Raw genomic sequence first — 72,089 nt, forward strand, 5'->3', positions numbered from 1 at the left:
TGATGACTTTCATCGACTTTTGTTCCACCACTCGTTTGACTTCAAAACATAACACACGACTATCATACTAATAACATAACTCGTAACATAACCTCCTTATCATGTAAAACACTCTGGTCTCATCCCAAAAGTACATGCTATAACATTCTCAATTTGTCGGCTTTCGACGAAACATTATTTTCTTCAATTCCTTTAGTTTCTAAACCTTACAACCCTCTTTGTACTTATTGTTCATGATATTCAATATTATTAACTTCCGAAGTAACATGATTAACTTGCTTTATATATTTTTAAAAATGATCTCATTTTTGGATCCTACATTAGTTTGCTCACGATGTAGTTTTACATAAAAAAAATAAAAAAATATAGGGTGTAACATATGCTTTAGGGAAAAGGTGCCTGACTTCTTCCACGTATCACTGAATCATCGAGTTTTGTGGGTAAATTCTTGAAACTTGGTCAATAAAATACATGCAGGACCCAAACTGTTGCTTCTAATATAAGAGAAAAATAATGGGTACATTCAATCCACGCATACAGATCCAAAATAGGTGTGTTCCCAATATTGGATGTTTGATATCAAATAATTTACTTCTGAAAGTTAAAAGTTGTAAATTAAAGTGAAAATATATACTACCAGTTAATCACAATTAAGTAGTAAATGGAAAAGGATCATGACCGAAAAAGAATATTAAGGAAATCATCGAGTAAATAAAAATTATACCTTCTCTAAGATTTTAATTTCTTACATGTGATGATAATACAATTCAACATATTATTAGGTCATAAATCTAAATCTACTCTTTATCAAAAGTAATTTACACGTCTTTATCTTTGGGGTTGTTACACAAATAGCAAATCATATTTACTGTTTATTTTTTGTAGTAGGTATATATATTGTGCGTTTGGACATAAGAACTGTAAAATTCCAAAAAAGTGAAAAAAATTTCAAGTGAAAATGATATTTGAAAATTAGAGTTGTGTTTGGACATGAATATAATTTTGGGTTGTTTTTGAAGTTTTGTGAGTAATCTGAGTGAAAATTTTGAAAAACAGCTTTTTGAAATTTTTTAAAAATTCCAAATGCATCTTCAAGTGAAAATTGAAAATTTTATTAACAAATGTTGATTTCGAAAAAAAGTGATTTTTTTTTTTTTTTAAAAAAGGAAAAAATTTCTTATGTCCAAACGGGCTCATAAATTATTCGTCAGCTATTTTGAGTTTAACAAATTAGATGGACAATTATTTGAGTTAATTGTTCAAGATACTATGCACTCCCTGACAACTTCAATTTTTGAAAGAGATTATTACACATTAAAATTCATACAAATAACACGTATCTTATAGGTTTGGAGTAAATTTTCTTTTTCTTGTATGCTATATTATTATGTGCATAACTTACTAAAATTTTTATCGTCCTATTTTACTAACATCCGAAATTAAAGTCTAGCTTATTTCGTGAGTTTCCCGTCTTTCACTAGTGAAGTGAAATGCTTAAACACCATCGATAACATAGTAAGTAGTAGTATTCCTTTTCCCTTTCCATCCTTCCTCACCTCTGGGGTAATAAGTTTTTATTTTTTTTAAAAAAACCATACCCCACATCGCCCTCATCCAAAAGATAAAAAATGGGCACAGAATTCAAAAAAGCCAGAAGTGAAAACATATTTGTTGTAATTGTCCTATTTGTAAATAATTTTCCAAATTGGACACGTTTAAAATTGGTACTCTAATTAGGAATGCAAAAACGTGTGGCAAATTTAAATTTACCGTGTCTTTTCCGCCGCATCTGGTATATGTAGGCCTTCGTATTAACATCCTTTCTAAATTCAGCCTAAATAACTGGCAGTGCTCCATTGGCAACAACCGTTACTGTATTAAAATCACTCTTTATATTGACTTTCTTTTTTCCACTGAAATTCTTGAGTGTTAACCCTTTTCGACAGTTTCTTGGTTTATCCCTCTGGTGATTCAAACATGGATACTGAATCGGGTAAATCCTTGTCTTATTTCTGTGAAATTGTTCCACGTTAAATTATTCATTAGCTTCTCGAACTAGTTCGGTATTTGGAACTCACTTGATCTAATTGATTAATTAGAGTTCTTTCTTGGTCTTGTTTTTGTTATTTTCTTTGTAATTATTAGAATTCTGTAAGAAAAACACATGTAAAAATTTCTGATGGATTTGGGTTTTGTGTAGTGATTGAGTTCTTGGGTGACGTGCCATTGTTGCAGAGGCTGCCTAGTTCTTCCCTCAGAAAAATTGCCCAACTCGTCAAGGTTAAACATTATGGTAATTTCGTTCTTATTTTTCCCGAGTCTCCCATAACTTTGAACTTAGTACTTTTTATTCTGTCCTATATAGGTATGACCTTCAGAAGTTATCAGGAACTGAATTTTATGTTTGTTGTATTAACATAACAGTGAAGGATTTAATATTTGACTAATCAGTGTATAGTTAATGACACAGCGTGATAGTATCAGAGTTTCAGCTATAGTACTTCTCTACTAGGTTGCTCAATGTTTGATAAAGTCTAATAATCTCTCTTGTTATACAGGAATCTTCTACCTAAAATGAAATAATTATAGTTTATAGTGGATTTATTTTCCTTATAACTATAACAAGACAATGAAGATTCTTTATCTGCCAATTTATAGCTATTTTATTTCTCTTTTTGGAGAGTTAACACATTTTAGCTCTTATTTCTACTTCTTGGAAGTGGAATGGTTGCTGTTCCTTTAGGGGGTAACAGAAAGACTTGGGGCATTTGCTTCTGGTCATGTGGCCTATACCAGTTGGAGAATCCATTTTTTCGGGTTGTCTTCTGGCCATATTGCTAGGCTGGAGCAAGACATAGATATTGCAATTCAATAAGTCTGATAAAAGATATAAGATCATGATTGACACATCTCTTTTTTTTTTTTTTCCAATTCATTTTGTGTTTTCATTGCAGATCGTGGAGATTATGTAATCCGCGAAGGGGAAGCTGGGGATGGAGTTTACTTCATATGGGATGGAGAGGTATATCTGAGTGTTATTTTTGCTGTAGTTGTTCTGGATGTATATGAATATAAGTCATGAGATTGAACTTTTCTATTATTATGGTAATACTATTTCCAGGCTGAAGTCCGGGGTTTCAGCCAGGCTGATGATGAAAATCGTCCTGAATTCCAGCTGAAAAAACTTGATTATTTTGGTCATGGTGAGATGCACTTTCTCATCTTCATATATATATATTTTGCGTTTCTTGATTTTCTCACCAACTTCCAAATTCGAGGAATTTTTAAATTGACTATCTTGCCCTGTTATGGCCGCTACTCAAGTGTAATAACTATTTGCCGTATAAATATTTTATATGTCCGCTTTAGAGTTCAGATTCAGTTACTATCCCTCTGCAGGTCTCCTTTTTGGCCTCTCTTAGTAGTACAGTGATGTTCTAGCACTTTTAGACTTTCAATCTTAATGTTTGGTTAAATCAAAAGTGGTGGGTGATAACACGGTTCCGATGTTATGGCAGGTTTAGCGACATCTAGACAGCAAGCCGAGGTGATCGCATTGTCTAAGGTACTGTCTCTTTCCAACTATGCAACAGTTTTTTTTCCGTATTTACTTCATGATGTCCAAAGCATTCTGCATCTAATGTTGTAGTTATGTTAAACTTTCTCTAATGGCAGCTGACATGCTTTGTGCTGCCTCATGAGCATAATAATCTGCTCCAGCCCAAATCAATCTGGAACGCAGACAAAGAAAGAGATAAGTGCCCACTTGTGGAGCGCATATTGCACTTGGATTCTATAGAAGTATGTTATTCATAACCTAATCATTGACCTCCCGTTCCTTTTACTTAATATGTTGGCCATGAAGTTTTTGTATTCTTTCCTTATTTCTATTTGTTAAACTTACTTATCTATGCCAATTTATGTACCTAAGTTAGCCTCCTATGAGATGCTATGGCCTTTAACAAAATTTTGGAGTTTAATCTCCATCATGTTTCTGGCTTTGGAACCTGTACGCATGATTCTCAATGCTTAAGCTTTCTCTCCCCTTTCCTCCCCATCTAGAGATATGGGCCTGCACCTGTTAGCTGATGGTGTTAACTAGCGAGTAGTTCGGATGTAAAGGCAAATGGGTTTCCCTGCATGTTAGAAAAAAGAGACTTCATTGACTTGTATCCAGAAGATACTGCTAATAAGTGGCTTTGAGTTCTTAACTACTTGGAACTAATAGAGGATCCTTTTTTTTTTGGTTTAAAAGACTACATTCTATTAATTAACGAGGTAATACAGGGAGCATCTGCTTAGAAGCAGTTGTACAAAAAGTTTGAACGACACTACTGTTGCTGTTTGCATGTGGATGGTCAGCGCCATGTTGAGCTACTGCTCTATTACAAAAAGATGGTTTTTGTTGTTACTACAGAAGCTACCAAAAAAGGGTTACAAAAAGGAACTGTTGAGCATGGTGTTGTAGGAGTGGTTGTAGGAATGTGCCTACGTCTGCGGCATCCCCATTTATCTTCAAGCATGTCTTCCAGTAGAAAGTTTGGTGGAGTTGGCAAAAAGGTGATGTTGCTGCCCATCATTTCCATTCCAAAATGTGCTAGTCTATCTGCTACTGTGTACAGCTCCCTGTAAGTGTGAACTATGGACGTATCACTCATTGACTGGATCAGGGATCTGCAATCATTAAGCAAATGTGAGTGTATTGTGGATGTACTGGTAAGCATGGTAACTACCTCTGTGGCGTCCGTGTGGATTTGAAGTGGTGTGAGGTTGTGAGCTGCTGCTAGTTGTAATTCTCGAAACAGTGCCATGAGTTCTATATTAATGACGTTAGTTGCGGGATAGTTTCTAGCATAGCCCATCACCCAATCCCCATTTGTATCTCTGAACACCCCCAAACCCAGCATTATTATTAGACGCTTTGAGTGCCCCATCATTGTTTAATTTGAAATAGCCCATTGGAGGGGGTTCCCATTTAATATACATTGGTAATGATTGTTTTTTATGTGGAACTATTGGTTAGATAATAAAACTCGGTTGCAAGTTGAGTTATAGAAGTAATGTTGGGTGTACATTTGGAATGTTCGAAGATGTTTTTATTTCTAATATTCCACAAATGCCATAAAGTGAATGGAAAAATTATATGATGAGGTATTGAAGCTCTAGTGGTGAAACTATGTGGTCAGATAATTTTTTTGAGCCGCTCATAGTTGGGAAGTGTTGCATACTTAATATTTTGTATGAAACTTCCCAATTTCATGGCCTGCCAACAGTGTCTTGCGTTAGGGCAGTTGAATAGAATATGGCTAATTGTTCTTTGTGTACTTGGCATAGAGTACATAGGTTGGAAGAGAGGATTCCGAGTCTATGTAGGTAGGAGTTGGTTGGAAGACGGTTATGGCTTATTAACCAAAGGAATGATTTAATTTTTGGTGGTAAGTTTAGCCTCCATATCCATCCATGAAGATTTGGAAATTGAGTGGAGTGTGTGAGCACTTTATAGCAAGAACTAACTGTGAATTGGCCTATTGGGCTAAGGCCCCAAATGATGCAATCTGGGCGAATTGAATTGAACGGTAAATAAACACTATTGATCTTTTCTATTAAGGCTGGTGGTAGCTCAAAGGAGGTGGCTAGGGATGTGTCATGGCCATTATTGAGTACCTCTTGGATGGTTAATTGGTCCTCGTTGTGTTGTAGAGGGCCCTCAATAAGTGTACGAATATCATATTTGAGGCTAATCAATTTTCTGTCCAAAACTTTATGTGGGTGCCTTGTGTGACATGCCACACTAGTCCTTTTTGGCACGCTTGCCATCCAGTGGTGAGGTGCTTCCAAAGTGTTGATGATTTTGCCAATGGCCTCTTATTATTGTGTATATATTTGGACAAAAGTATCGAAGCCCAAAGTGTTTGGGGGTTATGAAATAATCTTCAGGCTGTACTCGCAAGTAGTGCTTTATTTTTTCCCCTAAGTTTTTGGATTCCTAGTCCCCATGATCTTTTGGGTTAGTAACATAGTCCCATTATAGTAAGTGAAGTCGTTTTTTTTGAGCTGTTGTGCCCCAAAGAAAATTCTTTTGAAATGATTCTAATCGATTGATTATATAATTTGGGAGAGCTATGAATTGTATTATATGGTTTGGGATGGAATTAAGGGTTGCTTTGATAAGAGTCGTACGCCCTGCCAATGATAGATGGTTTGTTTTCCAACCTGCTAGTCTGTTTTTGAAATTGTCGATAATAAATTGAAAATCCTTCTTGGTTGGTTTGGCATTGAAGATTGGGAATCCTAGATATTTTCCAAAAGACTTGCCTTCCACCATGTTAAAAGATGTAAGGACCAAATAATTTTCTGCAGGTTTTACATATTTGGAGAAGAAAACTTTTGACTTTTCAAAATTAAGTTTTTGGCTTGAAATATGAGTAAAGTGTTCAAGTTGGTCGATAATAGCATGGCAACTGGTGTTAGTAATTTTTGAGGCTAATATAATGTCGTCTGCAAAAAATAAGTGTGATATAAGGGGGGACTTTGGTTTGAGAGACTGGCTTCCATTGATTGTAATCGACAGCCATGTTAATGTTGCGTGAAAGCATCTCCATGCACATTATGAAGAGATATGGTGAGAGGGGGTCTCCTTGCCTAATACTTCTGGTGGGAGTGAAGAAATGTGTTGGGGTGCCATTGATAGTTATCGAAGTTGTTGGTGTGGTTACACACGACATGATGAGTGTAATTAAATGGTCAGGGAAGTTAAAGTAGGTTAGGGTCTGACGGATAAAAGTCCATTCAAATCTATCAAAAGCTTTTTCAAGGTCAATTTTTAAAAGCATGTTAGAGCCTTTTGATTTCGAGTTACGGAAGTGATGAAGCAATTCTTGCACGATGATTGCATTGTCTGCAGCTCTACGATTTTTTTGGAAACTAGACTGAGTTGGGTGAATAATGTTATCGAGTAAAGGCTTAATACGATTAACTATAGTTTTTGTAATGACCTTATAAATGGTATTACATAAACTAATTGGTCTAAAGTGGGCAGTGGTGGATGGGCTTTTAATCTTAGGAATTAAGCAAATATAAGTTTTATTTAATTGTTGAGTAATGTGTCCATTTTGAAAGATGTCTTTACAGAAAGGAAGTACAGAGTGCTTAATTTGAGACCAATATTTTTGGAAGAATAGTTAGTGGGTGTAGTCCGTCTGGGCCTGGCGATTTTAAAGGTTGGAATGAAAAAATAGCGTCAATGATTTCTTTGTCAGCTACTGGAGTTAGTAAATAGTTAGCTTGTTCATGTGGAATTGTATTAAAAGAAGCTATTGGGTGCTTATATTTAGCCTTAGTATGAGACGTAGTGTATAATGCTTGGTAATAGTCCACTACTAAATTTTTTAATTCGACATGATCTGTAATCTAATTACCCATATTGTCTTATAGAGCAGTTATGTGATTGCGTCTCCTACGTTTTAAGGTTGATAAATGGAAGAATCTAGTATTTGCGTCGCCATCATTAAGCCAGTTCACTCTAGATTTCAAATTCCAAAAATCTTCTTCAAGTTTCAAGATATTGTTGAATTGCATTTGAAGGTCCTGCTCGAGCATTTGTAAAAAGTTACTGGTAGGGTATTTATTTGATTTTTGTATGCCCGCTAAACGTGCTTGAATATGCTTTTTTTGGTGAAAAATATTCCCAAAAGTATCTTTGTTCCAGAATTGTACAAGGTCAATAAACTCCTCAATAATTTCTATCAAGGGAGGTTTTTTATTCCACACATGGTTGATTAGTTGAGGAAAATCATGATGGGATAACCACATCGTTTCGAACCTAATGGTACTAGTTCTTGGCAGAGCATTTTTTGGAGTGTTAATAATAACGGACTATGGTCAGAGTGAATTCTAGGTAAGTGTTGCACTTGTGCCTCCGGAAAAATATTAAGCCATTCATAATTGGCTACTATTCTATCTAATCTTTCAAGAATTAAGGCACCCTTTCTACGTTTATTAGTCCACGTATATTTACTACCTCTAAAACCTAGGTCTAGTAGGTTACAATAATTAAAGCAATTTAATATTTAGTCTGCCCTAGGGTTGTTTATAGGACAACCACCAAATTTTTCATTAGAGTATAGTATCTCATTAAAATCGCCCCCCACTAACCAATGACCCTTATAAGTATCTGCTATAAACATTAGATTTTGCCATAGTAATTTTCTATTATTTAAGATATTACTAGCATATATGCCTGATAACATAAAAGAGTGTCCTTGAGGACATACCTGCACCATGCAGTGGATCTCCTGATTAGTGAGGGCAGTTTCAGTGACATGCACAATATTGTTATTCCACAAAACCACTATACCTCCTGCTTGGCCCTTCGCTGGAGCTTGTGAAAATCGAAATCGTCTCGTAGCATGGCATGATCAGCAAGGTGTGTTTCTAAGAGAACTACCAGTGGTGGCTTATAATAATTGAGCATCGATCTAAAGTTTTGCCTAAATTCCGAAGACTGTGCCCCTCGGCAGTTCCAGATGACAAATTCATAGACTTAGTGCGTGTGGGTGGTGCTAGTGGAGTCTGATGAGGCTCCTCCAGAGTTGGTGTCTCCTCCATGTGTGATGGGGTCAATTCCCTGAGCGTTGGGGTTATCACTACAACAAATTTCCCTGTCTCCGGGTTTACTGTTGGACGTAGCTTGATCAAGCATTTGGTCACTTCTTGAGGGCAGTTGAGCAATATGTTTTTGGCGTGGTGCTCCTTTAGAACGGAGATATGGCAAGCCCCTAGCCACACTGGTTCCGTTCTTGTTTCCCTCATCTCGTCCATAACTGCTACGATTTTCTGGGGTGTGAGAATTTCTTGGTCGTTTGGAGTTGGTGGTTGTGGGCTCATGGAGCTTGGTGTGGGGGTAAGTGGTTCGAATGGGCTCATTGGTGACAGTGGTATCAATGGTTGCTGCATGTAAGCGTAGTCATGTATCCATGGGATGGGAAATTGTGTTGTCGGGTAGAATGGTAACTCCTCGTAAATGTTCATCTGATAGTGGCTGCTTTGAAGTGGAGGGGTGTTCCATGTGTAGTGGTATGGCTGGGGTTGATGGTGTATCCCCCATATGGGTGAAGGATTTGTTTGTGTGTTTGCCCACTGGTACTGTTCATATAGGTTCATGGCAGCCGTCATTCCTTTCGTTACTCTCTGTGCTAGGTCCTGGGGATTTTGGAGACGAATGATCACTTCTTGGTTGTTCACTATCATTGAGAAGGTCAATGCGTGATTTTGTAACCCCATCTCGAGCCAAGATTGGGGTGGAGTGAAGGGATTTGGAGTTTGAGAGGTGTAGATTACCGGATAATTCTGGGGTGGTGGAGTTTGGTTGGCCATTGTTGGTGGAGAGAGGAACTGAAGATTGAGTGGTCTGTATGGGAGTTGGGAGGGACGTTGATGATGAGTTCTGAGTGGGAATGTTGGTGCATTGTATGGAGAGTGTTTGAAATAGAAGAAGAGAATTGTTGCGTGTGAGAAGAGGAGAATAATGATTTTGTGGCAGTATTAGTAGTGGATGGAGGTGGAGGAAGGCAGTGGAGTATATTGTTCTTGTGTTTTGGGCTGTTCACGTGGGCTGCTTTTGTGGGATATTATTTGCATAGAGGCAGTAGATTGTAGATGGAGTGGTGTGTTGGGCTTTTGATCTACCATTTCTAGGTCATGATTGCCTACTAGTAATGTTTGCCGGCTTGTGTGATCCGGTAGAGGGTGGTTGTTTAACGGAATGGGATTGGTGGTGTGTGGAGGTGGTGTTAACGTGGCAGTTTGTGGCGTGTGCATAATGTCCATGTAGTCACTGTTCATAGTGGTAACGTGTGAATTAGGGTTTGTTTGTATATGGGTTTCTTTGGGTGAGTAAGATAATTGTGGTGATTCTTTGGGCCGGCTAGAGTCTGTGTGGGCTGCTTCAGCTTGGGCCTCTAATTCAAGGTCTGGGCTATTCTGATGCTCGTTATTAGTCATCTCTATTAAGGTAGTGTGTTCGTTTAGAATATTAAAGTTGTTATTAAGCACTAATCCAGTTGGCTTAACCGATTGTTTAGTAGTTGATGGGGCATTAGGTTTTGGGGAGAAAGATTTAGGAAGCATACCTGGGAGTGTCTCGTATGTCTCCTCTGACTTCGACCTTGTGGTAGTGTTCCCATTAGGGTCTAGACGCTGTGGTGATGTGCGTGCTGCGGTGTTCCTGTTTTGTATATGTTGGTGTCTCCCTTGTTGGTTGGTGGATCTTCGAGGGAAGACTACAGTTTTCCATTCTGAGTCATTTTGTTGATTTTCAGATGTAAGCTTGGGAGTTGACGATTGGTGTGGTAGTATGGTATTTGAAGGGGGGTGTACTGGACTATGGGGACAAATAATCCATGTGTGACCTAGTCTTCCACAACTAACACATAACATGTTTAAACCTTCATATAGTATTTGTTGACGGTATGTCCCAATAAAGACATGGGACTTTAATGGTTGCTCTAGTGGCACTTCGATGCAAATTCGAGCATAACGGCCACGAGAAGTAGCCGATGTGCATGTATCAATTTTCAATAGTTTGCCGAGTTTGTTTCCTACTTTTTGTAAGATTTCAAGGTCATAGAACTCTGTTGGAAGCTCGGGGAGTCAAGTCCAAATTGCTGTGTATGTGAGATGCGTTGTTGATGCTAGGAATTTAGGTTCCCATCGTCGTACTGAAAGGAAGTGGTTTAATACAAACCACGGTCCATTGTGCAGTGCTTTGTTCATGTTTTCCTCATGTTGATATTTTATTAAGAAAAATTCATTTCCTAGGTCAATGAGTGATAGTGTTTCAGTAGGTTTCCACATAGTTTGCAGTTTTTGCTTGAGAGATAAGTGACCCACTTTGCGTCCAAAAACTTTAACTATAATAGAGTATTTCCAAGGATGATAAAGTCTGGATTTGTCTGTACTGGAGATGGGTATAAAATTGTCCGTCGGTTCTTGTAAAACTTCGTCAGACATGTTAATGTGTGATTGGGTATTAGAAATTGGTGGTAGTGACATAGTATGGTTATTTAATAGTGTCTGCATAAATGAAGGGTGGTTGTTATTGGTGGTTGAGTCATCTATATTCATGAGACTCAGATCTGGGGGTTCTGGGTTGGTTATTGGAGGAATATCTGTCATGGTGCTGTTGAAGAAGAAAGGAGTTGGTATATTAGGTTAGAGGAAAAATTTCTAGTGAGAGGTTAGAGCATCTCTCTCTAGATGTTCCATTATGGACTTCTAACTACTAGGAAAAAACTACTAAGTTTCTTTTTATATTATTTTTCTAAGAAACAATTTTATTCAAAAATAACTGCAGCACCAAGGAGGTAATGAGTGTATACAGAAAATCTCACAGGACTTGACTCCTTTATGTGGGCAAGGAGTCAATGAAGTCCAATGCAATTTCTATATCATTTACAACATTTGACCTCCTTCCAATAGTTTAAATTGAAGCATCAGTGATTTTTGCCTAACATATTGTTGGCAGTATCCAAAAAAGGAACTTCCTGGGGGATAGCTGGTGATATTATTTCATTCTTTACCATTGCACATTGAACTCCTAGTCACTTGTCTTTCTTTTGTGAGATCATGGTTCCATTTATTTCAAATGCTTCCTTTAGCTAGATCTGTTAAAGGCTCGATTTTCTTAAGAAAGTAGATACTTGTTCTTATGACTGCTTGAATGTGTTTTTTGATAAAGCATGTTTGAATGTGTTATTCAAGATTATTTGGTAGATCAGGATAATTGCTATTCTATCACCATGCACTTGCTAATTGTTTGCCTTCGGAACATTTCTTTTCTGAAGTTTTGATGTTTCACTGTATTCCCAGTTCAGTGTCCCCCTCCAAATGAGGAATATTTGGGAATTCTAACAAAATGTTTTGTTGAAGGTGAACATTTTCCAAGGTATAACATTGCCAGATGCCCCCAAATTTGGGAAAGTGTTTGGAGGCCAGTTTCTTGGGCAGGTAAAATTGAAATGTTCTCTTTCTCCACCACACCGTAGATCACCCACTTCTATTGTGGTTTAGCTTCATATGACTGAAGACCTCTTTGTGAATAATTATGCTTCATTCTCTATACTCTAATATGCAGGCATTGGCTGCAGCATCAAAAACTGTTGATTTTCTCAAGATTGTTCATAGTTTGCATGCCTATTTCCTTCTCGTTGGGGATCTTGACAGTAAGTAACTTCTCTTTATTATTTGATACTTTAAGCACCTCTTTTTTAACCTTTCTAATGTTTAATGATGCATAACTGCTATGCTACATCTGAAATAAACAGCCAATTTAAGCTAATACTCGTTTCTTTGTATTCCTTGGGAATCATTGCCAAAGCGCACAGCTGTATGATTTGATGAAACTTATCCGTATTTCTGCTTAAGATAATTCTCACATGCAGTCATTTCATTATGGGGTGTGGATGCAACAGTAATATTAAGCTTTTCAGTTTTTCATTGTTTAAGAGAACAGTCGTATGACTTTCAAATTTAAGGATTCATCCTAATGTTGAGGATTTCCCCTCCCTATAAAGTTAGAGAAATTTAAGCTAACCATTCATCTAGTGTTGTTTTGGAGAATCGGATATTCTTCCCTATTTATGAGTGGATGTGCATGAAATATTTTATGTCTGCTTGTGTTCAGGTTCCAAGAGGTACAATGTGTGCACAATTACGGGTTTGCATAATGCGGAACTGAAAAGAGAGATTTGTCTATGTTAATAACCTTAACTTTTTAAGTAAAAGATAAACGTATTACGACTTTCAGTTTGTCAGTATTCTTTAAAATTTGAACACCCTAAACATTTGGAGCAGAGGTTGGATTAAGACTACTGAAGAAAAGAATCAACTTGCAATGATAAAGCTTTTTAGTGCACTCAACAATTACATAAAGTTTCTTATCCAGTTAAATCATTTAGCCGGTTTTATTTTCCTTTGTCCACTTATTGTGTGCTAAGGTGGATGTTAGAAACTAGAATGATTTCCCTGCACCCAACCCCCAAAGAGAAGCCAATGAAAGAGGATGAGAGGCCCAGTGTGGGGCCAGGAGAATGATAAACATCCAATCTGCAGGCATTAGGTATTTTTCAGAAGCTCCAAGTTCTGCTTATTAAAATTTTTTTATGCATTTTAAAATGAACCACCTTGCTAACTTTTCTTAGAATTTAAGGTGTTTTGATGAAGGCTCATTTCATATGCTGTGATGATAGGCTCGTTTCATACTCATTTCAAACAAACGTCTTCTGTTGCTAACTTGCTGCATGTGCTGTTCCTTCCGGAAGTCTTAGGATTTAAAGTCGTCAACTATTTATGAAATATGTTTTGTTTATTGACTTTCTAAATGATTGCCGTTAGATTGAGGACAGTTCACTAATTTCATGGCTAGTTGTTCTGGTCTTTCTCATGTGTTCCAGACTGAGGAGTCAGCTCAGTGGGGTAAAGAGTATTTAATCCCAATCAGAAGTATCTATATAGACCTCTTTTTTCGTTTGCCAATGTAAATCCAGTTGTCTAAAAACTCGTATCTTACCCGTCCCACACTTATGACTGTAGTTCCAATCATATATCAAGTTTACCGTGTACGTGATGGAAAGAGCTTTGCTACACGGAGGGTGGATGCGATTCAGAAAGGGAATGTCGTATTCACATTGCTAGCTTCATTTCAGGTGATGATCAACTTTTCTTCAAATTGGTCACATCTTAGGATACCCATTTTTATGGTTCGGTTTTGTAATTCAGCATAAATATGTAACCTAATTAATATGATTGTATATAGCAAGTTGATTATTCAGCATACATTCATGTGAAGGCATAAACGTGCATGCTATGTAACGAGGATTTGTGGTAAAAAAACAAACCCTGAAGAAAATGCATTCAGGAGAAGTATCAGCTTAGAAAGCATAGTTGTGAGTGAATTCGACATAACTTGGATTTCTGTTGCATCGTTGTTCCTATTCGTCATCTGTGGATATCATGTTGGCATCACATGTTGACATTAATTTCTAACCTTCTAATCTCACATTATAACGGAGAAAGTTTCAAGAAAATTAGCAAGCTTCACTAGGGAAGACTATTGGATCAGCTCTTCAAATTTCAGTCATTTCTCAAATGCTTGTTCTGCTCATTTTGAAGTCCTACCACGGAATAACTATTCTAATTTCTTCTTGATTCAACTGCTGCCCTCCCACAAAACCCCCACACTTTACAATGATGAACGGGTACTTTGATGGATCACTTGTTTTGCCTGGAATATTGCAGTAACTTTCTGGTTAGGTGCAACTTTATGTGATGCACTTTTATGTTTTCATTACACCATTATTTTTGATTGGCTGTTATGTTTGTAATATTGTTTTTGAAACTGCATGTACTATTGGTAAAATAATGTGACAGAAAGATGAAGATGGATTTGATCACCAGCAAGCACAAATGCCTGATGTGCCTGATCCAGAAACGGTAACGTGCTTATAGTTCTGTTATCTCTGCAACCTTGTTCGGAACCTCTTCTTCTTACACTTCTATTGAAACCGAATTACAGCTTTTATCAATGGAAGATTTGAGAGAAATGCGCAAAACTGATCCTCGGCTTCCCAGGTTGGACTCTGCCTACTAAGTGCTGTTATGTCACTATAATGTTTTAAGTATTTATTATAATTTGGTGTGCACGTATACTCTCTGGGAACTTCTTGTAAATTAGTGTGGTGGCTAGGCTTGCTTCGAGAAAACCATTTAAAATTATCTGGTGGAAGAGGAAGTAATTTACCAAATCGTATGGGATACATTACTGAATCTGAATGTATGCCTTTGGAAGTGTAGTTTCTCCAGCTTGAACTGTCTTATATCTCTTGAATACTTTGGCTTCAAAGTGGATGTTGTAGTACAAGTTTTTGGTTAGTCATGAATCTTATTACACATTTCTCACGGCAAGCCTGACTAACCACATCTTCACTTTTAGAAGAAATGAAATAATAATGACATTCAGTTGGGGTTGCATGGGTTCTTTCTCAAATCGGAAGTGCTAAGGTTTAGTTAGAACCTGTGAGTCTGAAATTGAATGAAGACCGAGTACCAAATAATGAATGACTTGATGGAGCAGAGCTGCTTCAGTTTAGATAGAAGAGAAAAGACCTGGGGAAAAATCTGTCCAGATGTAAAGAAATGGAAATAATGCAGAATTACTTGGAGCTGGAGGGAGATAAAGAAAGAGGTGTATAAAAGATGTGGCGGTGTTGGATGAAAAGAGATGAGAAATAGGGCTGGGTACTAGCAGAGGAGGAAGAAGTGAAACTGGACTTGTGACAGAAAAGGAATAACAGGAAAAAGGAGAATGAGATGACGAAAGAGGAGAATAGATGCTGCAGCATTGGGAGGAGCCCTCAAGTGGGATGATGGAGGGAGGAGAAGATATATGTAACACGGTTCGACACATTAAAACCATGAGATCCATACTATGTATCCATTAGTATAGATGCTGCAGTTTTGGATGAAAACAGATAAGAAAAAAGGGTACAGGCGGAGGAGAGAAGAAGTGAATTGGACAAGAGAAGGGAATAACAAGAGAGGGAGGAAATATCTGCAACATGGTTCCACAAATTTGTGCACTGACATTGCTCATCTCATCCTTAAACGAGGTAGTTTAACTCCCATTTTGGAGGAAAATGCCATTAGCTAAGGCCATTAATGCAAGGCTTCAAAGAATCAGCTCCTTTCTGCTGCTTTCAAAGATGTAAGCTAAATATAATGGAACACCTATAAATTGTTTCTTTGTAGATAGAAGCAACTGACAGTGATGGACACAAAAACTAATAATAATGTTCTATAATGAATCTAAGATACTTTGGTATAGCAAGATGGTACCTCTTGTGACAAATACGTCATAGTTACACTTTCCAATCCTTTCTGGCCTAATTCACTTTATGCTACTTCTACTCGGACTTTCATGCTTAGCACCTAGGAAAGAATCTTAACCAAAAAAGTTACTACAAAGGATAAAAACCCTGGAGAAAATCACAAAAATTATAGCCTGTTTGGCCAAGCTTATAAAATCAACTTATTTTGAGAAGTGCTTTTACTTTTGGTGAGAAGCAGTTTGTGTTTGGCTAATTAATTTGAAAAGCACTTTTGAGCACTAATTAGTCTTTGGCCAAGCTTTTGAAAACTGCTTCTAAGTGTATTTTTCTCAAAAGTGCTTCTCAGAAAAGTGCTTTTGGAGAGATGCTACTTTTTTCTGCTTCTCAAAAACTGCTTCTGCTTCTCCTCAAAAGCACTTTTTTTCCTTCCAAAAGCTTGGCCAAACACTGAGGTGTTTGGCCAAAAGTGCTTTTGGCCCAAAAATAAGCTTGGCCAAACAGGCTATTAGACTACTAATACGCCTCAATCCTAAGTAATTTGGGTTCAGGTATAGAAACCTCACTGACCATGTCGCTCCATTTAAACTCATTTCAGTAAAAAAATAGACTACTTTGGCAAAATATCATTAGAGATGGATGCTTACCCCCCCCCCCCCCCCCCCCAAAAAAAAAAAAAGAATTATCATAAGAGAAGGTTGGAAAATGCTAGATCTGCTTGCACAATTTCGCAATATGAGTAAGGATGCTGCTGGCAGTCTCTTGTTAATAGGAGTATCCTTCTGTGGTATCATTCTGGCTCCCAGTCCAACCACCGAGCTATGGCTTATTTAGCTGTTAAGATATGTAATTCAACTGCCTGAGCTCATTCCATGTGAACAAAGGAACGCATTTGTTTTCTTTTGTTTTTTCGTAAGCAATTGGATTTTTTTTTAGGGAATCGATTTGGGATTACTGTGAGAGAATTAGTTTTTTTTTTTTCTTTTATTGATTGTTCCTTCAAAAAGAAAACAGAACAAGTTGGAACTTGACCTTTTTTTCCTCTTTGAATTCAAATCGTTCATTAGCTGCCATCTTATGGAAGGCATCATGAAGTGGTGGAAGTAACTGTTTAGGCCTTGGCATGACAATAATTATCTTGTCTTTAGCAAGGTTTAATTGAGAATAGACATGTCATTCTTGATCTTAGCACACTAACTTAAGCCTCAAATTATTTTTGACAACTCTAGATTTAATTAATGTGAGGGACAACATATATCAGGATTCAGTGAGTTGCATATTTTCCTACTATATCTTAAGATTTGTAAATTAGGAGCTGCATAAAGCTTTTTTATTCATTTTGTGGTTACTTATTTATGGGATCTTTGGTTAGGTAATGCTAACAGTGAGTTTTGACAGGACATACCGTAATAAGGTTGCTACTGCAAATTTTGTACCCTGGCCAATAGAAATAAGGTTTTGTGAACCTAGTAATGCCACTAATCAGACCAAGTCTCCTCCAAGGTTAGTCATTGCTTTCAGCTATTAATTTCCCTTCCGAGGGACTGTAATTAACTCAACTGGACAGTTCATGTTAGCTTGTATTTAGTAGTGTATCCTCTTCATGTTTGCATCATCTCTTTTCAATGTAATGCAGTTTGAGATATTGGTTCAGAGCAAAAGGAAAACTTTCAGATGACCAAGCTTTACATAGGTAAGTGATTCCTCTTTATCAGTTCTTTCATCTAATTAGCTGAGCTTGTTATGACAAGGAGTAAAGCAGGCTGTTTAGCAGCCTCATCTTATGTACAATTATTTCCCACAAAATTATTGTTTTGAAAATTATTGCACAATCTATTTCCCACAAAATTATTATTCTGAAATTGTTCAAATAGAATATTCTTTTAACGTATCTCATTTAGAGACTCTCGTGAGTTAGATCTGTCATTGTACTAGAATAGCTCTAGTTGTAAAATGAAAGAGTTCTAAAGGACACTTGAGGTACACAAATGAACACGAATTTGTGTATCTGCACTTCTATGTAGACTCCCTCTTGGGATGGTGTATTACTAATATCAGTTCAAAAATTATTTTTATTTTTATTTTAAAAGAAAAATCAGTATTTCTTCCCTATCGGTGCATATTTACCATAAAAAGAAATTGAAATTGGGAACATGTAATTTCTTAGCACACAGAAGTTTCTACATCTAAGTGGAATGAGGCCATAATGCTATCTGCATCTTTTTAATGCAATATTTATGCCGGTTGCAGATGTGTTGCAGCATTTGCATCAGATCTAATCTTTCTTACTGTCAGTCTGAATCCTCATCGGAAGAAGGATTTCAAGACAAGTTCTGTTAGTCTGGATCATTCGTGAGTTCCGACAATTTTTAGACCTTTTTGTTTTTTATTTTATGTACCAGCTTTATATTTATGGGGAATATGTCATTGTTTGCCTAAGCGAGCTTATATGGATGCACTGATACATGCTGTTCTAAGACAGCTTAATGAAGTTCTTCGGGAAATGATTCCCAACTCTTAAACATCAAGCTTCCATGATTCCTTTTGGCCCCTCAAATGTCAAAGTCCAATAGCCGCATCCTTTCCCTCTCACAGCTGGTTCTCTTTACCTCCCATTTCTGTTCTTTCTGATCACCTCGGGCATGCCTAACCACAGAGAGAACTTTCATACCATCTTATCTCTCACTTCCTTTTCATCTTCCTTTTCTCCTTTTTCTTTGGGTATGTCTGGTCTGGATTATAAAGCTGATTCTTATTTCTTATATGAGAAATATGTAGTTATTATTATTAGTTAAAAGGGCGATAACCAGTCACATTTAATCAGAAAAATTATTAAATCAGGTGAGAAAATCTATTCTAAGCAGCCCGCCATGAGTCCGTGAAACCATTGCATCAGCTATGGATAAATGCACAACTTAATGAAGAATAAGAGAGCACAAAAATCAATTTGAGTATATATTATAATAAAAACAAATACGCCTCAATCTCAAGCTAATTGAGGTCGGCTATGTAATTTCTCACCAGCTATGTTACTCTATTTAGACCCGTATCAGTCCAATATTTAAACATTTAGGTACAAATATCAATGTGAATATAAAGAAATAAAATATTTGAGCCTTAAGCAAACAAAACTGAATTGTCAAGGAAATTAAAGAGAAAATAAATTACCAAGAACCTGCTTTTGAAAAAATTTGGCTAGTTTTATTGTAACAAGATGCATGCCAAGAAACAGGTAGAGGAAATGAAGCCACCACATACCTTATCTAAAAAAGAAAAGGGAAATAAAGCCACCACATCGGCTATTTCACCTTTTACTAGAGCTAAATTGATCTAGAGATTTTAAAATTTGGTGGTGTGTGAGAAAATCGTTAAAAGATACCACTCACTTCTTTTAAGAATTCAATTCTGATTAGTAATTTTAATTCAAAACAGTATTATGGTGTTTTTGCTATCACACTTAACTATTATTTTATATTTTATTTTACTCATACAAGTATAGAGCACAGCTCTAAGTCACCTTAAAACTCCATGCCTAGTCAAATTGCAGCACACATAATGGAATAGCACAGGGAGTTAATGAGAAGAACAGGAGAGGGTAGTGGAAGGCATATTTATTTATTTGTTTTTGAGAAGGGTGGAAAGCATATTTATTCTATACTACATATATGCCTATACATGCCTTCTTCCATTGATTCCTCAGCCATGAACTATGGTCTTTTGAAGCAATTGCCATTGCCCTCTGATGGTACAGCTGCCCCTACCTGACACACCCATGGCTGATCCCTGCCTTCGGTTGGGAAAAGAAATAGAAAGGTAGAAAGACAACATAAGGTGGCAGTGGAGGGAGATGGCAGAGTGATGTTGGTAATGGAGGTCCAAAACTAGCTTTACTTTTACCGGTGGGAAGAGTTGCTGGAGTGACATTGAAGTGGTGATGAGTCATCCGCAATGGGGTTAACCTTTCCCAGATGGTGTCAGTTGGACTCTTTTTTGCTAATTACAGCTGCCAGCGGATAGTCTTTATGAGGAAAAATTAATGCATCCAAAGTAGTGATTTCTGTGATCGACATGAAAGATCTGCAAATCAGATCTTTCAGATTCTGAAATGAGTTTGATGGAATTTCCCATGACCTGCTACTCAAAAACCAATTGTTGAAAAGTGGGGCTTCCGTATTGTTTACGTGGAGTTTGAAGTTCAATAGAGTTCAGGGTTGATATTCTTACTTGAGTTGTGAGTGTCTTTCATTGGACTTGTTAAAAGCAGAGCTTTTAATATGCAACTGTACTTATATTTTCACATTTGTTTCCTTTTCCCAGGATGTGGTTCCACAGACCTTTTAGAGCTGATGATTGGATATTGTTTGTGGTAAGAAGGAAAAACTAAAGTACTTATGATGTTATTTAAGAAAGGTCATCCTTCTACTAGTGGTTTCCATTATTTGCAGCTGGAGTTCTAACTGTTTATCATTTTATAGATCACCAGTCCTGCTGCTTATAATGCACGTGGCTTTGTGTCGGGCGAATTGTTTAATAGGAAGGGAGAGGTAAAGCGCTTGATCTGTAACGTGTCTTGCTTTTGTTAATGTACTTATTTTTAATGATTGTTGATCTCCAGCTTGTAGTGTCATTGACTCAAGAGGGCTTATTGAGACCGTTCAGAAAACCACTTTCTGTCCGACCAAAGCTCTAATTCATGCCAAGTTGAATGAGAAAAGAGGATTAGTTACTACAGGTTGATTAACAGTTTAGCTGCAGAACTGCTCAAATAAGTCCGACAGAGGTTGCGAGTGAAGACAGCTACTTAAGTTGTGGACGAGTCCAGAAAATGAGACATGACTGTATCTACATGTTATTATACAAAATGGTCCGCCATTGTTTCTATACCTCTCACCTCACCTTTATATATTACTGAGCCGCCAAAAGAGGCATTGAAATTATTATATTGATCAACCTACGATTGTTAAAATTATTGTTTTTACAAGTTCCACCAAAGAAACTCTCGATGTATCTCAGGGTATATACTGTTCTACATTCACCATTAGAAATAAAAGGTTTGCAAATAATGCTTTGGTTTCAAAGAGGTTAGTTCATGTCATTGGTTAAATTTCTTTAGTTCACTCGTTTATTGACATTTAAGTGTCAAACAAGATTCGGAAGTTTTGTCAACTTATATTAGACGTAGATTTATTTACCATTTCAAAGCCATAGAACGAGCTTTGTGTAGTGGGATCTATTTAATTTGGAATTGAGATGATGTTGAATATTTTAATAGCCTGAAAACAACACTAGATTGTTCGGTTTTTCTTTTTTGGCATTTTGTTTCACAGTTCGCACTTCACACAACTGTTGGAAAACTAAGTAGGCGTTTGGACAAATCTGAGTTGAAGTTGAAAAAGAGTATACAAGTCCAAATAGCTTTTAGTTATGAAGTTTACTTGGAAAAATATTGTAGGAGTTCTATAACTGGAAGTTGAATACTGAAAAAAAAGAATTATTTGAAATAATTCATCTTCCAAGTACTGTGAAATAGAAATAGTTCATAATTTGTGGGTTGCAATTGTAGTTTTCATTTCTTTAGCTATCATAATCTAAGCACAAATATTTTTCGAAAGAAGTATCTCAATACTAATCCAAACGCACAAATTATCTATCCCCCCAAAATTATTTTTCAAAAATACTTTTTAAGAACTAATTTTCGGTTTTTAGTATTTACTCCAAGAATAATCTAATGGAGTTGGACAAAATATAAAATTAAATCGGCCCACCGAAATTAATCGCATTTGCTAGCAGAAAAGTATATAATATATATATATGATACACACACATATATACACATACACATATACATACATATATATATATATATATATATATATATATATATATATATATATATATATAAAGAATATTTTGTCAGCTATTTTTTTGAAGCGGCTAAAGATAAATATTTCTCTTTGGGTGATTTGCATAAATAGAACATTTCGATGCCACTATTGATTTTTTGACCACGCTTGAAGATTGTGCAGAATTTCAAAGTTAATAATTGTCGTCTCTCTCGCATGGCCTATGGGCAACACTTTTGGGTTTTGACATTAAAGGTTTGGCCATTGGGCAAGTGAGAGTTAAACAATAAAGATTATCCATTTTAAGGTCATTGATGTAATTTCGTAATTTAAGGCCCTCTATATTTGGTTCAGCCCAAGCAACATACAACTTCTACAACTTTATAGTTTCTATTTTCTACCCCAGAAGACTTGCAAATTACGTACCTTCCTCCTGAACAAATTGTAAATTTTTCCTTTTCGTACTTTCATCATTCCGTATTTCATCTGAGATTGTCAAATGCAGTCATGCAGTAATCCAAAGGTCAGTTCTTGCTATTCATTTTTCTCTTTCTTTTTCTTTTTCTTTTTTGCTGGAAATTTGAATTACTCAGAGGTGAATTTGTGCATAGTCTTGGAAGAAAATATGATGTAAATATAATTACTTCACCTGATCTGTTGATTTTTGTGCAATTACTCAAAAGGTCTTCGAATTAGCTTAACTTTTTATTGAATGTTTTTTTTTTTTTTATATAATTCTGGATCTCTGAATTTGAGGGATCTGAACTTTGGACCTTCTTTTGAGCATATCTGAGATAATTGCGAATCATTCAAGATTTTCTTTTTCTATTATGTTTTAATTTTTTTAAAAAGTTATACTGAATATTGTGATCAAAATTTAGGTTATCCTGTTTTCTTAAGTTTTTTCGTTTGATTCTATTCTGAATACAAGTTATATTGGTATGCTAGAGATTTTACAATATCTGAATTTCCTGTACCTTAATTCCACCCAAGATAATTGGGCTGTCAGTGTAAAGATAAGTGTGAGATTTAGACTACTCGTATTGTTAGAGAATGCCTAGTCTTAAAGCTACTACATTATTGACTATTGAGCATTGGAGAGAAATGAGTTTGAAAAGGGCTGAATCAATATTAAGGATCCAACTAGTTTGGGATTGGCGCTTAGTTGATTGATTGATTTAATCTGATATTTGCAATGACCTTTACTCTTCTTTTTCGGGGAAAGGGATGCAGTGTGCTTCTGGTATTTGTAGTTACAATATTTTTCGAGTTCTTGATTGCCAGGAGAAAAAGAATTATATTTCTTTGGTCTTAACATACTCCTAATATTCTTTGGATCTAATAAGATGATTGGTTTCGGCTCGTGCAAAAGATTGAGCGATTTTACTGATATTGATTAGCTTGTGGATCTTTGATTTATAGGGCACAAAAACAAACATGGAAGGATTTTATTCTGAGTCGGAGAATTTTGTTCAGACAGAAAATACGCTGGATAATGACCAGTCGGTGGAGGTTGAGAACAGTGGGCCGGGGAGAAATAGTGAATCGGATCCAGAGGTATCACCATTAATTCCTGGGCTTCCTGATGACATTGCGCTTTTCTGCTTGGCAAGGGTTCCTAGAAGGTATCATGCGCTTCTCAAGTGTGTGTCAAGAAAATGGAGAGACTTGGTTTGTGGTGAAGAGTGGTACTCCTACAGAAAGAAACATCATCTCCAGGAGAGTTGGATATATGCCTTAGGTAGAGACAAGTCTGAACAGCTGTGCTGTTATGTATTGGACCCGGCTCGCTTAAAAAGGGGATGGAAGCCCATTCTAGGACTTCCGCATCGCTGCATAAGGAGAAAAGGTGTGGGATTTGAAGTGTTAGGGAAGAAACTATTCCTATTCGGTGGATGTGGCTGGATCGAAGATGCTACAAATGAAGTCTATTGCTATGATGCTGCCATGAATAAGTGGAATCAAGCTGCTTCCTTGGTGGTTCCAAGGTATTTTATCCTTGTTTTGCTTGGGAGTATTTTGAGTTTTGTAGAGTCAATCTATTAATATTCACTTGCCAATCGAATCTTTTATGACTTCAAATTTCTAAATGCTTGTATGTTCTTTTTCCTGAGAGCACTGTTGTGATTATTGTTTCCTCCGATGCAGGGGTCTCTCTCTTTTGGTGCATTTATATTGTTCTATAAGTTTTCATGGTTATTGCCAAGTCGCCTCACCCTTATCCTACTGATAAGAAGAATCTACCATTTAAGCATTTTTCATACTGTTGTATTCATTCAAGTTAGCCTTCTGTCATTTCATCACTGTTTGGCGAAATATGTCAGAGCTCATCTGATTCTATTATCTTCAGGTGCTACTGTGTGTCTGAAGTGTTCGATGGAAAAATCTTTGCAATTGGGGGCATAGGGCCTAATTCCAGTAATGTACCTTCCTGGGAGACTTATAACCCGGAAACACTGAATTGGACTTTGCGTGAAAATTCCAACATTTTTCCTGATATTGAAGATTCCATAGTCTTGGATGGGAAAATTTACATTTGCGGTGTTTCTTCACCTCTAACACCTGCAGTGCCTGCATTTTTCTTTGAACCATCCAGCACCACGTGGCAGCCGGCAGCTTTTGACTTAGCATCAGGTTGGCATGGTCCAGCAGTCGTTGTAGATGGAATGCTTTATGTGCTAGATCAGTCTTCAGGTACCAGGTTGATGATGTGGCAAAAGGATATAAGGCAGTGGGTGGCAGTGGGGAGATTGTCACCCCTATTGACAAAGCCTCCCTGTCGGCTGGTGGCCGTTGGGAATAACATATTTATTATTGGAAAGGGGCTTAGCACTGTGGTATTTAATGTTGAAAATGCAAGGAACATGGATGGGGTTTTGATGAGCACTTCCATTCCCAAGTCAATATCTGATGATGATGTAATAAGTTGTAAAGCAATCACAATCTAAGTCTAGGAATATTGAAGTGTAACAGCTTGCTGTGACTTGTTACGTTCTTGGTTTAATGGATTTTCATAAATTGTAGTTATTGTACACATTGTGTTGGGTCGACTAGTATCTCTTCATACAATGAATTTCCATTGAAAGCATTTAAGATTTGGTGTGGAATCTTCGTTATGATCATACTTGCTTATCTAAAATGGTTTAGCAATTGACTGAAAGAATCTAGCAGATGACATGTTAACTTCGCACCATTTGGCATGGCTACATGAGAAGAAGATCGATATCAAGGGCTCTCTTTAGGGTGGCAACTTGCGAGCATGATAGAAGAAAAAACAAAGGTGAAATAAACGAAGGAAAAGAATAGCATGAATGCAATATATGGCCATTTGGTGCTAAAATAAGTGTACGACTCGGATAGCCAAAAACAAACCAAACACTTCATCCTTTTCAAGAATTACACAGTCAGTTTATGCTCATGTCAGCTTCACAGTTTTATACTGTTACGCCGAATGCAGATCTTGAAAATCTTCCAGATTGTGAGCTAAAATCATATCAATCAATCAACTATGCCTTAATCTCAAACTAATTAAAGCTGACAGCAAAAATCCATTGTAACCATTCCATGCTAATCATACCTGTAGGTATTCCAGGTTTTGATCTTTTTATATGCTGACCATCAGCCCACTGCAATCTTTTATTACGACTTTGCTTCAGGAAACTCACACGGGCAGATTTACCTTCATGAATAACAGAACCCTTGAAATTCAGTTGTCCTTGTAACCTTGTTAATTACAATCATTGGCATCAATATTGGACCATTTGCAAACAAGGAGTATAGTGAATTAGTGATCAGCCAACCACATGCCTGACGACAACCAAACACAGGGCCTATGTACAACAATGTCAAGAGGTAGAAAAGATTTTGGCAGATAGCATAGCAAAAATCATAACCTTAATAAAACAGCTTAGAGAAAAGTAATTTCGGTCCTTTAAGTTTGCCAAAGTTGAGCACTTTTTATCCGTCAAATATTTAATAAACTCTGGCTGTCAGATTAGGGAAGTCATTTTTCCCATTCTGATGGAAAATGTTTCCCTTGGAAATTGACTTCCACTGTATATACCACACACGGAAAAAGGACTTCCATTAGCTAAACGCACCCTTACAATAGAATGTGTTCCTTAACTGTGGTCGCTCTTGGTTAGAACTCCATTTCTTTAGAATAATTCTCCATGAATTTTGCAGCGTCCTGTGCTGTTTAGGATAGTCTAAGCGAAATAGTCAATACCATACCAAGCAGATTTAGCAGGGGCTTGTAAGCTAGTCCTTTTCCTTTTAAAGGCAGGATGTATGACTCCGTTGCATGATTGTAGTTTATCAATCCTTGCCATACATTCCTTCATCCTATTCAATACAACAGGTATAGCAGAAGCACTCTCCAAATTCTTCTTTTTAAGGAGCTGTACTTTCTCAGCTTCTTTCTGCTCCTCTCCAGCTAACATGGCAATATTACCAGATTCAGTTGGTCCTCCAACATCTGCAAAGAGACCAGGATAACAATTACAAACAAAACAAAGAGTTCCTAAAAATAATTTAGTGAGCTTTTAACTTGAAGGTAGATAATCTTAGACTGTCATATTAAAACTTTATACAGAAAAGGTGAGGCTCCTAATAATGTCAATATTAAAACCTAATGAGAAGATTTGACTAGGGTGCATTTAGCACTCATCACACTATGTGTATATTTCAAGCCTTTTAATTCTCAAATATACGATGGACTTGATCATTCCAAATTGGAAATAATACTATAATACTACCCCTTGCGCTCAATGCCCTTTTCTGTGAGTGGTCGAAAAATGTATCAATTTATTTGGGACAGTAGGTGGAACCAGACTGTATTCATTTTTTTCCCAAATCATTATTGCCACAGTAAATGCTGTTTTTGACATTTTTCATTAGTCTCAAGAAGTTACCTCTTACATACTCAGGTTTTCTAGTTAGCTTTGAACAATCAATCATACAATTATGAACATGGAAGAACTTGCTATGTGAAAGTAGTGAACAACCTAAGAGAGATATCGAGCAACCATTCATTATTCCTAAAGGTGCAGTCCAGAGGGCTTTGGTTCACAATATGTGGGTTAATGGCACGCCACAAGTTCGAACCCTGCCATGGATAAAAACCTGATTATTTAAGTGGACAAGTGTAGAGAGGCTGAGCCATTCACGATCGAGTTTCGAACCGTGTAAGTAGCTCGCCCTCGGGGATTCCGCAGTTATCCAAAAAGCAGTGTAAGGGATAATTATGATACCATCTGCACAATGATTCAACAACAACAACAACAACAACATACCCAGTATATTCCCACATGTGGGGAGTACAATGATTCAACAAATTGGAGAAAAAACAGATGGAAAGTTTCAAAACAATGATGTTAATCCAAGATTCCTCGCCAACTATATTTTCCTCCAATTCAGTGTGGCACGTTCATACAGTGATTTACTAGATTCCTGAAGATCAAAGCTTTAACCAACCCTCTTTCCAGGTTAACTATTCTTATAATGGGTACATGCTAACTGAAGAATTTAACTATAGACAGAAGAATAAGGAGACAATTTTGTATACAGACAGAGACACCTGATATCCTTTCAAACTCATTCATGACGCCATTCTCCCCGATGTGCTTTGAAAAATTTGGGACGAGAGGATTCGGCTCTCACCACAAACATAGAACCTGAAGAAACGTGCTAGTATGACTAAAACTTAATCTCAATTAATTGGTATTGCCTATATAGATCTTTTTGTTCCATTACGCCTTATTTTTTGTTCAATTAATTGGTATTGCCTATATAGATTTCCATGATTTTGTTCCATTATAATTCCACTAATATTATATTCCACCAAATTCTAGTCAAACACCACAAAATGACTTGAAATAAACACAATGGTGTTCTTAGGTTTTGTCAAACAACTCTGCTGCAATCCCAAACTAGTTAGGGTTCATTCCGCTCTTTTCGGCTTAATAAATCAACCAAAATTTGAGCCTCTATTCACCTGTTTTGTCTTTTTCTACACTAACATTGTACCAGAAACAGCAGAATGAGCTTATAAATTACAACAGATATTCAATAATTTCACCTCCAGATAAAGAAAACTACAATAAATTATAGAACTAGTAGTTCTAGAACGTTAATGAGCAAAATATATACAATTAAAACATCATTCTTCTGATAATAAACGTACCGGAGCTGCATGGATCACCGGATTGAGATTCGGATCCGTCGCCAAAACGGGTCCCCAAAACGGGTCTTTGAGCAGCAAAAATGGAAGAGATATCAGTTTTAAGCTGACCAAGAATTATGCCCCTGTACTCCGCTATTCTCTCAGCCTTTTGCTTAACTTCTTCCTCCAGTAATCCTACTTCTTCCTCCAGTATTCCTGCTTCTTCCTCCAGTATTCCTGCTTCTTCCAGCTCTGGTACGTCATCGTTTTGCTCTACAGTTTGCTGCTGAGCTTGACCCAACATTCTAGAGCGGGGATTGGTCGAGTTTGAAAATTTTAAAATGAATTTTGAGGACCGCATTTTAAGTAATTGTTACTCCTCCTCCTCCTCCTCCTCCTCCTCCTCCTCCTTCCGTTTCTTTTCTGTAACTTTAAGAATGTAACAAACACTATCAATCTTGTTCTCTTAAATTTAACATTCCAAATATACTTTTGGAATCTTGTGTATCATTAAAGATAAAATGAAAATATTATAAAAATAATTATTTTTTAAAGCACATCAAAACTATAAGTAAGACACACAAATTAACCTAGATAATATAACTTTTTTTAGTTTTTGCAATTATAGTCCTAAGGCATTTCAAAATTTTAACCGAAATGGTCCCTAAGTATGAACAGAAGTTCTACTTCACCCTTCCTCAACAACAACAACAACAACAACCCAGTACAATCCCACTAGTGAGGTTTGGGGAGGGTAATGTGTACGCAGACCTTACCCCTACCCTGGGGTAGAGAGGTTGTTTCCGATAGACCCTCGGCTCCCTGCCTCCAAGAACTCCCCACCTTGCTCTTGGGGTGACTCGAACTCACAACCTCTTGGTTGGAAGTGGAGAGTGCTCACCACTAGAGCAACCCACTCTTGTCTTACTTCACCCTTCCTCAACGTCAACTTAATTGAAATGACTTTTGCTCTCGGTTATAATTGGGATCAAATAAGTTCCCACCGTTATCAAAAGAGCTTATCTATGCCCTTTATAGACGGATGAAGTATTATTTTGTTCAACTTATTTCCTAATTACGTTGATTAGCAAAAAAAGGATTAGCCTTCGGCGCTGCCACGTGTCCCTAAGTGGCAAAATTTTTATTCACCTCTTTAAAGTGGTGAGAAGAGAGGTACACGGGTAGTGAACAATTGCGGCAATGGTAGTCAAGCACATGTAAATCATATATCTCAATGAACCAACCCAATTTTTACGCAATGAACTAATACTCTTAAGGGTTGAGGTAAAAATTTATTCGTATCGGGTGCTTACTCTAAACCAATAGATACATAACATGTGTCTTGCCCATGAACTTCAAGCACTTAACCATGGTAAATTATATGCATTCTCGCCTTATTAAATCACTTAAGCATGATGAATTAACATAGTTTGGTATAAACATCCGATGCGGATAAGTTTTACTGATCGTTTGGTTTAGAAACAATTTATGCAAAGATTAGCTCTTCAAGGATATAATACAGATATTATTTTTTTATCAAGTGTTTGGTTCATTGTATTAAAAATTAAGTATTGAATATATAACTTAAAACTTATATTTAGTTTAAAACTGTACAACCATTTCTTCACAACTCTATACTAGAACTAGAAAATTTGTATGACTGCTCAGTGTTATAAATAGCACTCGCCTCAGCGCTAATAGCGTGAGGCGAGGCGAGACAGTGTCGTTACAGACCATCTGTTGCGTTGCGTTTCAAAATAACACTCACCTATGCCTGTGTGGCGAGAGGCGACAGTGTCGCGAGAAGCGACCGTAGCGTCGCCTTTTGTTTTAAAAAAAAGAAAAAGAAAAAAGGCAAAGACTTAACAAAAAGGGTCGCGATTAGGGCTTGACAACAAAGCTTCTTCAACTTGAACAAAACAACAGAGCTTCTTTGACGTTCTGAACTCGCGATTAGGGTTCTGCCATCATCTTCTTCTTTCAGAAGCTTGAGGTTCCTGCCATTGAAAAACCAAGTATGCTTCTTCTTCTTTCTTCTTTCTTCTTTCTTCTTTCTCCTTTCTCCTTCTTCTTCTCTTCTTCTTTCTATTTTTTTTCCTCTGTTTTTTGTCGAAAAGAACAGAAACAGAGGTCTGTTTTGTGCTCTATTTTTCGAGCAAAAACAGAGGTCTTTCTTCTTCTCTTAACAGAAACAGAGGTCTGTTTTTGTGCTCTATTTTTTTTGGTTCTGTTTTGGCAAAATAACAGAGGCTGCTTCTTCTCTTAACAAACGCTCTGTTTTTTTCAGGCCCTGTTTTGTTTGCCTTTTTTTCAATTATTGACTTATAGTCTTATAGAGTAGAATTAATTGCATATTGACTTGATAATTTTTTTTCTATAAAACAGCGTTGAAATGGCGTCATCCGATAGTAATAAACCAAATGATATAGCTTGGAATTATGCTATACAAGGCTCATCAAGATCCGCAATTAAATGTGTGTTTTGTGAAAAAACATATCATGGTGGGATAACTCGTCACAAGCAACATTTGATAGGTGGATTTAAAAATATAGTACAATGTCCCCTTTGTCCGCCCGAGGTTAGGGAGGAAGTAAAAGCGTTTGTTGATAAGAAAAATGTGATAAGAACTCAAATGAATTTTGAAGCATCGGTGAATCTAATTGATGAAGATGATAAAATGGATGAAGATGGTGAAATGAGACCTCCCCCCCCCCCCAAAAAGAAAACTCATAAGATATCTTCAAATAGTTCAAGTGGGTCGTCCACGACGGCACGTACGACAAAAGGTCCTCTCAATCTTTATTTCTCGGCAAAACAACAAGAAAACGGAAAAGGTGAAGAAGGTCTAGGTATAGAAGCCAAGAAGATTTTGAGGGACCGCGCCGTAAGTGCCTTTGCAGCATGGATATATGATGCAGGGCTTCCTTTCAACTGTGTTAACTACAAAATTTTTGATAAATTCATTGAGACCGTAGGACAATATGGCCCAGGAATGAAGCCTCCTAACTATCATGAAGTTAGAGTAACTCATCTTAAAAAAGAGGTGAAGAAGATAGACCAAATTATTAAGAAGCATAAAGTGCAATGGAACATCCTAAACTTTTGATAAATTCATTGAGACCGTAGGACAATATGGACCAGGAATGAAGCCTCCTAACTATCATGAAGTTAGAGTAACTCATCTTAAAAAAGAGGTGAAGAAGATAGACCAAATTATTAAGGAGCATAAAGTGCAATGGAACAAGTTTGGATGTTCCATTATGATGGATAAATGGACAGTACGGAATGGAAAAATGATCATAAATGTGTTGGTGAACTCTCCAAGAGTAAGTATTTTTCTTGAATCTCACGATGCTAGCAACTCTTCTACGGATGGAAGCAAAATGTACAGCTTGTTTAGAAAAACTATTGATAAAATCTGAAAGGAAAATGCTGTACAAATTGTTACAGATAATGCTAGTGAGAATGTTAGTGCGGGTAGGATGATGGAAGCTATGTATCCACACATTTATTGGACTCCATGTGCTGCCGATTGTATCAACTTGATGTTTGGTGACATATTCAAGGAAAACCCATATGCTTCAGGTAACTTTAATATAGTTATCTTTAAAGCCTTTAACTTTATTTATACTTATGTCCTATCCTATTAAGTATTAACTATAAAATTGTTATTGTTACTTTTACAGTTTTCACTAAGGCCGTCAGGGTATATTCTTACATCAGTCAGAGGCCGCCGATGTTGAATTTGATGAGGAAATTCACAAATGAAAGAAATTTGGTGAGACCGGTCAAGACTAGATTTGCAACGGCTTTCTTAACTTTGCATAGTTTTTACTTGCAAAAGAAAAACTTGAGAAAGCTAGTTCTTTCAAATGAATGGAAAGATAATAGATATGCAAAGGAAGCTGTGGGGAAAGAAACTGCCAAAGTTCTTATTTCTCCATCATTCTGGAATGACGTCGTTCGAGCTCTTAAAGTTGGTGGTCCTTTGATTAGGGTGCTTCGTATGGTGGATGGGGAGAAAAAATCACCAATGGGCTATCTTTATGAAGCTATGGATAGAGCCAAAGAGACTATTGCAGCGTCATTTGAGGGAGATGTTAGGAAATATGAGAAAGTTTTTGAGATAATTGATACCAGGTGGGAGAATCAACTCCATCGACCTTTGCATGCAGCAGGCCATCTTGTGAACCCGGGATTATTTTACAAGAACACTAGAGATGAAACTTTGACTTCAGAGGTGTGGATTGGATACCATGCATGTCTTGAGAAGTTGGTCCCTAATTCAGCGACGATAGATCAAATAGGGGAGGAGTTTGGTAGGTACTCACAAGCAGAGGGCCTATTTGTTTACAAGCGGCCATTAGAGTCAGAGACATAAGGTCGTCAGGTAACTAACTTTAATATAGATATCCTTATAACTTTAAATTAATTTATTTGATTTATACTTATTAACTTTTAAAATATTTTTCTATAGTTGAATGGTGGAAGCAGTTTGGACATCAAACTCTAAACTTGCAAAAGTTTGCCATCAAAGTACTAAGCCTAACTTGTAGTGCATCTGGATGCGAGAGAAATTGGAGCGTATTTGAGCATGTAAGAAGTAGATTTATTATATTAATATATTATATATTGTATTATTATTAGTATCTATTAATTAATCTAAACAACTTATGCGCAGATTCACTCCAAGAAAAAGAATAGACTTGAGTTATCGCGTCTCAATGATCTAGTGTATATTAAATACAATAGAACATTGAGGCGACGTTATGAAGCTCGCAATACCATTGATCCAATTTTGTTGGACAACATTGACGAGGCAAATGAATGGTTAACTGGAGCCCCCCAAAATCATATGAACAAGTGTATGAAGGAGATGATCTTGATTGGGGTACTGTTTCTATGGTGGCTGGAGTTGAGGAGAATATCTATGGTCTTAGAGGGAGTTCTTCAAGTTACAAGGGAAAGGGAGTAGCAAGTTCAAGCCGGTCCCTAATTGATGAAGACTCCGAGGATGAAGAAGATGATAGCCAATATAATGCTAACATTCATGAAGTTGTAGAATTTGAAAATCTTGAAGAAGAATAGATGTTGCTTGTTTTAGATTATTAGACTTTAGTTTATGAATCTACTATGAGTCTATGACTATCTATTGAGTCTTTAATTTTTGAATGATATATTTATTAATATATTATTGTTATTGAGTTTTTAGTTATATGTATATAATATTTTATGTTTTTGTATAAATTGTCGCTTCACATCAAAAAGGCGAGCGCTTCGCTGCGCGCCTCTCGCCTCAGTGAAGCGGGCCTTCGTCGCTATTTGTCGCCGCACGTTATCCAAAATACTGTGACTGCTCTATCTCAATTCTCAATTAAACAAACTAAACCCAAGAAATAAGAAGTATATATCAAATAACATTGTTTAAGTAAGTCAAAAGATGTTTAAGGTGTTAGCTTAGGATAATTAAAGCCTTAAAACGTGCATGAGCCAGTGTCCACGAATTGAGGTGCTAGCTTCATGAATTGTTTTTTGTTAAATAGTCATCCCAAAAGAGATTAAAGTTGGTTTACACCCAAGTAAATCTCAAGACGGGTACCAATTTTATCTTCTCTAACACCGATACGAGGTCATGTAAAATCTAACTCTATTTGAAATTAGGAGATTGCGTGTAGAAGTTTTCCTTTCACTTCCAACTCCCGTCAGATTAGTTAGACGGCCACTGTTTCCTAACTCCAGCATTAATTACATTATGAAACGAATTCCAGCACCAGTTCAAAGTACAAAAGTAACATGATGTGTTAAATCATGGTTATTTTTGTTTTTATGGAAATTTAATCCGGGTATAGGCAATACTTATTGTTATTCCACCTTGTAGGTGGTATAAAATTATACTTAAATTGATGAATAAACTAATACATGTGCCACACCTCCTTTTTGCGAAGATAAGGAGTTTTTTCAATTAAAGTGACATTATTAGAAATGGGATTAATTTTATTTATTTATTGAAGAGAGTCGCCACTTGGAATAATTATTTACGGCGTCCCAAGTCGCCATTTATTTTAAATCCCAAATCAAGGAAAATTGACTCTATTTAAAGTCTGCGAACACATAAGACCGGGTAAGGAATTCTGTTAACCCGTGAGAAGGTGTGATGCACTCCCGGATTCAGTGGTTTTAGCACGGTCGCTTTACAATTACATCTGGCTTAATTATCCGATTATTTATCTGTTTTAGACCTATTATGCATCTTTACCTTTTTCCCACTTTTATTGTATTTCGGCCATTTTAAGTGTTTATGGAATTTATTTGAACAAGTTACGATATCGTACACTTGTCGTTTTATACACATCGCAAATCGCGCTACGTGAAACGCACCCGCAATTTACGACATGTTTATTTTTATTATTACTTTGAAGTTAGGGTCAAGTCACACGGGAGTGCACTTGAATTTGGAATTACGTATCATGACTATGCCACGGGAACCGTACCTATAGTCACGATGATTCATTATTAATCGCGCCTAAAACAGACTACGAATATTCTTGAATTATTGTCCTAAACTAAGATTCAAACGTGTGGGTCATGAGTTATGAAAATTTGTTGTGGAAGAGGTGACCTAGATCTAGCTTCATTTGCGATGAGCTGCTAGCAAGATGTTTTTTGGCCCAAATCCACTATTCTCAAACCCAAAAGTCACTTTATCTATGAGCATGGTCGGTTTTGCTTAAACAGATTGTAGTCTTCCTCTCTCACTACCATTTTCAACTATAACAAAAGAAATCAATGAAACCAATTAATAACATCTGTTACTTCAATTTAACCAAAAAAACAAGTTATAGCCATAAATGAATCCACATAATCAACTAACGTGAAACAACACAAAAATGCTAATTAAAGAAACGACCAAACAATGGCCTTTTGATCCTCTCGACCCTTTATTAGTTTATATCTTTGCTTAACTATCAGTTCATTCTTGTGAGTAGACGGCCTCACCTCGACAATACCATAGGAACCCGACGAACAAACAACCTCAAACATCAGTATTCATCAAACCAATTGTGAATGACACAGACCAACTAATTACTAAATAAACAATTAACAGAGAATAATTAAAGCACAGAGGGAAGTAAGGACTAAAGTAGAAATGGACCTTTTAGCCAGAGATTCCTTTATTACTTTGAAAATGAGAAGCTTACGAACAAATCGACATGGCTTCAAATGTACAAAAAGGAAACTCTCACGAACTAAACCGAAGCTGCTGAACGGAAACCTCGTCGGCGAACTCGACTTGACTGAACCTCAATTTTTAGCGAAGTTAATGGAGCTATTTCGTGAGGAGAACTGCTGCGTTTTGTGGGTGTTTAGGGGTAGTTTAAGGTTGATTTGGAGCTGCATTCCATGACTGGTTTGGGGAGGAGAATTTTGGTGTTAATGGAGGTGGGTTTTGCAGCTGTACAAGGTGAAGTTTTGGGGAGCTACTGTTGAGCTTATTTCTGTGGGGAAAAACAATCGGGCTTTGGATGAGTTTAATCAATGGAAAGGCTGAAATTTGGTGCTGGGATTTTGAGGTCGTTTTCTCGGTGGTTTTGGTGAGTTTTAGGCGGCTGATTTTGTGAGGAGGAAGACGACAACCCCAACTCCTTTTTCTTTTCCTCTCGTTCTCTCTCTTATTTTTCGTGCCCCAGCCCCCTTCTCGTGCTCCCCCCTAAATGTGTGATGGGTGTATACTAGTAGGAACTTGTATTGGTTATATATATATATATATATTTATATCTACTAGTATTAGTGTACTGTATAGTATTAATTAATATAAAGTATATATAAAAAAAATAAATTATTGCATATGTACCTCATACTGTTGAGTACATCGGTTTTAAGAAATTACATATAACGTTATTAAATAATATATATAACTTATAAAATAAATATCAAAATAAAAAATTATAGGTTCCTGAAAAATGTTGAATTGATCCGATTTAGCTAACTTAATAAATGAATAAGTCTTGCTCCAACCCCTCATACTTCAGATGCCTCATAGTAACTTCAAGCTTTGTCTCCAATTATTGAAGTTATCTGATTTTCTTCTTTCTTGTGGTATTAATTAATAAAATATACTTGATAAAAAAATCAATAACAAATTATAACATAATCTATTCTTATTCCCTAAAATTATGTTGTCCGAACTTGACGTGATGTCCTTTCATAAGTTCTTCTATAAGTTGATGTTGAGTTAAAGAGTTTACCAAAAGGTAGTGAGAGAATTTGTATCTAGGGAGTAGTATTTATTAGAATATGTACTAATATTTTTGTACACAAATATTATAGAATGAGTGTTTAATTAAAAGATAAAAAAAATCGTTCAACTCTATATATGCATGCATTTTGGTCTATCATTTTTTTTTACATTAGATCCTTCCACTTTTATAGTAATTAGTTTCAGGTACGTTTTTTTGTGTGTACCTCATTTCAATAAGTATGTAATTTTAAGAAATCACATAAATAAGTTTTATAAATACCAATTTGTTGTTATTGCTATCATCTAAAACAACAAAAAAAAAAGTTATCCAAAATATTTCTTTGGACTTAAGAGAATTATTTTATGAAAATTGTTATTGTTCCTGGTACCTAATACTAAACACAAAGAAATAACATAAAAGTACTTTTATCACAAGTATTCAAAGATTTATTAAATAAAACAAATTAAAAAATGAATCTTTTGGCCTTTTAGAAATGTGAAATGAAAACATTGGGACATGTCATTTGTTGGAATAATGCAAAAAGGAAAACAAACTAATGACAACTCATTTAGAATATATTTTTTCTTCTATTTTATGCTTATTGCTTCAAGTTTACCTTTTTATTAATGACTCTTAATATTATACTATAACTAGTTTTGCTCTATCTTCTAGTTCTTTTCATCGTTCTTCTTATGGAGATAAATTTATGTATCCTAGGGTTTTATCAACCCGAAATATATTCTTACTTGTATGATGAATTTGAAAAATAATTAAAAAAGATTTTTTATTTAGTTTATGTAAACACTTAATTTTCTTCTCAATATTAAATAGAGTTTAACTAATTTTTTCCTCGATATTAAATATAGTTTAACATTTTTGGATTCAAATTCTTACTATTAGCTTATCCTTTATTTTAAATATTTAATCATAATTATTCTTTATTCAATAAGAATTTATCGGTTATTTGTCTTTTATTAAGTATAATTTTTGTATATTATTAAAATATTATTAAACAACATATATTGTATAAGTATAAAAATAGTCCCAATATTATGTTAAAATATATTATCAATATAGGACGTTCTAAACAAAATGTTTGATTAATTTTTTATTCTTATGTTGGATAAAATGGTAATTAGTATGATTTTTTTAAAACAATATATCATTAGAGAAATATTATACCAAAAGTCAAGAAATTTTTTCATGTTAGTATCAAGGACTTAAAATCCAAAATTTGAAGCCAACCACTTGTACTTTGATTTGTGAATTCGCTAAATGTTTCTTTAAAAAGGTTATTTGTCTTTTATTAAGTGTAATTTTTGTATATTATAAAAATATTAATAAACAGAAAATATTGAATAAGTATAAAAATAGTCCCAATATTATATTAAAATGTATTATCAATATAGGACGTTCTAAACAAAATGTTTGATTAATTTTTCATTCTTATATTAGATTAGATAAAATGGTAATTAGTATGATTTTTTAAAAACAATATCTCTAGAGAAATATTATACCAAAAGTCAAGAAATTTTTTCCCGTTAGTATCAAGGACTTAAAATCCAAAATTTGAAGCCAACCACTTGTACTTTGATTTGTGAAGTCGCTACTTGTTTCTTTATAAAGAAACAAAAAGTTGGGCATAAATATTAAGTTAATTAATATGAAAGATATTATATAAGGTAAAATCTTAATAGAACTTATGGTCCTAAATATTAGGAGCTTTCATTTAACTCAAATAAAGAAATATTTAATAACCACAATTTTAGATAATCTCAGATTTCTAAATATTTGGAAAATAATTTAAATTATAATTTTGTCCAATGTAAAATCTATTTTAAGAGGTAAAAAAGGCGAACGACATTTTGCTAAAGGCCTTCGTACTTTTAATATAACTAGTATCTATGTTTGTGTGATGCACGAAGATCCACAAATTTTATCATGCATGTTCCAAAGTAATAAACTTTCAATTGCATAGATATTATAAAACTAATAACATGTACGGCGTTCAACAATTAATTCCTTAAAATATAGCATATAATTCAAACCAACTCATTAATAATGTTTTGACACAATCAAAGGTCAATATGGAACTAAACATTCTACAATCACACAGTTACGCGATTAAAGTTGTAAACATTTAAAGAATTCAACAATACTTAATATTATTTTCGTGATATTCACTGATTTTTTTTAATTTAGTTAAGCCTTAACGATTAAGGTATATGGAAGTCATATTCATTAGACTAAGATAAAAAAGGTCATTTAGATATTACTCCATTTTCTAGATTCAACTCCATTTGACAAGGGTGGGTTGCTCTAGTAGTGAGCACCATCCACTTCCAACCAAGAGGTTGTGAGTTCGAATCACCCCAAGAGCAAGGTGGAGAGTTCTTGGAGGGAGGGAGCCGAGGGTCTATCGGAAACAGCTTCTCTATCCCAGTATAGGGGTAAGGTCTGCGTCCACACTACCCTCCCCTAACCCCACTAATGAGATTATATTGGGTTATTGTTGTTTCTAGATTCAACTCTAAATTTGATTAATTTAACTCAAAATCATGTGCCTCATCCACTAGTATATTTCCCCATGCATAAGATGGTGTACTATGTTCAGATATGAGTATGACATGTGTACCTATATATACTTGTTTTCCTTCTTTTCCCCCCCTAAAATAAGTGATGTGGTCGTTCATTGTTTGGATTGTTATAAAATAAAAGCAACTTAGTAAAACATGAACAAGACATGTTGTTATGAAATAAAAGCAATTTAGTAAAACATGAACAAGAAATGGAGATAGAGAGAAAGAAGAGATTTTCTTCTTCAATTGTGTATATTTTTCTATCTATTACAAGGCCTTTATATAGGCATGAAAAGTGAAGAAAAGATGTCATTGAATATGTTATTAAGTATAGAAATATATCATTGAATATGTCATTAAGCATTTGAGAAGATCATGGAGGAAGAGTAGACATCCACCATAATTTGATTTTTCTTATAACACTCTTCCTTGGATGTCCATAGATAATGTGCCTCGTTAAAACCTTATTAGGAAAAAACCCTATGGCAAAAAAATTCTAGTGAAGGAAAAAGAGTACACATGTTTAGAAATACGCCTTTTGGTTGCCTCGTTAAAAACCTTGTAAGGAAAACCCAGTGGGACAAAACCTTGTACGGAAAAATAATACAACGCGTATTAACTCCCCCTGATGAGAGTATCAATTAATATCCTTGAACCTTCGTATCCCAATCTTGTACACTAGTTTCTTGAAGGTTGATGTCGGTAGAGATTTGGTAAACAAATCAGCCATATTATCACTTGAACGGATCTGTTGCACATTGATATCACCATTCTTTTGAAGATCATGTGTGAAAAATAACTTTAGTGAAATGTGCTTTGTCATATCCCCTTTTATGAATCCTCCCTTAAACTGGGCTATGCATGATGCATTGTCTTCATACAAAATTGTGGGTAGTTTGTCACACTTCAAATCACATTTGTCTCGAATAAGGTGTATTATAGACCTCAACTATACACATTCTCGACTTGCTTCATGAATAGCAATTATCTCAGCATGATTAGATGAAGTATCCACGATTGATTGCTTAGTCGACCGCCAAGATATGACAGTGCCTCCATATGTAAATACATAGCCTGTTTGAGATCGAACCTTTTGTGGGTCATATAAATACCCATCATCGGCATAACCAACAAGATCAGGACTGCAATCGTTGCCATAAAATAATTTCATATCAGTAGTCCTTTTTAGATACTACAATATGTGTTTGATTTCATTCCAATGTCTCCTTGTGGGAGCAGAGCTATATCTTGTTAAGACATTAACTGAAAAAGTTATGTCAGACCTTGTAATGCTAGAAAGATACATTAGTGCACCAATTGTACTAAGATATGGTATATCGGGACCAAGAAGCTCTTCATTATTTTCATGAGGTCGGAATGGATGTGCTTTATCCATATAAAATCGCTTTAAAATTATTTTAGTGTATGTTGATTGATAGACAAAAATTTTATCTTTCATATACTCAATTTGTAGACCAAGACAAAATTTGTCTTTCCAAGATCTTTCATTTCAAATTCTTTCTTTAAATAGTCTACTACTTTAGGTAGCTCTACTGCTTTAGGAAGCTCCCTAGGAGTTCCAATGATATTTAAATCATCAACATACACGGTGATTATAATAAATTTAGATCCAGATCTTTTTATAAAGACACAAGGACAAATTGAATCATTCTTGTACCCTTCTTTCAACAGGTACTCACTCAAGCGATTATACCATATGCGCCCTGATTGTTTCAATCCGTATAAGGATTTTTGAAGCTTTATTTAATAAATTTCTTGGAAACCTTAATATGCTTCAGAACAATTTAAATCATTCAATGATTTCCATTATACGCATATCACGTTTTTCTTGTATTGCCAGATTAAAATCTGAAATGGCAACATCCACCACAAGAGAACATGTCTCTATATAATCAATGCCAGGATATTTACAAATCTTCTTGTGACACAAGTCGTATTTATGTCTATCGACTTGACCTTTTTTTTTCGCACAAGAACACATTTATACCTCCACTGACTTTATACTTTCAGGTGTTGGGACTACCCGTCCAACTTCATATTTTTCAGGTGACATCAATTTTCATTGCGTATTTTTTATTTGGCCAATCATTTACCTGTCCAAATTTCATGACAGATTTGAGCTCAAGATCCTCGTCAATATTAATAATATTGAGCGCTATATTATATTAACAATATCGTCGACGATCATTTTATATCGGTTCTACTATTACCCAATAAAGACATAACTTATTGAGATCTCTTTATCTTATTATTTTCAGGTACCTGAGCCTCTCACATGAGGTCTTATGCAGTGTTATGTCGTGGTACTCTTCTAGAGCACTTACCTCCTTATTATGACCATCTTGAACATTTGCTCCTCTCCTTCTTCAAGGAGTTTTATCTTTGGAACTGATTAGTCCATTATGCTTTATGCATGCCATGGACTCTATTCATTATGAACTTTATTTTATTTGGAGCATTAGCAGCTGAATATGACATTTAGCTTTGGGTCAGCAAATATGTCTGGCAATATTTTGCAAATGAATTATCACTTGAACTTCAAGTTCACATTTTCTCGTACGAGGATCTCGATGTACTCATAATAATTCATTACATGCATTACTTTTTCAGCTTCCCATTTTCTCCCCCTATTGTTGAGATCACCAACACATATCCCTAGCCTTATTTGGGGATCCATCTTTGTGCATTGTGGTGGAATAATTAAATCATATAGCATATTCATATTTCTAGATGGAAATTATTTGGTTCCTGACCCTGAACCGATTATGATAGGGAAAACTTATCATAACTTGGCTAGATGCGTACAAGTGCTGTTGTATATTAAATAATACATCACATACCAAATTTTATTTTGGCAATTTTGTTCTCATAACCAATGGTTTAGATATAATTGGAGGCATACAATTTCTGCTAAACCAACTTGGATTTAAACCAGTATTATCAAGATAAATCATCATAATTTATATTCTGGAACTGTGCTCTAATCATTTGATCAATCAATCTTGCAAAAGCCAAACTACAAGTTGATAACAAATGCACATGTGACCATATAATAGATGTATCTATTAAAATTATATAATAGTAAACGGTCCACATGAAAGGTGACTGGGCCCATATATTTATCACATTTTATTCATTTCAGAAATCAAAGGATTCAATCCCAACCTTAACTGGTATATCATGAGAATAAGCAGCATAAGAAAATTCTTGAAGAATCTTATATTTCTTCCATATATGCCAATATAATTCTCAATTAATTTTTTCGCATCATAATTGAACCGAGATGGTCAACCGGTCATGCCAACTAATATTTATTTCAGTAAACCTCTAGTTTACTTGTGGCTTGTGATTGCATCATCATGCTTATACTTGTGTAATACAAATAGAAGAAAAGTCAGGTAACCTTTCATATTTACCCGGTATGATTATAGTAATATAAAGATATTCAATATTCTTTTCATTTATAGTCTCAATATGCCAACCACTTTGGCTAATATATTTGTAAATCAAAATATTTCTTTTGATACTTACTACAATATTAATGTCATGAACAATTTCATTCATCCGGGTAGTAACAAATTAGTTATTTCAGAACTCTTAACTGCTTTTGTACTACAAGATCTTTTGTCACACCATCCATATAATGAATGTCTCCTTCAGAAAGAGAATCATATCATAATAATTGTCATGTTCAAAATCATCACAAGCAAAATAATTTCTTGCTTTAATTTTGCTTTTAATAATTTTCATAAGGCATGACAAAATATTTTTTGGCGTATCACATGCATGCGACCAATGATATATTTATGTAACTACACAATAATATTCATTATCTTTCTTTGTCTCAAACCTCCCTTAGAGGTGAGCTGTAGTATTTATCCAACTATGCACAAGTACATTATTATGCATAATATTTATCATATATATATTTTCACATTCGCTTTCACGAATGAGTATGCAATCTCAATGTTTATCACAAGTCACATTCTCTTCAAAGAATTTCTCCCTTTTTATAATTATCATAGTGATAACTATTATTATTTTGGCCTTTCGCACGCCCGCATTCATTGGTCAACCACTTTGTCTTTATTTAGACTTATCATGCACTGCTATCACATTCACTTCAAGAATGGAGCAAATCAAGTGGGACAAGCTTAATGCTTTTTCATGAAAATTATATTATTTTTTCTTTATTTATTATTATTATTATTATTATTAATATGGTGCATTAGGACTCAAACCCAATGCTTTACCCATATAAAGGCATGCTAGGCCATAATGCGTTGATAGATAATGCGTTGGCATAACATGATGTATTTCATTAGGATATATGCCAATTTTGTTTTTAATGAAATATATCATGTTATGGTAAAAATATTATTACTAAATTACCTTAATAATTATCTATCATAGTATGTAAAAGGTCAGAACATATATATACGTTAGAATATTATCTTTGTCCTATAAGAGATGTAGCAAATAAAGACATACCTTTCCAGTTCTTTATTTCACATGATACAATTGAAAAAAATATTTTTAGTAAACACTGCACATAAAGTTAATGCAAAGATATGAAAGTATGAATGGGTTTAGATGGATGTAAAACTTATCTTTATATTATTATCTAAGTCATTTTTCATTGTACTTGATCTCATTGCCTACTTATAATTTACATAGTCTTGACGTAGAAGATCATGAAATGAGAAATTCGTGCAGATAACGTGTTATAAAATAAAAGCAACTTAGTAAAACATGAACAAGACATGTTGTTATGAAATAAAAGCAATTTAGTAAAACATGAACAAGAAATGAAGATAGAGAGAAAGAAGAGATTTTCTTCTTCAATTGTGTATATTTTCCTATCTATTATAAGGCCTTTATATAGGCATAAAAAGTGAAGAAAAATATGTCATTGAATATGTCATTAAGCATAGAAATATGTCATTGAATATGTCATTAAGCATTTGAGAAGATCATGGAGGAAGAGTAGACATCCACCATAATTTGATTTTTCGTATAACATGGATCATATTTTAGCAATTTGTTTAGTTGTAAACTATTTTGCGGACACCAAAATAACTAGCAACATTTTAGCATGGAGTTAGGAGGAGATCTTTTTATTTGGAGAGAATAAAGTCTTAGAATTTAAGTAACTCTAGAATTGTTTTCACGTTAAAAGGCCTTGTAATTGAACTCGTACATAATTTGAAGCAGAAGAAAAAATCAAATATGATAGCTTATATTCAAATTCCAGATCATAGAAGAACAGGAGGATATATTGTCCATAGATAATCTTCACGTAATCTAATATTTCCAGCATGCCTTGTTCTCTTTTTTATCTAATCTAATTCTATCATAAATGTATTGGCTATTATGGTTTATTTCGATTTCCAACCAAAGAGTGTAATGCTTACTAATTTAATTATGATTTAGCATAAAGTTTCCTTTGCATACTTGAATTCGTTGATGACATTTCATTTCAAAATAGTAGGTGAAATTTCAATTGAAGTCAAAGTTTATATTATTGCAATTTTATCCCATATGAACTTAATTATTAAAGTATATTTTTATCAACCAACATTATTGTTTGTACTTTTAATATAATTATTCTCTATGTTCTTGCAACACACGAATATCTTTAGTGGCGGAGCAAGGTTAAAGAATGGAGACTCAAGTAAATCTCCTTCGTTTGAAAATTATATTTACAAACAGAGCAAAACTAATTTTTTTTAATTATGTATAAGTTGTTAAATTCCATTGACATAAAAGAAAATTCAAGTGAAGAGGTGTGAAATATTACGAAGTGTGTATCGAAAGTTATAAAATTTCAATTGTATAGATATTCTAAATTGTTACTCGCTATGTATAAAACTTAATAACAATTTTAAAAAAAAAGGTAGCAGCAGCACTTGAATATTCGTGAGCAGGATATTCTCAAAGTGGTCATAATAGTGGATTCTCAATTTATGTCAATTTTTCTTATTCTTCCATAATTGTGCTCAATATCCAAGTTGAAGCACATATTCAAATAAATTCCAAGTTAGTTTGACCAAAAATCTACTTTGTAGGCTTGTGAAGTGTAGTTTAAATGGGAAAAAAATTTCAACTATTGGTGACATTGTATTCTCAAGTTATATAAATATTTAAGGTTATAAAAGTCTATCAACATTTTGAGGATATTTTAGTCGTTCAACATTTAACATAAACTATTCGTGTTTTTATAATTATATATATATATATATATATATATATATATATATATATATATATATATATATATAATCACGAATATTAAAACATTAAACGTTGGACAACAAAAATATCCCTAAAATATTAATCGGCTTTTACACCCTTAATAATTTACATTAATTTCCACAATCAGTCATAAGAAAGGGATACAACTGGAAATACTACACGTTAAGGTAAAAGAGTCAGTAATAAAAATTGTAGTTGGTATTTAAGATTTTACCCCATATGTTAGGATTTTCAATTCGACTAAGACTTTTATTGAAAAGACATGCCTAATTTGTAATGAGTTCTAACTACATTTTTTTTTTTTTTTTTACAAGAATGCGTTCTATCTCCTCCTAAAGAGTTTTAGTTTGAATAGGATTAAATGATTCATCGTCAAATATTTTTCATTCTTTCGCTACTAGGTTTAAAGCAAAAATTCACAAACATTACCTTGTCTTTGCTGAAAGCCTATAATCTTTCTCCTGCAATATCTGTACGCCAACTTTCAAGGTTACATTTATGATTTAACTATTTAATTTGCATATTCTAAGATGCGCTCATCGCATCATTCTGGAGGTTCCCATGATAGTGCCACGCATGACCTGCGAGGTTACTAGAATTATATTATATACAGTATAATTATATTCTATTATTTCTATATATATCTAGTATGATACTAAGTGCGCGTTTGCACATAAGAATTGTAAAATTTTAAAATAGGGGGAATTATTTTTTCAATGTGATAATGGTATTTGAAATTTAGAGTTGTGTTTGGATATGAATATAATTTTGAGTTGTTTTTTAAGTTTTGTGAGTGAAAATTTTGAAAAATAACTTTTTGGAGTTTTTCAAATTTTCGAAAATTTCCAAAATACATCTTCAAGTGAAAATTGAAAATTTTATGAACAAACGCCGATTTCGAAAAAAGTAAAAAAATTTTTTAAAAAAAGAAATAATTTTTTATGTCCAAACGGCTCTAAGTCTAGGACTTTTACACTGAAAGTTAAGAACATTTCAGTGAATCGATCTCCTTTTTGTTTTGTGATTTACCTATCTACGAATTTTCTTTTCTCCTTTTATGTTTTTAGTGAATCGTATAAAATGGTTACATAACTGTTTAGCTTGATCTTATGGTACGTCTATTTTCTCAATTGGATTTCCTATATGTTCTTGGTTTCGTGGAGTTTCCCGGACGAATGAAAATGTAACGACCCGACTTTTCATTTTAAGAATTTATGCTCCATTCAGCTATATAAGGTCTCGAGCAACTTCGTAATATGTATTATGACCCGCGTGTATTGTCGAGTTTGGTTTTCGGAAGATTCGGAATTTAATATAAAGAACAATTCTCATTTTTAAAACTTAAATGGAAAGAGTTGACCGGAGAGTTGACTTTTGAACAAACAATCCCGGAATGGAATTTTGATGATTCCAATAGCTCTGTATGGTAATTTTGGACTTAGGAGCGTGTCCGAAATTTTATTTGAAAGTTCGTAGTTAAATTAGGCTTGAAATGGCTAAAATAGGAATTTAAGTTTGGAAGTTTGACCGGGGAGTTGACTTTTTGATATCGGGGTAGGAATCCAGTTCCGAAATTTTTATAGCTCCGTTATGTCATTTATGACATGTATGCAAAATTTGAGGTCAATCGGACTTGATTTGATAGGTTCCGGCATCGAATGTAGAAGTTGGAAATTTTTAAGCTTTCTTAAACTTGAATTGGGTATGATTCGTGGTTTTAGCGTTGTTTTATGTGATTTGAGGTTTCAAATAAGTTCGTATGATATTTTAGGACTTGTTGGTGTATTTGGTTGAGGTCCCGAGGGCTTCGGGTGAGTTTCGAATGGTTAACGGATCAAAAGTTGGACTTAAACAGCTGCTGCAATTTTTATTCTGCTGGAAATTTAGGGGCAGGGTCGAAGGCCGAAGACCGAGGCCAGGATCGAGACCGAGGATCGAGGTCCAGGGTCGAAGGCCGAGGACCGAGGACTGAGGTCGAGGATCGAGGATCGAGGCAGATGATCGAGGGCCAGAGTCGAAGGCCGAGGACCGAGACCCATGATCGAGGCCGAGGATCGAGGGCCAGGGTCGAAGGCCGAGGACCAAGGGCAGCCTGACAGAACTCTAAGTTATAAAGCAGGGGATTTCATCCCATTTTCTATTTTTGACAAATTGGAGCTTGGGGAGAGGAGATTTTTTGAGAGATTTTCAGAAAAATATCGGGGTAAGTGTTCTTAACTCAATTATGGTTAGATTACTCGAATCCATCATTTGTTTTCACCATTTAATTAGTGTTTTGAGATTGAAATTTGGAAAATTTTTAAAAATCTCATAGAAACGAATTTTTGAGATTTCGGTGTCGATTCAGAGTCGGATTTGAGTGAAACTGGTATGGTTGGACTCGTAATTGAATGGGTTATCGGATTTTGAGTTTCGTCGGATTCCGAGACGTGGACCCCACGAGAATTTTTGAGTTAAATTTCGGATTTTGTTGGAAAATTAGTATTTTCAAATGGAATTAATTCTTATAATTAGTATTCACTGAATTGAATTTAATTTGGTTAGATTTGAGCTGTCCGGAGGTTAATTCAAGCAAGAAGGCGATTTTGGAATATCGGCCTAACTTCAAAAAGGTAAGTATCTTGCCTAATCTTGAGTGAGGGAATTTTCCCTTAGGCATGGAGTCTTATGTGAAAATTGTGTAATTGAAACCATGTACGAGAGGTGACGAGTACGTACTTGGTTTAAATGTGCATATTATATTGGTTGAAATTCGTAGACGCCCTTAAGTATTAAATTGGAAAATTGTTGTAACTTATTGTAACGACCCGACCGGTTATTTTGAGAGTTAGATCCCGATCCCCTATTAACTGCTTCCCTCGTATCTTTTTCTGCTATTGTGACTTGCCGGGAGGGAGGCTTCATTTTAGTTTTTGGAAGTGTTTGGGACACTTAGTCCCTAAATGAAGGTTTAAGCCTTAGGACTGGCACCGCAGTCAGAACTGTGTAAAGACGACTCCGAAATGGAATTCCGTCAATTCCATTAGCTTTGTTGAGTGATTTTGGGCTTAGGGGCATGTCCGGATTGTGTTTTAGAGGTCCGTAGCTCATTTAGGCTTGAAATGGCGAAAGTCGAATTTTTGGAGTTTTGGGCCGGTAGTGAAATTTTTGATATCGGGGTCAGATTCCGATTCCGGAAGTTGGAGTAGGTCCGTAGTGTTGAATATGACTTGTGTGCATAATTTGAGGTCAATCGGACGTGGTTTGGTTGGTTTCAGCATCGGTTGTCGAATTCGGAAGTTTCAAGTTTTTTTAAGTTTGAATTGGAGGGTGATTCGTGATTTTAGCGTTGTTTGATGTGATTTGAGGGCTCGACTAAGTTTGTATGGTGTTTTAGGACTTGTCGGTATGTTTGGTTGAGGTCCCGGGGGCCTCGGGTGTGTTTCGGATGCTCAACGGATCATTTTGGACTTTGGAAAGATAGTAGATTTTTCTGGTTTTTGTTGCAGAAGTTTGTTCTTTGCGTTCGCGAAGGTGTGGCCAGTGGAAGCATCGCGAACGCGAGGAGTAGGACGTGTTTGCATAGAGGAAAAATGGAACAGCTGGGACCCCAAGGTTTTGTTCTACGCATTCGCGTAGAGGAGAACGCGTCCGCGAAGGGTCTGGCAAGTGGAGCTACGCGTTCGCGAGAGGACTCTCGCGTTCGCGAAAGAGGAATTTTGATCAGTGGATTTTTGTTCTACGCGGACGCGAGGAGATGGCTGCGTTCGCGAAGAAGGATTACCTGGGCAGTACTTAAACATTTCAAAATCAAGGGTTTTGCCATTTTATCAAAAACTTGAGTTGGGAGCTCGAATTTTGGACGAGGTATTGAGGGATTTTCAGAGATATCGATTGGGTAACGATTCTTAACTCTTTTATGGTTATATTCCACTAATCTAGGGTTGATTTTATCATTTAATTTCGAATTTAGGGGTTGAAATTGGGAAAAATTTGGAAGAACTTTTTCAACAAAGATTTCGAGTTTTGAAAGGGTATTTGTGGTCGGATTTGAGTAATTTTTATATGGTTAGACTCGTGAGTGAATGGGTATTCGTATTTTGTGATTTTTACCCGATTCTGAGACGTGGGCCTAGGTCAACTTTTTAGGACGGATTTCAGAATTTTTATTAAAAATCTTGATTTCATTAATTAGACTAGTCTATTATAATTGTATTTATGATATATAATTATTTTTGGTTAGATTTGGGCCATTCAAAGTTGAATATTCGCGTAAAGGGCATTGTGACCGATTGATTGAGCTTGGTTCGAGGTAAGTGGCTTGTCTAACTTTGTGTGGGGGAACTCCCCGTAGGATTTGTACTGTTTTTGATATATGAGCGTCGTGTACGTGAGGTGACAAGTACGTACATTGGCTAATTGTGTAAAAACCCGATTTTTCTACTAAGTAATAACTTGTTTTCTTTCTTATTCGAGTTTCCTCAGCATATGTAGTATCCTGCTAGATTAGAATAGCATGTCTACTTGCCTTAACTGTTTACTTGAACTACGTGCAACATGTTTAGTGAATTTACTTGTCTTTCCTTAACTGGTACTTAGGTTGAATTATAGAATTTCGTGTCGTGACTATTGAATTCTATTGTTTAGCTGCATATTTACTTTGGGACTATGGAACGGTATTCCAGGAGATCCCCCTGTCTTGCATATTTACTTTTGGACTACGGAACGGTATTCCGGGAGATCGCCCATGTATTGCATATTTACTTTGGGACTACGAAACGGTATTCCGGGAGATCCTCCTGTCTTGCATATTTACTTTGGGACTACGAAACAGTATTTTGGGAGATCCCCCATGTCTTGCATATTTACTTTGGGACTACGTAACGGTATTCCGGGAGATCTTCCTGCATATTTACGTTTGGGACTATGAGAGGGTATCTTGGGAGATCCCCTTTTGTATTCCTATGTATTGAGCTGTTACCTTCTATGAATTCTTTCTTGTTAACTTTCAGTCTTTATTTTACTGCGATATCTCATTCTTGCCTTGCTTTATTATCATATTCCAGTAGGGCTCGGACCTGACCTCGTCACTACTCTACAGGGGTTAGGCTTGGCACTTATTGGGTACCGATTGTGGTATACTCATGCTACTCTTCTGCACATGTTTTCATGTGCAAATCCAGGTACTCCTTATCAGCCGCACTATCAGTGAGTCGGGATAGCTTTGGAGATTTCAAGGTATATCTGTCACGTCCGCAGACCTCAGAGTCCCCTTCTACTCTTCCTCATGTCCATTATCTTCTGTATTTTCTTTTGATAGACTTTGATAGCAATCCGGGTTTGGGGATTGCTGTGTATTTTTGAACAGTTAGTTGTTAAAATTATATTTTCATTTTATTATTCCGCAAATGTTAGGCTTACGTAGTCGTAGAGACTAGGTGCCGTCACGACGTCATACGGAGGGAAAATTTGGGTCGTGACACTTATTAAATCCCTTATTTGTCATGCCTCATTCCTTGTTTGCCGATGTTGTTTTTATATGATAATTTGGTGTGATTGCCACTTGACGTTTATGTCAACTTTGTGTTTGTTTGAGTTGCCATTTTTATGAAAAACACTTTCATTATTGATTTTTACCTACAGATAATTTAAATGGAAATTTTTAGTTAATAAGATGAATAAATCTATTTATTTCTTGAAGTTGTGATTTAAAAAGGTGTTGTTCCTTGATGAATTACTTTTCGGTTCACGTTGTTAAAAATTTGAAATTGAATTATAAAGGCCGTGAATCATATTGAGGCAAAATGCTAAATTGTGAAATATTATTCGGTTGAGTTGTTCACTCCCGAGCATTTTGTTAAGATGTTGTACACATTATGATCAAGTCGTGGGCTCCTTATTGTGAAAAAATAATGTATTGTTGATTTCTGTGATATGTTATAATATTTGAGCACTTGATGTGCAATTTGCGATATGTTATAATATTTGAGCACTTGATGTGCAATTTGTAATATGTTGTAATATTTGTGCATTTGATGTGCAATTTGTGATATATTGTAATATTTGAGCACTTGATGTGCGATTTGTGATATGTGACCACTTGAGGTGCAAGTTGTATTATGCTATTGTCATGACCCAAATTAACCCTCCGTAAGGTGTCGTGACGGCACATAGTCTTTACGACTAGGTAAGCCTAATATTACGAAAAATGTAAAAAAAATACAATATTTTAAAGATAAACAGCATATTGTGAATAACCAAAAGTAGTACCACTCGACATATACAAAATAATTTTCCAAGACCCGGAATATCACTAAGTCACAAGCTGCTATAATCTATGTAGCTCTATACAAAAGTCTGAAGATAATAAAGAAAGTCTCTAGGCGAGGGAGTAGAAGGGGACTCCGAGGATCTGCGGACGCAAGCAGAAGTATCTTGAAGTCTCCTTGAATCAGCAGCACGCACTAACCCCGAGGCTGATAGCTCGTACCTGGATATGCACACGAAAACATGTGCAGGAAAGGGCATGAGTACACCATAATGGTACCCAGTAAGTGCCAAGTCTAACCTCGGTCGAGTAATGACGAGGTTAGGTTAAGGCCCTATCGGAGTAAATATAATAAATTAAACAGTAAAAGATATAAGTAAAGTTTACGGTAACACAGTTAAAGAAATTCTCGAAAATTTAACATTTAAGGGAGCTCTCGGCTCAGAACAAGGTAAACACAATGGGGAATCTCCCGGGATACTGTCCCGAAGTTCCGAATAATTATGCAGTACAAGAGGATCTCCGGAAATACGTCAGTAGTGCCAAAAGTAAATATGCAATGCTGGGGGATCTCCCGGAATACGTCCGTAGTCCCAATTTAAATACGCAAGACAGGGGGATCTCCCGGAATACTTCCGTAATCCCAATTTAAATATGCAACACAAGATAATATGACAGGTATGACATCGAGTTATACAATTTAGACTAACACAGATAAGGAAAATAGGGGTCTAACTAAGCATGGCACACAGAATGGCAAATAGGCAGTTAAAACACGTAAGCATGCTTCCCTAATCTAAACTAAACAATTTAAACGTATTAGTGAAATTTAATAAGGGAAAACAATTTTATGACTTAGAAAGGAAAACAAGATTTTTTTTTTGCAATAAATGCCCGTATACGTACTCGTCACCTCACGTACACGGTGCCCACACATCAATTAATATCAAACATCCTAAGGGGAAGTTCCCCAACACAAGGTTAGGCAAACCACTTACCTCGACCGCTCAAATCAACTTGATATCACGTTCTTGCCATGAGTATCCGACTCCAAATGGCCCGAATCTATTCAAATTAATTGCATAATGTAAATATAATTACAAGTAACTAATTTAACTAATTAATTCGAAGCTAAAGCATGAAATTTGGAAAAACGTCCAAAACGTCTCCTCGAGCCTACGTCTCGGAATCTGGTAAAAATCACAAATTATGAACACCCATTCACTCACGAGTTCACTCATCCAAAAATTATCCAATTCTGATACCTAGAACTCGATCAAAACCCAAAAATTCAATTGGGGAACTTTTCCCCAAAATTCTCACTCTTTTACTTAAATCCCTTGATTAAATGAGGAAAATTGCTATAGATTAATGAAATATACATGAATTAGAGTTAAGAATTGTTACCCACTGATTTTCTCTTCAAAACCCTTGCAAAATCGCCTTCTCCCGAGCTAAAATTTGGATTGGTGAAAAATAAGGAATGAACCCTCGAATCTGCCTCTTCAACCCAGCGATTTCCGCACCTACGGACAAACACATCGCAGGTGCGAAGTCCACTTACTTGGGCTGGATCCGCACCTGCGACCCCTGGGCCGCATCTGCGGTTCCGCTTCTGCGGACAACCATCCGCACTTGTGAGCCCAACTTGACAAGCCCATTTCCCGCATCTGCGAGTTTCCCATGCGCACTTGTGAGTCCGCACCTGCGGACCTCCCCTCCGTAGGTGCGAAACACCAAAACCATCAATGCACCCTATTTTTTTTTCCTAAGTCTAATTTCCTTTCGTTAAGCATCCGAAACACTCCCGAGGCCCCAGGACCTCAACCAAACCTACCAACCCCTCCTAAAATATCATTCAAACTTAGTCGAGCTTTCAAACTACATCGAACAACACCAAATACATGAATTAATCACGGATTCAAGCCTAAGAACTTAGAATTTTTCAAATTCTACAAACGACGCCGAACCACGTCAAATCTAGCCCGAATAACCTCGAATTTTACACACAGGTCACAAATGACACTACGAACCTACAACCACTTTTGGAAATCCATTCCGAGCTCGATATAAAAAATTCCACTATCGGCCGAAATCGCCGAAAATCTAACTTTCACTAATTCAAGCCTAAATCTACTACACAACTCCAAAACACATTTCGGACGCGCTCCTAAGCTCAAAATCACTCAACGGAGCTAACAGAGTTGACTGAATTCCATTCCGGATCCGTCTTCACACAGTTCCAACTACGGTCTAATTTCTAAGGCCTAAACTCACAACTAGGGACTAAGTGTCCCAAAAATCCCCGAATTCCATAACCAATCACTCCGGCAAATCCCAAAAGCAGAAACAAATGTGGGGAAAGCAAATATTAGGGGATCGGGGGATCTAATTCTCAAACTGACCGGCCGGGTCATTACATCCTCCCCCTCTTAAAATAATCGTTCATCCTCAAACGAGTATAAAGACATACCTGAAACTGTGAAAAGATGAGGGTACTGGCTGTGCATATCCTGCTCGGTCTCCCAAGTCGCCTCCTCGACCGGCTGACCCCTCCACTGGACCTTTACTGAAGCAATATTCTTTGACCTGAGCTTTCTGACCTGCCTGTCCAAAATGGCTACTGGCTCCTCAACATAAGATAGATCCTTGTCTAACTAGACTGAGCTAAAATCCAATACATGAGTCGGATCACCGTGATACTTCCGGAGCGTAGACACATGGAATACCGGGTGAACTCCTGCTAGGCTGGGAGGCAAGGCAAGCTCATAAACAACCTTCCCAACTCGCCGTAATATCTCAAAAGGACCAATGAACCTCGGGCTCAGCTTGCCCTTCTTCCCGAATCTCATGACGCCCTTCATTGGCGATACCCGAAGTAAGACCCGCTCACCAACCATAAATGCCAAATCACGAACCTTCCAGTCCGCACAACTCTTCTGCCTGGATTGGGTTGTGCGAAGTCTCTCCTGAATCACCTTCACCTTATCCAGGGCATCCTGGACCAAATCTGTATCTAACAATCGGGCCTCGCCTAGCTCAAACCATCCTACTGGGGACCGACATCGCCTACCATACAAAGCCTCATACGGTGCCATCTGAATGCTGGACTGGTAACTGTTGTTGTAAGCAAACTCTGCAAGTGGCAAGTATTGGTCCCATGACCCTCCGAACTCCATCACACAGGCACGGAGAATATCCTCAAGAATCTGAATCGTGCGCTCAGACTGCCTGTCCGTCTGAGGGGGAAAGGTTGTGCTCAGCTCCACCCTAGTACCCAACTCCTGTTGTACGGCTCTCCAAAACCGTGATGTGAACTGTGTACCTCTGTCTGAAATGATGGATACTGGAATACCATGAAGGCAGACAATCTCTCTGATATAAATCTCAGCCAACCTCTCAGAAGAATAAGTGGTCAACACTGGAATAAAATGAGCTGACTTGGTCAGCCGATCCATGATCACCCAAATAGCATCGAACTTTCTCAAATTCCGTGGAAGTCCAACTACAAAGTCCATGGTGATCCGCTCCCACTTCCACTCTGGGATCTCTAACCTCTGAAGTAATCCACCCGTCCTCTAGTGCTCATATTTGACCTGCTGACAGTTGAGACACTTGGCCACAAACCCAACTATTTCCTTCTTCATCCTCCTCCACCAGTAGTACTGTCTCAAATCCTGGTACATCTTCACGGCATCGGGATGAATGGAGTACCGCGAGCTGTGGGCCTCCTAGAGAATCAACTCTCGAAGCCCATCTACATTGGGCACACAGATCCAGCCCTGCATCCTCATCACGCCATAACCACCAATAGTCACATCTCTGGCATCACCTCGCTGAACCCTGTCCTGAAGAACTAGAAGAAGAGGATCATTATACTGGTGCTCCCTGATACGGTCATAAAGAGAAGACCGAGTAAACACACAAGCTAATACTCGGCTAGGCTTTGAAATATCCAATCTCACGAACTGGCTGGCTAAGGCCTGTACATCCAAGGCTAAGGGCCTCTCAGCTGCCGGAAGATATGCCAAACTCCCCAAACTCTCTGCCCGGCGACTCAAGGCATCGGTCACTACATTGGCCTTACCCGAGTGGTACAATATAGTGATATCATAGTCTTTAAGTAGCTCTAACCACCTACGCTGACGCAAATTAAGGTCCTTCTGCCTGAACAAATGCTGCAAACTCCGGTGATCAGTGTAGATCTCACAAGGAACACCGTACAAATAATGACGCCAGATCTTCAGGGCGTGAACAATAACTGCTAACTCGAGATCATGGACCAGATAATTATTCTCATGCACCTTCAACTGTCTAGATGCGTAGGCAATCACCCTACCGTCTTGCATCAATATCGCTCCAAGGCCAATCCTCGAGGCATCACAATAGACAGTGTAGGACCCCGAACCTGTAGGCAATACTAATACTGGGGCTGTAGTCAAAGCTGTCTTGAGCTTCTGAAAGCTCTCCTCATACTCCTCGGTTTATCTGAACGGAGCACCCTTCTGGGTCAGCCTAGTCATAGATGTTGCAATGGATGAAAATCCCTCCACAAAGCGATGGTAATACCCCACCAAACTAAGGAAACTGCGGATCTCCGTAGCTGATGACGGTCTAGGCCAACTCTGCACTGCCTCCACCTTCTTCGGATCTACCTTGATCCCATCACAAGACACTATGTGGCCCAATAATGCCACTGAATCAAGACAAAATTCATGCTTAGAAAATTTTGCATACAACCTCTTCTCCCTCAAAGTCTGAAGCACGGTCCTCAGGTGCTGCTCATGATATTCCCGAGACCGGGAATATACCAGGATGTCATCAATAAACACAATGACGAAGGAATCAAGATAAGGCCGAAACACACTGTGCATCAAATGCATAATGGCTGTTGGGGCATTGGTCAGCCCAAATAACATGACAAGAAACTCATAGTAACCATATCTGGTCCTGAAAGTAGTCTTCGGGATATCCGACTCCCGAATCTTCAACTGATGATAGCCAGAACGCAAGTCAATCTTGGAAAACACCCTGACACCCTGTAACTAATCAAATAAATAATCGATGCGAGGTAAAGGATACTTGTTCTTCACTATAACCTTATTCAATTGTCGATAATCAATACACATACGTATAAAACCATCCTTCTTCTTCACAAATAAGACCGGAGCACCCCAAGGTGATACACTGGGCCTGATGAAACCCCTATCAAGAAACTTCTACAACTGCTTCTTCAACTCCTTCAGCTCAGGAGGAGCCATACGGTAAGGAAGAATAGATATGGGTTGAGTGCCCGACAACAAATCAATGCCGAAATCAATATCTCTATTGGGCGACATACCCGGAAGATCAGTTGGAAACACATCAGGGAAGTCCCTCACTACTGGTACTAACTCAATTGTAGGGGTATCAATATTGACATCTCTCACATAGGCCAAATACACATCACACCCCTTCTCAACCATTCGCTGAGCCTTAAGAAATGAAATGACCATGCGAGGAGTATACTCTAAGGTACCTCTCCACTCTAATCTCGGCAAGCCTAGCATAGCCAGCGTCACGGTCTTAGCGTGATAATCAAAAATAGCATAATAGCGCGACAACCAGTCTATGCCCAAGATAACATCAAAATCTACCATACTGAGTAATAACAAATCAGCTCTGGACTCAAAACCACTAAGAGTAATCAAACACGGCCGATATATGTGGTCCACAATGAGAGAATCTCCCACAAGAGTAGATACATAAACAAGGGAACTCAAAGAATCCCGATATATCCCCAAATGTGGAGCAAAATAAGAAGACACATATGAATACGTAGAGCCTGGGTCAAATAATATTGATGCATCCCTATGATAGATAGGAACGATACCTATGATGACTGAATCTGAAGTGACGACCTCTGAACGGGCTGGAAGGGCATAGTACCTGGCCTAGCCTCCCCCTCTAGGGCGACATCTACCTCCCCGACCTCTGCTTCGAGCTGTCTGAGAAGGTGGAGTGGCAGCTGGGGCTGGAAGAATGGCCGGAGGACCCGGCAGAGCACATGGAGGCTGATAAGTCTGTGGAGGTGCACCCCTCCTGGCTCTGGGGCAATCTCTAACCATGTGAGGAGTGTCACCATACTCAAAACAACCCATCGGAGGATGCGGCGGCTGAGACTGACTCGGACCTGGCCTGCTGGACTAGCCGGTAATAGCACCTCGAGTAGGAGGCATACTGGATACTGGCGGTACATAATAGGGCTCATGAGGTCTAGGAGGAGCTGGAACACCACTGGCTGCTGGAAGAGCTGAATGAACAGGGCGACTCACAAAACCCCTATCATAGCGTGCTGCTGGTGCATGAGCTCCTGAATAATGACCAGTCTCTCAAGACCTCTTGGCCTCTCTCTCCTCTCTGTCTCGGACGAACATTCCCTCCACTCTCCTAGCAATGTTCACTGCATGCTGATAAGTGATGTCCATCTCTAACTCCCTGGCCATACTGGTCTGAATATTGGGGTGGAGTCCCTCATGAAGCAATGAACCCTCTCTCTGACTGTAGCAACCAGAGCCGGTGCATGGCAAGCTAACTCACTGAAACGGACTGCATACTCCGACACAGTCATAGCACCCTAATGCAGATGCTCAAACTCTGCGCGCCAAGCATCCCTGAGGCTCTGAGGAATATACTCACGCAAGAATATTTTTGAAAACTGAGTCCAAGTGAGTGAGGCTGCCTCGTCCAAACTATTCATCTCATCGGCACGCCACCACTAATATGCCGCTCCCCTCAGTTGGAAAGCGGTGAAAGAAACCCCACTCGTCTCCATAATGCCCATAGTGCGGAGAATACGATGACACTCCTCAAGAAAACCCACAACATCATCTGAAGCTAGTCCGCTGAAAGTAGGTGGGTGGTAATTCTTGTACCTCTCAAGTCTGAGCTGCTCTGCCTTAGAAGCAGCTACCCTGGTCTCATGCTGAACCGGAGCCACTGGGGGCATAGGAATACACTCTGGCACCTGATCAACCTGGACCCTCTGCTCAGGAGTGCGGGTTGCGGGAGTCTGTGCCCCTCCCCCGGCCTGAGATGTAGCGGGAGCTATCGAAAATAGTCCAGCCTGAGCCAGAGTGCTGAACATGCTCATGAACTGAGCTAAAGTATCCTGGAGGGCTGGAGTAGCAATAGGGATCTCCGGTGCTGGCCCTCCAGCTGGAGCTGCTGGGGGCTCCTCTGACGCAACTATCGCAGGTGCTCGGGCTACACCGCATGGTCATCCTCTACCCCGACCCGGCCTTTGGCGGCTCTGGCAGGGGGCTCGAGTGCCTGATCGTCGGTCCTCCCAGTACGGTTCCTCACCATCTGTGAGAAAGAATAGAATAGAATTTTAAAATTTTTGATGTCAATAACTCGCACAACAAGGAAATCAAAGAAATATGTTTGTTCTTAATAGTTACATAGCCTCCCGAAGATAAGTACAGATGTCTCCGCACCGATACGCGAGACTCTAATAAACCGGCTTGTGACTCGCAACTCCTATGGACCTAGTGCTCTGATACCAACTTGTCACGATCCAAATTAACCCTCCGTAAGGTGTCGTGACGGCACCTAGTCTTTACGACTAGGTAAGCCTAATATTACGAAAAATGTAAAGAAAACACAACATTTTAAAGAAAAACAGCATATTGTGAATAACCAAAAGTAGTACCACTCGGCATATACAAAATAATTTCCCAAGACCCGGAATATCACTAAGTCACAAGCTGCTATAATCTATGTAGCTCTATACAAAAGTCTGAAGATAATAAAGAAAGTCTCTAGGCGAGGGAGTAGAAGGGGACTCCAAGGATCTGCGGACGCAAGCAGAAGTATCTTGAAGTCTCCTTGAATCAGCAGCACGCACTAACCCCGAGGCTGATAGCTCGTACCTGGATCTGCACACGAAAATATGTGCAGGAAAGGGCATGAGTGCACCACAATGGTACCCAGCAAGTGCCAAGCCTAACCTCGATCGAGTAGTGACGAGGTCAGGTCAAGGCCCTACCGGAGTTAATATAATAAATTAAACAGTAAAAGATATAAGTAAAGTTTACGGTAACACAGTTAAAGAAATTCTCGAAAATTTAACACTTAAGGGAGCCCTCGACTCAGAACAGGGTAAGCACAATGGGGAATCTCCTGGGATACCGTCCCGAAGTTCCGAATAATTCTGCAGTACAGGAGGATCTCCCGAAATACGTCTGTAGTCGCAAAAATAAATATGCAGTGCTGGAGGATCTCCCGAAATACGTCCGTAATACCAAAATAAATATGCAAGGCAGGGGAATCTCCCCGAATACATCCGTAGTTCCAATTTAAATATGCAAGACAGGGGGATCTCCCGGAATACTTCCGTAGTCCCAATTTAAATATGCAACGCAAGATAATATGACAGGTATGGCATCCCGTTATACAATTTAGACTAACACAGATAAGGAAAATAGGGGTCTAACTAAGCATGGCGCACAGAATGACAAATAGGCAGTTTAAACACGTAAGCATGCTTCCCTAATCTAAACTAAACAATTTAAACCTATTAGTGCAATTTAATAAGGGAAAACAATTTCATGACTTAGAAAGGAAAACAAGATTTTTTTTGCAATAAATGCCCGTGTACGTACTCGTCACCTCACGTACACAGCGCCCACACATCAATTAATATCAAACATCCTAAGGGGAAGTTCCCCAACACAAGGTTAGGCAAGCCACTTACTTCGACCGCTCAAATCAACTTGATATCACGTTCTTGCCACGAGTATCCGACTCCAAATGACCGAAACTATTTAAATTAATTGCATAATGTAAATATAACTACAAGTAACTAATTTAACTAATTAACAAGAAGCTAAAGCGTGAAATTTGGTAAAAACACCCAAAAAGTCTCCCCGGGCTCACATCTCGGAATCTGGTAAAAATCACAAATTATGAACACCCATTCACTCACGAGTTCACTCGTCCAAAAATTATCCAATTCCGACACCTAGAACTTGATCAAAACCCAAAAATTCAATTGGGGAACTTTTCCCCTAAATTCACACTCTTTCACTTAAATCCCTTGATTAAATGAGGAAAATTGCTATAGATTAATGAAATATACCCGAATTAGAGTTAAGAATTGTTACCCACTGATTTCCTCTTCAAAACCCTTGCAAAATCGCCTTCTCAGCTAAAATTCGAATTGGTGAAAAATGAGGAATGAACCCTCGAATCTGCCTCTTCAACCCAGCGATTTCCGCACCTACGGACCTAGGACCGCACTTGCGGTCACGGACCTGCGGACAAACACATCGCATGTGCGAAGTTCACTTACTTGGGCTGGGTCCGCACCTGCGACCCCTGGGCCGCATCTGCGGACAACCAGCCGTAACTGCGAGCCCAGCTTGACAAGCCTATTTCCGCATCTACGATCTTCCTATGCGCACTTGCGAGTCTGCACCTGCGAACCTCCCCTCCGCAAGTGCAAAACACCAGAACCAGCAATGCACCAGACTTGTTTTTCCTAAGTCTCATTTCCTTCCGTTAAGCATTTGAAACACTCGCGAGGCCCCCGGGACCTCAACCAAACCTACCAATACTTTCTAAAATATCATTCAAACTTAGTCGAGCCTTCAAATCACATCGAACAACACCAAATACATGAATTAAGCACGGATTCAAGCCTAAGAACTTAGAATTTTCTAAATTCTACAAACGACGCTGAACCATGTCAAATCTAGTCCGAATGACCTCAAATGTTTCACACAGGTCACAAATGACACTACAAACCTACAACCACTTTTGTAAATCCATTCCGAGCTCGATATCAAAAATTACATTATCGGCCGAAATCGCCGAAAATCTAACTTTCGCCAATTCAAGCCTAAATCTACTACAGACCTCCAAAACACAATCAGGACGTGCTCCTAAGCTCAAAATCACTCAACATAGCTAACGGAGTCAACGGAATTCTATTCTGGATCCGTCTTCACACAGTTCCGACTACGGTCCAATTTCTAAGGCTTAAACTCACAACTAGGGACTAAGTGTCCCAAAACTCCCCGAATTCCATAACCAATCACTCCGGCAAATACCAAAAGCAGAAACAAATGCGGGGAAATCGGATATTAGGGGATCGGGGATCTAATTCTCAAAACAACTGGCCGGGTCATTACAACTATGATATTTGGGCACTTGAGGTGCGATTTGTGAAATATTGTGATATTGATACGCATGCGGTGATATAAGGTCAGGGTGTTGAAACGCATGCGGTGAGATAAGGGTGGCTTGAAACGCGTGGCTAATAGGGCAACTACTAGAAGCCATGCGATGTGATAAGGGTGGCTAAAACGCGGGATGCTTTTTCAGGAAAAGTAATTTCTTTAAAAAAATAAAATGTGAAGGCTGACGCGGTGATATAAAGAAATGAGATATTGTGAATTTATTTATGATTTGGGACTACGAGGCAGTACCTAGTTGTATTGTGAATTTATTATTATGTGTTTTGTGCTCCTAGTTGTATTGTGTTGGCTTCAGCGTTTTAGCACGAGACTCTGAAGAAGTATATTTCTGGTTTTTCTTACTGATTTTCGATGATTGAGTTGATTTAAATAAAAGAAATTATTATTATATTTTAAATTAAATAGTTTTACATCTAAGTCAGTAGTTTATATGATGCTTTAATTTAAGTGCAATGTTATTTTCTTCACCCAAATGATTTCTAAAATAAATTCATTTCTTTGTTGATTTCTTACTTGATTTAAAAATTGTAAAATCACTTTAGCGGAAATAAATTGATCATATGGATCTTATATACATTGATATTATTGGCACGTGAGTTGTCCGTGCAGTGGTGATAGAAATATGGGCACGAGGTACCGTGAAAATATGGAAGTGGGCTGAGACCCGTATGTTTATGATTTTGAAATGAGGTGTCACAAGGTGACTTTTATTTGAAAGAATTATATTCAAAAATATTATTTCAAAGAATTATATTCGGAAGGTATTTATTCGAAAGAATTATATGTGAATGATTTATATTTGAAGGACATGTTTAATTGGTTGTACTTATGTTCCTTATTCGTTTGAGTAATAATTATGATGTTCTTGTTGCCTTGCTGTTATATCACTGGTTGATTTTGTTGTTATCATTGTTAGTTATTTTCTGGTATTATTGTGTATTTCTATATTGCACAGGTTATTTGACTAGTAAGTGTATTGACTGTACCTCGTCACTACTCCACCGAGGTTAGTCTTGATACTTACTGGGTACCGACTGTGGTGTACTCATACTACACTTCTGCACATTTTTGTGCCGAGCCAGGTTTTGGAGATATCGGACTCAGGCAGAGTTAGTGTGTTGATCGCAAAGATTCAAGGTAGAGCTGCTTGATCGTCGCAGTCCCTTGGAGTCTTTCCATTTTATTGTACTGTCAACTCTTATTCGAACAATATTGTATATTCGATCTTTGAGATTCATTGCATGTATTCAGTTAGAGTTCGTGACTCGGTATTACCAGTCTTGGGAAGGTGTTATAATTATTTTCGATGTTGGTTTCGACACGTGTATTAAATTATATGTTTAAAAAAATGGCTTGAATTGTAATTGTAATTGGCTTACCTAGTCTTAGAGACTAAGTGCCATCAAGACGCATGTGGTGGGATTTTGGGTCGTGATAAGTTGGTATCAGAGCTCTAGGTTCATAGGTTCTACGAGTCACGAACAAGTTTAGTAGAGTCTTGCGGATCAGTACGGAGACGTCTGTACTTATCTTCGAGAGGCTACAGAGCTAATAGAAAAATTTTCACTTCTTTCATTCCTTATCGTATGACATTTATTGAGCTTGAAGCATATATGTTATGTTCTTTTGCATCCACTTGTGTATGAAATTACGCACTCGGTATCAACTATGCGCCAATGGTTTATGATACTACAAAGGGGTTATAAGGGAGCCAGGGTTGCTCAACCATTGTTACCACGTGTCGTCCAGATCGAGGATGCGGAAGTATTGAGAGATGATTTAGTTGTGCACATGGGGGTGCAGCAGGTTCTGACATCTGGTTGATAAGTACGATCTTAAGAAGGTTTAATTAGTTGCCTAATCGTCACAATCGTGGTAGGGTCACGAGGTGGATGTAATTCTGAAGATAGTTGGTGGTATTAGAGACTATGTGGTTCGTATGGGATTTCCATTTAGTGAAGGGTACATACTAGCAGTCAAGGCACTGGAGGAAGCGAGTTTAACTGTTATGAGGATGACATGCGCCAAATAAATGGTATGAGGTTTCTTATGAGTTATGACTGGTGTCGTATGAATGGTGAAGGTTAGTATTGTGGATCATCAGACTGTGTCCTATGGCTTCGCGCCAAGTGAAGGGAGTTCACTATCAACGATCAGATTACGGGGTCATGTGTTATATGACTTTTGGCCTGCGATGTATTTATGTGGTATTGAAAGGTTCTCCGAAACTTGTATATGATTAAGAGCTAAGATTTGTGTGGGATGATGCTAGGACTTGCGGTATTCCTGCGTCCTTAATAATTCTACATTTCTGTATCAACGGGGTCATGGAAACAATTTCGGAATACTTGGGGTGTTCCAGTAAGTTCTTTTAATGCATCACCTGCATGGGGTTCCTATAATCGTTATTCCAGTTATCCAGCACAGACTCAGTATGAGTAGTCGAACCCGCATATGGGTTGTTATGAGTGTGGTGATACTAGACACATCAAGAGAAATTATCCCAGACTTGGGAGGGGTGAATTTCATCAGAGCACTCAAGCTACAAGCTTTATTCCAGTTAATACTCCATGTGCACAACCAGTTAGAGGTGGAGGACATGCGGGTAAAGGGCGCCCTAGAAGGGGAGGCCCAGCCCGTTGATATATTTGCTATGGTGTGGCTAAATCCACTACACCAGATGGCGTCGTTACAGGTATGATCCTGATCTGTTATAAAATAATATTTTTTTCTTAATTTGATTCGGTTCTGAATATTGAGGCGAGTCCTCCTATTATGCTCCGCTTATGGGTGAGCTTCATAATTTTGTGAATCATTTATATGTTATCCCTGTTGGGAGATTCGATGAGGTTAGCCCGTGTCTATCGTTTTTATTTTGGACACCATTGATGACTATAAGTCCAAAAATGACTTTCTATTACTCTATACAATGGGTTTTGATGTGATTTCAGAATAATTGAGTTCAGTTTTATGAATTATATGCCCTACCGATATGTGGGTTCATTATGTGTTGTGAAAACTATTTACGGAATATATTGAAAAGAAGAAAGAAAGGAAATTGAAAAAACTTCAGTTGGCATGATGTGCAAAATACTTGTGATTCAGAACTGAGGACGAGATTCTCACATTTTAATATAAATTGATATGTTTAAATCGGGCTACGAGCTGCGGTGGAAGTTATACAAGGACGAGATCCTTGTGAGAAAAATTCTTGTGTTTAAGTTCTCCCTTATGAAATTAAATTTGTACTATAGTACTAATAGGGAATCATGTCTGTTAGGCTTATTTAAAAATTCTTATATGAAATTCTCTGTGCATACTTGCCAAATTCGTGTTGTAATTATTGAGTTTTAACCTACGAGGTAGGTGCCCGCCCAGGTAGCGTTAAATGTGACTCGTTAACCCGAGTAAATAATTATGAGGTCTTCATGTCTCGCGTGTTGCCGTCAGTATTGTGAAAACTTAGATATGAGATTTTGGTTAAGATGAGATTAATTGAGGATGCTGAAGTTAATTATAAACAACTATTATGACCAGAGATGTGGTTATGGACATACATATGATGTGTTTCATGTCCAAATATCATTATGATAATGCAATACTTGTAATACTGAGATTAATGTTATTAATATATACATTGTGGTGCTTTGTTGGGTTGTGGATGTATTGTTAGGAGTTGTTTTGGTGTTACTCTGACAGGTAGATAGGCCCAATTATAGGAGAGACTCTGCCAAATTTTCTGAAAAATTTGGGAGTTAGTAAAATTTGGGGGATTGAGACGTGCGAAAGAAGAGATAAGTTATGTTATGAGTTTGAGGGCGAATGATCCTAAGTGGGGGAGAATGTAACACCCTGAAAGTTTTTTGAAGTACTTCAACACTATCAAGAAAGTTGATGTGTGCGTAGGCACGAGTTGCTATAGCTAATTGAGACTAATACCGTGTGTTGATGTAAGGAATTTGAAATTAATTGGAGTGGAAGGAATTGGCTTTAAAGCTTATAAGTGTGAATAAAAGAAATAATCTCCACAGAGATGATGTTGTTGGACCCTTGTTAAATTTACGATGAGGTAGAATCACCCGTGAGTATGTGTGAAATAATGCACTCTGTAATTTAATGTCATCAGAATAATTCTTGGCACATTCGAGGATGAACGTATGTTTAAGATGGGGAGAATGTAACGACCCGACTTGTCATTTTAAGAATCTATGCCCCATTCAGCTACATAAGGTCTCGAGCAATTTCGTAATATGTATTATGACTCGTGTGTATTGTCGAGTTTGGTTTTCGGAAGATTCGGAATTTAATTTAAAGAACAATTCTCATTTTTGAAGCTTAAAGTTGACTTTTGAGCAAACAACCCTGGAATGGAATTTTGATGATTCCAATAGCTCCGTATGGTAATTTTGGACTTAGGAGCGTGTTTGAAATTTTATTTGGAAGTCCGTAGTTAAATTAGGACTTGTTGGTATATTTGGTTGAGGTCCCGAGGGCCTCGGATGAGTTTCGGATGGTTAACGGATCAAAAGTTGGACTTAAACAGTTGCTGCAATTTTTATTCTGCTGGAAATTTAGGGGCAGGGTCGAAGGAAGAAGATCGAGGCCGAGGATCAAGGGCCAGGGTCGAAGGCCGAGGACCGAGGTCCAGGATCGAGGCTGAGGATCAAGGCTGAGGATCGAGGGCCAGGGTCGAAGGCCGAGGACCGAGGGCAGCCTAACAGAATTGTGAGTTATAAAGCAGGGGACTTCGTCCCATTTTTTATTTTTGACAAATTAGAGCTTCCGGAGAGGCGGTTTTTTGAGAGATTTTCAGAAAAAATATTGGGGTAAGTGTTCTCAACTCAATTATGGTTTAGATTACCCGAATCCATCATTTGTTTTTACCATTTAATTAGTGTTTTGAGATTAAAATTTGGGAAAATTTTAGAAATATCATAGAAATGAATTTTTAAGATTTCGGTGTCGATTCGGAGTCAGATTTGAGTGAAACTGGTATGGTTGGACTCGTAATTGAATGGGTTATCGGATTTTGTGAGTTTTGTCGGATTTCAAGACGTGGTACCCACGGCGATTTTTGAGTTAAATTTTGAATTTTGTTGGAAAATTAGTATTTTCAAATGGAATTAATTCCTATAATTAGTATTCATTGAATAGAATTTAATTTGTTTAGATTTGAGCTGTCCGGAGGTCAATTCAAGCAAGAAGGCGATTTTGGAATATCGGCCTAACTTCAAAAAGATAAGTATCTTGTCTAACCTTGAGTGGGGGAATTTCCCCTTAGGCATTGAGTCTTATGTGAAAATTGTGTAATTGAAATCATGTACGAGAGGTGACGAGTACGTACTTGGTTTATATGTGCATATTATATCGGTTGAAATTCGTAGACGCCCTTAAGTATTAAATTGAAAAATTGTTGTAACTTATTAAATCCCTTATTTGTCATGCCTCATTCCTTATTTGCCGAAGTTGTTTTTATATGATAATTTGGTGTGATTGCCACTTGACTTTTATGTGAACTCTGTGTTTGTTTGAGTTGCCATTTTTATGAAAAACACTTTCATTATTGATTTTTACTTACAAATAATTTAAATGGAAAATTTTAGTTAATAAGATGAATAAATCTATTTATTTCTTGAAGTTGTGATTTAAAAGAGGCGTTGTTCCTTGATGAATTACTTTTCGGTTCACGTTGTTGAAAATTTGAAATTGAATTATAAAGGTCGTGAATCATATTGAGGCAAAGTGCCAAATTGAGAAATATTATTCGATTGAGTTGTTCACTCCCGAATATTTTATTAAGATTTTGTACGCATTATGATCGAGTCGTGAGCTCCTTATTGTGAAAAAATAATGTATTGTTGATTTCTGTGATATGTTATAATATTTGAGCACTTGATGTGCAATTTGTGATATGTTGTAATATTTGAGCCCTTGATGTGCAATTTGTGATATGTTGTGATATGTGAGCACTTGAGGTGCAAGTTGTATTATGCTATGATATTTGGCACTTGAGGTGCGATTTATGAAATATTGTGATATTGATACACATGCGATGATATAAGGTCAGAGTGTTGAAACGCATGCGGTGAGATAAGGGTGGCTTGAAACCCGTGGCTAGTAGGGGAATTACTAGAAGTCATGCGGTGTGATAAGGGTGGCTAAAATGCTGGATGCTATTTCGGAAAAAATAATTTCTTTAAAAAAATTAAATATGAAGGCTCTCGCGGTGATATAAGAAAATGAGATATTGTGAATTTATTTATGATTTGGGACTACGAGGCGGTACCTCGTTAGTGCACTATTGATATTTCTTTATTTATGTTCTTGTCTTGGGTGATTTTGTTTCATTTAATATGTAAATTTTTGTCTTCTTCCGTGATGTACTAGTTGACTTTATTATTATGTGTTTTGTGCTCCTAGTTGTATTGTGTTGGCTTTGGAGTTTTAGCACGAGACTCTGGAAAAGTATATTTCTGGTTTTTCTTGCTGATTTTCGATTATTGAGTTGATTTAAATAAAAGAAATTATTATTATTTTTTAATTTAAATAGTTTTACATTCAAGTTAGTAGTTTATCTGATGCTTTAATTTAAGTGCAATGTTATTTTCTTTACCCAAATAATTTCTAAAATAAATTTATTTCTTTGTTGATTTCTTACTTGATTTAAAAGTTTTAAACTTACTTTAGCGGAAATAAATTGATCATGTGGATCTTATATACATTGATATTATTGGCACGTGAGTTGTCCGTGCAGTGGTGATAGAAATATGGGCACCAGGTACTGTGAAAATATAAAAGTGGGCTGAGACCCATATGTTTATGATTTTGAAATGAGGTGTCACAAGGTGACTTTTATTTGAAAGAATTATATTCAAAAATATTATTTCAAAGAATTATATTCGGAAGGTATTTATTCGAAAGAATTATATGTGAAAGATTTATATTTGAAGGACATGTTTAATTGCTTGTACTTGTGTTCCTTATTCGTCTGAGCAATAATTATGATGTTCTTGTTGCCTTGCTGTTATATCACTGGTTGATTTTGTTGTTATCATTGCTAGTTATTTTTCAGTACTATTGTATACTGCTATATTGCACAGGTTATTTGACTAGTGAGTGTCTTGACTGTACCTCGTCACTATTTTACCGAGGTTAGTCTTGATACTTACTGGGTACCGTCTGTGGTGTACTCATACTAACTTCTGCACATTTTTGTGTAGAGCCAGGTATTGGAGATATCAGACTCAGGTAGAGTTAGTGTGTTGATCGCAAGGATTCAAGGTAGAGCTGCTTGATTGTCGCAGTCCCTTGGAGTCTTTCCATTTTATTATATTGTCAACTCTTATTCGAACAGTATTGTATATTCGATCTTTGAGATTCATTGCATGTATTTAGTTAGAGTTCATGACTCAGTATTACCAGTCTTGGGAAACTGTAATTATTATTTCCGCTGTTGGTTTCAACACGTGTATTAAATTATATGTTTAAAAAAAATGGTTTGAATTGTAATTGTAATTGACGTACCTAGTCTTAGAGACTAAGTGCCATCACGACACCTGTATTATTATTTCTAAATTCAATTGGTTATATTATTTAGTGCGTTTGATATAAGGTTTTGAATATCAAATTCCTATTAAAAAATAATTACAGTAGCTACAATTTCAGCTACTTTTTTTAATGCGGGAAACACTAAATGTGATGACCCGAGGGCTCGGGTGAGTTTCGAATAGGCTACGAGATGAATTGAACTTAGAAAGTTTGTTGGTTTTCACTTCTGCTGGTTTCTGGTGTTTCCTTCTTCGCGGTCGCGAATATACTCCCGCGATCGCGAAGGGTAAAATGGTCTAGGGGAGGTTTTGTTGTACGCGAATGCGGAGCATTGGGGGGCCTTCTCTACGCGAATGCGACCAGCCACACGCGTAGCATTAGATAGCCGGGGCAGGGGAGTTGAGGTAACTCTACGCGAACGCGAGCCCAGTCTCGCGAACGCGGAGGTGAGGCGGGCTAGACCTTCGCGAACGCATGGAGTTACTCTCATCGCGTAAGCCAGTTGGGCCATGCTCTTAGCGAACGCATCAGGTTTCACGCGAACACGATGAACACCTCACGCCAGTGACTTAAAACTATCCCAATTACGGGATTTTGCCATTTTTTCAAAAATTTCAAAACTAGAAGATCTAGAGGCGATTTTCCTAAAAGATTTTCTTCCCCAATTTGTTGGTAAGTGATTTTAACCTACTTTATTTCAATTACCCATTTCATTTCATGAGTTTTCAACCTAAAATCTAGGATTTTCATGGTGAAAATTGGGGGTTTGGGTAGAATTAGGGATTTTTATATAATTGGAATTTAGACCTCGAATTGAGGTCGGATTTCGAAATAAATTATATAATCGGGCTCGGGGGTGAATGGGTGAATGGATTTTGGTCCAGACCTCGGGTGTTGACCAAGCGGGCCCGGGGTCGATTTTTGACTTTTGGGGAAAAGTTTGGGGAATCTAAATGTATGCATTGTAATTGATTTCTTTAGCAATATTTGATATTATTGAGTAGTTTGTGGATAGATACGAGTAGTTTGGAGGTGAATTATAGAGGAAAAACGGTAATTGAGCATTGAGTGGCCTTTGGAGCAAAGTAAGTGTTGTGTCTAACCCTGACTTGAGGGAATAAGACTTGTTTGTCTATTTGCTACATGTTTAGGTGTTAGGGAACAACGTATATGTGAGGTGACGAATACTTATGCGTTATAGTCGGGTTAAAGCATGCGGGTGGGGGCTTGGTTTCTTTCGATTATAGATTCCTTTGTTCATGTTATCCATGTTTAGACTAGTATTGTTAAATTGATCGTTCTTATCATGTTTACGGATTTTCTGGTGATAATTGAGTATTGATTTCGAAGCTGAGGTTGGTATTGTGGAATCAAATGTTGAAGTAAGGCTTGTACTTGTTATTCTATCTCCCTGTTGTTATTTGTTCATTGCATTATGGTAAGGGAGAGTGTTAATGCACGAAGGATGATGTCGTGACATATTGTGAGTGTTAATGCACGAAGGGTGATGTCGTGCCATATTGTGAGTGTTAATGCACGAAGGGTGATGTCGTGCCATATTGTGAGTGTTAATGTACGAAGGTTGATGCTGTGCCACGTTATGAGAGTTAATGCACGAAGGGTGATGCCGTGTCGTATCTATTGATTTATATTGTGAGGCTGAGAGTAATAGCACGAAGGGTGATGCCGTGCAATTTTCTTCATTGTGTTTAGTTGTTTTCACTTTTTAAAAGCATGTTGATTGTTCTAGTTATCATTTCCGTTGTATCTCCTATATCATGTGCCCCTTTAGCATGCCCCTACCAATAATACATGTTTAACTGTTATTGTTGTTTTCTTGTACATATATTGTTATCTGCTTAGGTTTATTATGTGAGTGTCTTGTCATAGCCCCGTCACTACTTCGTCAAGATTAGGCTCGACACTTATCAGTATATGGAGTCGGTTGTACTGATACTGCACTCTGCACTTCTTGTGTAGATTTTGGTACCGGTCCTAGATGATTGTGAGGCTTAGCAGCTTGGATTTTACTATCAGGAGACCCAAGGTAGATCTGCTGGCGTCCGCAGACCCTGGAGTCTCTTCCTAGTTTTATAATTTACTGTTTCTTACTTCAAAACAGTATATTGTTCCTTTTCAGACTCTGTTTGTAGTTAATCATAGTAGCTCGTGAGTTGTGACTCCAGATCCGGGTGGTAGTAATTAATGAAGTTTTATATTATTCCGCACTCGTCGTATTCCATTTTTGCTTATTTTCTGTTATTTACTGAATTGAATAAGGATTGGCTTAATAATTCTCTAATGTTGGCTTGCCTAGCAAGTGGAATGCTAGGCGCCATCACGGTCCCGACGGTGGGAATTCCGGGTTGTGACATATTGGTATTAGAGCACTAGGAGGCCTTCCCAGGGATGTAGTTCAGGGTGGTAGGGCCCAACCCCGATGTTATGCTTTTCCAGCAAGGCCTGAGGTTGAGTCATCTGATGCTGTTATTACAGGTACTGTTTGAGTTTGCAGTAGAGATGCTTTAGTTCTATTTGATCCGGGATCTACTTACTCCTTTGTGTCACCCTATTTTGCTTCATATTTGGTTGCACCTCGTGATTCCTTGAGTGCTCCTGTGTATGTGTCCACACCTGTGGGAGATTCTATTATTGTAGATCGTGTTTATCGTTCGTGTGCGGTCACTATTAGGAGTCTTGAGACTCGTGTAGATCTTCTACTTCTCGATATGGTCGATTTTGATGTCATTTTGGGTATGGATTGGCTGTCGCCTTATCATGCTATATTAGATTGTCATGCCAAGACGGTGACCTTAGCCTTGCCAGGGTTGCCTCGATTAGAGTGGAGAGGGACTTCTGGCCATTCTACCAGCAGGGTTATCTCTTGTGTGAAGGCTCGGCATGTGGTCGAGAAGGGGTGTCTAGCTTAGTTGGCTTATGTCCGCGATTCTAGTGCGGAGGTTCTTTCCATAGATTCAGTGCCAGTTGTTCGTGAGTTTACAGAGGTGTTTCCTGCAGACCTGCCGGGGATGCCACCCGACAGGGATATTGATTTTTGTATTGACTTGGCT

The 72,089-nt window shown here is 37.2% G+C and overlaps 4 protein-coding genes across 7 annotated transcripts; 3 read left to right on the forward strand and 1 right to left on the reverse strand.

Annotated features, from left to right (window-relative positions):
- The first annotated feature begins 1,810 nt into the window (after positions 1 to 1,810).
- On the forward strand, positions 1,811 to 20,959 carry LOC104100056 (acyl-CoA hydrolase 2). Of its 2 annotated transcripts, XR_011410418.1 has the most exons (18): positions 1,811 to 1,993; positions 2,201 to 2,293; positions 2,955 to 3,022; positions 3,122 to 3,203; positions 3,519 to 3,565; positions 3,676 to 3,801; positions 11,929 to 12,006; positions 12,134 to 12,221; positions 13,591 to 13,703; positions 14,428 to 14,490; positions 14,573 to 14,628; positions 17,280 to 17,384; positions 17,518 to 17,574; positions 18,132 to 18,233; positions 19,633 to 20,112; positions 20,199 to 20,247; positions 20,357 to 20,425; positions 20,497 to 20,595. XR_011410418.1 is itself a non-coding variant. In XM_009607215.4 (17 exons), the coding sequence occupies exons 1-17, from the start codon at positions 1,978 to 1,980 to the stop codon at positions 20,569 to 20,571; spliced, it is 1,287 nt and encodes a 428-aa protein (XP_009605510.1). In that variant the 5' UTR covers positions 1,812 to 1,977; the 3' UTR covers positions 20,572 to 20,959. The 2 variants fall into 2 exon arrangements, 1 of the variants encoding a protein (XP_009605510.1); XM_009607215.4 differs by lacking the exon at positions 19,633 to 20,112 and having other exon boundaries at positions 1,812 to 1,993; positions 20,497 to 20,959.
- A 1,087-nt stretch (positions 20,960 to 22,046) lies between these two features.
- On the forward strand, positions 22,047 to 24,756 carry LOC104100058 (F-box/kelch-repeat protein SKIP4). Its single transcript, XM_009607217.3, has 3 exons — positions 22,047 to 22,247; positions 23,147 to 23,712; positions 24,075 to 24,756. Exons 1-3 carry the CDS (start codon positions 22,224 to 22,226, stop codon positions 24,670 to 24,672), a joined length of 1,188 nt encoding a protein of 395 aa, XP_009605512.1. The 5' UTR covers positions 22,047 to 22,223; the 3' UTR covers positions 24,673 to 24,756.
- Positions 24,757 to 25,020: 264 nt separating this feature from the next.
- Positions 25,021 to 35,610, reverse strand: LOC104100059 (uncharacterized). Of its 3 annotated transcripts, XM_070182464.1 has the most exons (4): positions 35,041 to 35,610; positions 27,909 to 28,316; positions 25,958 to 26,201; positions 25,021 to 25,248 (listed from the first exon to the last, which is right to left on the reverse strand). In XM_070182464.1, the coding sequence occupies exons 2-4, from the start codon at positions 28,246 to 28,248 to the stop codon at positions 25,227 to 25,229; spliced, it is 606 nt and encodes a 201-aa protein (XP_070038565.1). In that variant the 5' UTR covers positions 28,249 to 28,316; positions 35,041 to 35,610; the 3' UTR covers positions 25,021 to 25,226. The 3 variants fall into 3 exon arrangements, with proteins under 3 accessions (XP_070038565.1, XP_009605514.1, XP_009605513.1); XM_009607219.4 differs by having other exon boundaries at positions 25,082 to 26,201; positions 27,909 to 28,310; XM_009607218.4 differs by having other exon boundaries at positions 25,082 to 26,201.
- On the forward strand, positions 31,031 to 32,268 carry LOC138906442 (uncharacterized). Its single transcript, XM_070195241.1, has 3 exons — positions 31,031 to 31,213; positions 31,313 to 31,472; positions 31,574 to 32,268. Exons 1-3 carry the CDS (start codon positions 31,031 to 31,033, stop codon positions 32,266 to 32,268), a joined length of 1,038 nt encoding a protein of 345 aa, XP_070051342.1.
- Positions 35,611 to 72,089: the final 36,479 nt, after the last annotated feature.

Source organism: Nicotiana tomentosiformis, chromosome 1 (assembly GCF_000390325.3).
Source record: "Nicotiana tomentosiformis chromosome 1, ASM39032v3, whole genome shotgun sequence".
Taxonomy (NCBI): Eukaryota; Viridiplantae; Streptophyta; class Magnoliopsida; order Solanales; family Solanaceae; genus Nicotiana; species Nicotiana tomentosiformis.

Excerpts from the sequence above, each read along its gene's own strand:
- LOC104100056 (XM_009607215.4), top strand. Across the intron at positions 3,023-3,121 it reads ACTTCATATGGGATGGAGAG|GCTGAAGTCCGGGGTTTCAG; the intron begins GTATATCTGAGT and ends TACTATTTCCAG. Across the intron at positions 17,575-18,131 it reads GATGACCAAGCTTTACATAG|ATGTGTTGCAGCATTTGCAT; the intron begins GTAAGTGATTCC and ends TGCCGGTTGCAG.
- LOC104100058 (XM_009607217.3), top strand. The coding sequence starts at position 22,224 with ATGCAGTCATGCAGTAATCCAAAG. Across the intron at positions 22,248-23,146 it reads AGTCATGCAGTAATCCAAAG|GGCACAAAAACAAACATGGA; the intron begins GTCAGTTCTTGC and ends TTTGATTTATAG. Across the intron at positions 23,713-24,074 it reads GCTTCCTTGGTGGTTCCAAG|GTGCTACTGTGTGTCTGAAG; the intron begins GTATTTTATCCT and ends TATTATCTTCAG.
- LOC104100059 (XM_009607219.4), bottom strand. The coding sequence starts at position 28,248 with ATGCGGTCCTCAAAATTCATTTTAAAATTTTCAAACTCGACCAATCCC. Across the intron at positions 26,202-27,908 it reads CGGTGATCCATGCAGCTCCG|ATGTTGGAGGACCAACTGAA; the intron begins GTACGTTTATTA and ends GTCTCTTTGCAG.
- LOC138906442 (XM_070195241.1), top strand. The coding sequence starts at position 31,031 with ATGAAGCCTCCTAACTATCATGAAGTTAGAGTAACTCATCTTAAAAAA. Across the intron at positions 31,214-31,312 it reads TGTTGGTGAACTCTCCAAGA|GAAAATGCTGTACAAATTGT; the intron begins GTAAGTATTTTT and ends AAAATCTGAAAG. Across the intron at positions 31,473-31,573 it reads GGAAAACCCATATGCTTCAG|TTTTCACTAAGGCCGTCAGG; the intron begins GTAACTTTAATA and ends TTACTTTTACAG.